We start from the raw sequence: 61,437 nt of genomic DNA on the forward strand, positions 1-61,437 counted from the left end.
TGTTAAATAGAAAGGAAACGAGTTCGAAATGTGCTGTTCTTACTTCACGAGCGCGGAGGTAGTTAGCCAGAAATTCAAGAACCCCGCGTTTCGGCCTGTGTGCTTGCCTTGGAGAATTGTTAATCGTTCAACGTGATATTCAAAGTTTGCTGAATTAGCAGCGGTATTGTAAAACGCGGTGAGGTTAGTTACTTTTAGAGAGCCTCGTAGTTAGAGTCTTGTTATTATTTCTTTTCAGGTTTTTATTTTTATTTTACCGCCGGGTCGGCGTAGTTTGTGAGCGTCAAGAGCACGCAATTGTAACTTCTTGAGTTGAATAAAAAGGGACTTAAATCCTTAGCAAGACTCTGTCTATTTTCCAGTTTCAACAGTCACCTCTTGGTTGCGTGCAAGTTGGAGGCGCGCAACTCTACAAAGGTAAGAGAAGATGCGTTGTGTGTGCTAAAACCAAGGAAAAGCGAAAGCAAACAACGTATTTTGAGTGAGAAATATACAATGTAGGACTGTGTGTCGATCCTTGTTTTGAATTATTTCCCACACTGGAGAATTTTTAAATTGGAATTTTATTACCTACCGGTAATTCTTATTTTTTTCTTTTTTTAGTTTCGTATTTGTAAATTTTTTTTTCATGTTTATAGTATTTATTTCTGTGTGTATAGTTATGATTTTAGTATTTCGCCAGTTTAATTTATTTCTGTTAATGTGATATTCTTTATATTAATACATATTAAAAACAAGTACATTAAATACGCAACTTCAAAAATTGATGTCATAATATCAAAATGCTGATTTTATACGATTTTTTTTTGTAAAATTAGGCTTAACTGCTGAAAATGCGCGGTACGGTGGCGACGATCCATTTCAGCGGGTCCGGTCCCGTGCCTGTGCTTCGTTCAGACGAGGACGCATAAGTGGTTAAAGTATAGTTGTTGCCAAGGCAACCAATCTGTGCTACGTCACGAAATCTGGTTTAGGGCTCGTGGCATAGGGTTCAAAGTTTTCAACTTTATGCCGAGTTTGGGATAAGTGTCGACCAATCAGAGCAAAGCTAAAACGAAGCGGCGTCTACAGAAGATTTTGCTGTTACAAAACAAGCAGAGCGAATGCGGGAAATGAATCGAGCAGGAGAACAGCGCGGGAAAGTTGTAGACACATCCACGCATGCGCAAATTTAGTTTCTCCCACTGGCCACGGCTTACATACCGTTCTCGCAAATGTGAATGGAATTCCCGTATTTTATGCCCTTATGACTTACGCCTCTACGGCCCTTACGCCGCCGTCTGAACGCAGCCTAAGGGGTTAACATGCCAAGCCTTACACCAGTTTTCAATAGAGTTTGCATAATTCTGAATTTTAAAGATTGCATGTTTAACGTTAAAAGATTTGATATCGATAGCCATATCATCTGCGTAACAGGCTAATAATGAGTAGTTTACAAGACCTGGGTGAGGAAAATCAGATATAATACGAGTAGCGGACCGACGATACATTCTTGGGGCACGCCAGATTTTATGTGGTTAAAGTCTTGAGATAACATTCCCTAAACGACAACGAATGTACGCTGCTTGAGAAAGTAATGAGGAGAATCAGGTCCCAATTCAGCCCAAGTTGAATTAATTTGTAATTGGGCCCCTCATGTCAGACGTGGTCCAAGGCTTTCGCCACGTCCAGCATAAGGAGCGCAACACTCTGATTGTTGTGGAACGTCGCACCGATGAATTCAATAATTCTTACAAGCTGCTTGGTGGTGCTGATATTTTTCCTAAAACCATATTGATCAACTGGGAGAAGGTGCAGATAGGGCTCAAGGCGCTTAAGGATAAGTTTCTCGTAAATTTTTCCATGACTTGACAAAAACCTGATAGGCCTACAGCCATCGGGTCTTTTGCGTCTTTACCAGGTTTGGAAGTAAAAATATCTTAGCTTGCTTCCAGGGATCAGGAAAGAATCTGTTTGTAACGCAAGCATTCAGAAGATTCCAAGTTTGGTAATCGCATTATTTGGAAGGTTTCGTAACGTTTTGTTGGTAACATCGTCTATCCCTAGTGATTTATTAACATTCAGGTATCTGATGATGTTTTGGAATTACAGCCAAAGTCGGCAAGACAAGCAACAGAAGATACTTGAACATAATCCTCAACGTACTCTTTAAATTGTGTGTCTATAGGATGAATGTTAAAAAAATTGCAATTCAAGATGCTCTGCAAAGACTTCAACTTTTTTTGAGCGAATAAGCCATTTTATTTTCAGTGTGAATAGGCATGGAGCAAACGTGTACCTTTTTAAGATTTTGGAGGTATTTCCCCAGGGAACCATCTTTAATGTTAAGATTTTCTGTCATGTTTACTTTGAAATCATTAACGTAGTCATAAGCTTCTTAATTTTTCTTTTTAATCTATTAATGCTTCTTTTCCGCTCTGGATCCCATGTACGATGCCAATTTTTGAGAAGCCTATTACGAGCTTTGTTAAGTTGCCTAATACTTATTGGATGTCTTGCACAGTTGTGCGAAAGCAAGAAGATAGTGGTAGAGTCAAAGCAAGCTTTAATAATACAGCTTGTCAACTCATTAACAACATTGTTAATATCTTAATGCTTGCTTAACATCGGAAAGGAAGCAGAACGCTTTTTGATAATATTGTTACAAAATGTCTAGGCGCAGTAAGATGGCTTCCCCGAAAAGCAGTTTTAGGGTTGCCATAAAATGGCAAGAGACGGCAGGGTTGCCTTATTTGGCGATATATGATGGACGGTTGGAGAACCTTCTGGAATGATTTCTTACCGGTTTAGCACAGAATGTTCTCGAACACAAGCCAAAAGCTTTATAAACCCTGCTGGCCCGCAATCAGTCAGTGTGCCTCGTCAAGTATCCAGTTAGTGTGTCTCATCTAGTTAGTCCATGAGGAGACGATCGAGTTGACAGCCGGCCAGCGAATGCCGAGTGGGTCGTCGAGTGCATCGAAGAGTCTCTTAGTGCATCGTCGAGAGAGTGTGTTAAGCTCCGGGAACCACTGAACCCAGAGTCGGGAGCTGTGCTGTGTGTGTCGTCGAGTGCATCGCGAGTTGTAGCGTGGAGCATCTCGAGAGTATGTGGAGTTCCGAGAACGACCGAGCAGAGTCGGGAGTTGTACTCTGGTGCTTTGCAATGAAGCTGTCTTCACCGTGATAGCCTGATAACCTGAAGGCTGTGTCGCTGATTCTTCCAGCGAGTGTATAGTAGATCTTTGACAACTGTAAAAGTGTTTTGGAGCTGTCCTAATTAATATTGGTAAATAAAGCGTGTTTCAATACTTCATCAAATGTTGTCGTTATTCATTCCAAATCTACAAACCCCGTATGAACGTGAAGGAAGAAAATAATGTAACAACTGGTGTCAGAAAAAAAACGCAACAATATTATGAAAAAGCGTCCAATTTGTTTTGCGTGCGGTCCTAATTGCGTCTTTACTAGCAATTCCTAAGGTGGCAATAGCCGGCATACTATCCAAGGTGAGTTCAAATTTAATTTCTAAGGTGATGGGAATAGAAGTATTTGTGACAAGTATGTCAAGAATGTCAGCTTTCTGTATTCTAGGTGGACGGTACATGCTTTCCACGAGAACTTGAAGAGCAACTGAATAGTTAGTAATATAATTACGTAATATTTGTCCATTAGTGTTAGTACGCGTACATCCCCAAGCTATATGCTTAGCGTTTAGATCGCCAGCGATAACTTGCTGATTATCACTAGAGAAGATTTTTGTCTATTATTGAGTGGATTATACAAAGCACAGAAATGTACATTACCATAGTCAGGAATAATTACAGAAACTACAACACTTTCAAAACCACCATTTCTACATTCTGAGATGAGGCATGATTGCAGAGTGTTCTTGACGTGAATGTCAACTCCTCCTCCTCTGTAGCCTAGCCTATCACAGCGATACGTCCAATAATTATTAACACTAAGTCCGTCAGCTGATGTGGCGAATGTCTCTGTAAGCAAGCTAATGTCAATATTGTATTCAAACAAAAAGTTAGTATTATTACGAATGCACGCAGCATTCCAAAATTTGACTTTATAGTCTTGAAGAACTATTGAACATGTTCAAAACTTATTTTTTTAACTGACGCTTTAGGCGTGTCTTCTGATTATTTGAGCTAAGTAGCGAATTCCAAAGTCCTTAATAAAATTAACTAAAGTAGTTAAATCTTCTAGTACATTTTTAGCATCATTAATAATGTTTAGGTGCAGACCGTTAATTGATTTTAATGATTCGGCATGATTTATGTACAATAAATATATCTGCATGAGATTTGGGTTCATATTTTTTAATCTGCTTACGGTGTGTTTCAGAACCCTTGAATGAGGCTGTATGATTTTGACAACAGTTTGCAAAAGGTAGCAGGTTCATTTTATCATTTTGACAAGTTCTAGAGTCATGATTCTGACCGCATTTAACACGGCGATTTTCAATATTGCAAGTGCTTTGCGAGTGGTGGAAATTTTGGCAACGGAAGCACTAGATTGGGATTCCGAGTATGGACGCGGACGAGGATGGTCGCTCGCCTTGCGAGTTCCCGCCGACATGGAATTTTGTGATTATTCACAAACGAATGCTTTACCTTTGGATACTCCAAACATGCAATCGTGTACAGAAAGCAATCCATCTGATGATAATACCCAAGACGACCGATCTCATCTTATTACTGAATTTTACGGACTCAAAACTCAGTTTGAAGCCATTCAACAGCAGAAAATGTTTCTAAAATGGACTGGAGCTCCCCTGGATACCAATAACTAGACCTAGCGGATAAGATACTGTTTAATAAGATCAACGACATTGCAAACCGACTTAATGTACAGATATTCGAACTCCCTACCACCTTACAAGAATTCCAGCAATTATTAGAAAACGAGAAAATTGCCAAAATGGCTGCCAAAAAAGAAGCTCTTCTCCGTAAGGTGAAACTCAAAGACAACTTGAAAGCTTTTTCTTGCACGCATAGCGTAAAAAGGCAAGCGGATAGACCAGTTTCGACTCCTTCGGCTCAAGATACCACTACTGCCTCCAGCAGAAAAAGAAAGACTGTGAGCGTAGATTCGGAGGGCTTTATTACCCCCGCATCACGCAAACAGGAAAAAACTCCAGAAATCATTACAATTGATGATAGTAACCCTACTGATGTAATTACAAACTCAAAAAATATTACTTCTAAAAACAAATATGAGAGAATTAAAGAAACCCTCTTAGACAGCGGACGCAGTCCCGCCAAGGGAAGCTCAACGATCACCCCCTACTAACGGGGTAACTTCAGGAGGGCAAACTAGTTCGGCGCAATCACAGAGCGCTCCCCTCCATTCCGGCTATTCACGTTAAGAGCAGCAAACAGTGGAGAACACAGATAACTGCGAGAGATTGCCCCTAATATCAAGTGCATTCTCACTGGACCTTTTTTAAAATTATTTGTTCAAACAGAAATAGAATTTAGGGAGGTTACACGATGGATGCGGCAGGCCGGCATCCAATTCAAGACTGCCTATCAAAAACAGACAAAGCAGGACAGGCCTATCAAAATTGCTATCAGAGGCCTCCCTAACGAAACTGAAATCGAGGACGTCAAAAATGAAGTGGAATCATGGGGTTTCCAAGTGCATAGGTGTGCTCGGTTGACTAAACCGCGCATTAGACACCCTATGCCACTTGTTTACATACAAGTCCGAGCTCATCCCTTCATAGACCAACTGTACAGCGTCACCGATATGTGGGCGCTGAGGTCAAATTTGAGGCTTACAGAGACCGTAAAGGCCCTACTCAGTGCTTTAAGTGCGAAGGATTTTTTTCATTCTTCTGAAACTTGCACCCGTAACATCCGTTGTGTGAGATGCACTGGCTTGCACTGGGCAAAAGATTGCACATTAAGTGATGATCAACCTGCTTGCTGCTGCAACTGTGGAGGTAGTCACCCAGCGTCCTTTAAATCTTGTCCTCGTTACCCAGGTAATAACAGAGAGCTAAAAAAAGAATGCTCCTAGGGCAGCTGCTCCTGCAGCCCCCTCAGGAAACTACAAAACCCCCAGCAAAAGCTGTATAACCAGCCACTGTGACTGCACCTAAAAGCACAAGCTCGCTGTCTTATGCAGCGACCCTAGGTAAAGGACCTACAGAGCCCCGACCCGAAAATCAGGGTCCAAATCCGGCGGCTATGGCGAATGTGCCTCAAAAGCTCTCCCGGTTATTCATGTAGAAAGTGGAGACTCCGAGGATGTTTTCTCCTCTACTTTAAAATGCCTAATTGAAATCTCCCGCGATCCTGCGGTAGATAGGCATATTCTACTACAAGCCTTCCAAAGGGCCCTGTCAAAGCTTAGGCAGGCAGACGCTCTTACGAGGGCCTTCCTAATTTATGAAATCTGTATTATGCTCTCAAATTAGGATTTCTCAGCTATTTTAAACCTGTGTCTTAAGTTTTTCAGAGCTGTAACCTTTTACAACGGCCCTAAATTCAACTGTTTAAGACAAAGTTCAATTACCAACAGAGAACTTACCATGTGCACATGGAATGCAAACGGCCTCATCAATAAGATCGATGAGGTCAAAGATTTTATTGTAGAGCACGATCTTGACATATTATTAGTTCAAGACACTCATCTTACCCCAGGGAGAACTCCCAAAATTGGGAATTATGACATGTACTCGACTGAGAGTGTCATTAGCCAGGCATGCAAGTGGTGGCACCTGTATCTACGTGAAGCGTTCGATTAAGCATCACACGATACCCCCTTGATTTAAGTATTTTGGAAGCGACAATTATCAAAATTTTCCTCCAAAATTCTCACCCACTAACAGTCATCTCGGCGTACCTGCCTGCACGTGGAAGGGGTACTTTTCCTCTCAGTGATCTTGATAAACTTTTATCATTATCAAATCACCTACCGTAATTTCCGGAAGAAAGGCCGCATCAGCGTAAATGCCGCACTCGAGAAAAATGGCGGGAAAAAAATAAAAATTACACAGAAACGCCGCAATAGATTAAATTGCGCGTGACATCGTCGTGGGCCGTATAGATGCAAAACTCAACCTAAGTCCTGATATATGACATACCAGTTAAGAAAAATGCATGAAATGAAACCGTAACTCAAAAATAAATTAAAGGTAAGAAATGTATAGCTTCTGTACCGTTTAGAGACATTTTCAAAAATTTTCCGCTCCCTTTTTACTTGAAAACTATCCAACAAGTACTTGTACCCAAACTGATGGGATCCGTATTTGGCAGAATGCCAAGAAAAATCCATTCATGCTGAAGGGGAAATACGTCAGAGTTCGTTATTGCGAGGCAGGTGGAGTCGTGTCCGCCTTTGAAAAAAATTGCAGAAAAGGCAGGGGTGGGGAGAGGATGGGTCCTGGAAGATTCATCGAATAGCAGAGAAGAGAGACTATTCAAACTGATGAGAATGTTGATTTGAAAGGGGGAAAATGTTATTGTTCTGAGATCTCGTTTAGGGTGAATAAGGCATGTAGGTCCGTTCAAGGGAAAGAATGTAAACAAAATAACATTCGCAAAAAGCAACTGAGTGGTCTTTTGTGTGGGAATAGCACCAGTCTATGCACAATGACAAGGCCATCCAAACTATGTACAAAGACCATCGTAGGAAATATTTTATTTTTAGTGCACCTAAACGCCGCACCCGCTGAAAATTTAAGTTTTAAACACGTAAACGCCGCGAAGTTTCTTCCGGAAATTACGGTAATTATTGCTGGTGACCTAAATTCATGTCATACCGCATGGTTTTGCCCTAACAGGAACAGGTATGGCATTAGTCTAAATTCACGGTGCCAGAGAAACCATATACAGTTCACAGCTCCTACCCTCCCGACTTATTACCGTTAGAGGTTCCCCTGCAGTTCTTGATCAGGCTGCCTTTTATAATGTCAATTTTAGGCACGAAATAAAAGTGTTTTAAGACCTTGACTCTGATCACTATACAGTTTTGATCACCCTAGATATCCAAAATCGTTACTCAAAATTACAGGAGCAAGTCTCTACAAATTGGGACGACTTTAAATTTATCTTGGAACATACTGCTACCCCCTTATCAAAATTACCAGCAATTCGGATTTTGACAGGTGTTTACTAAATTTGGAGTCCATTCTCAAAGAAGCGAGAGCTGCGGCTTTAAAACCAATCTTCTATCCGGGTGTCAGACTTCCAGCAGAGACTAAATCCAAAATTAAGCAGCGGAACATTTTCGAAAACTTTGGCAAAGGTCGCGCGATCCCAGTATGCGCGCCTAATTTCGCAAAATACAGAACGAGATAAGGACTGAAACCCGTCTCTTCAAACAAACGCAGTGGAAACACTACATTGAGTTCTTAATGACTGAAGACAATTCGATTTGGCGTGCTACCGCTCAAATACGCAAAAATCCAGACACATTCCGCCCCTTCAAACGGCCGATGAAACCCTAGCTACACCTCTGTGAGGAAGACACAGGGAAACTCACATGGAAGGTATTCTATGGCATGAACCTGAGTTAGCTCTAGAGAAACTGACAAAAGATGGGAGCTGAGCTGGCTCCCTGGCCACGTTGGCTAGAGGCTAATCGTCTCAAGTCAGTAAAGTGTAGGTTCGATTAGGAGAAGATTTACAGGAGAGACCAAAGTACAAGTTTTGACTAGCGTTTTATATCCTTGTATGCAACCATTTAGACATAAGAATATATTCTTTCATTGTTGTTGTGACTTATGTTACTTGTTTGACAGTAACATCAGAACAATCCCACGAGATTCAACGTGGCAACAAGTGCAAGACTGCGACTCTTGTTGGCAAGAACCTTGAGCATTATATAGGTGACAGTAAGACCTTGTTCAGTTCCGTCCCCTATTTTGATGAAGACCACCCCGCAGAAATGGGCCCGAGTGTTTCCCACCCCCTTTTACCTTACCACTAAACTCTTGAGAGGACTTTCGATTCGCCATATATTTGGAGTGCCACCATGCCACACCGACACTATATATTTACAAACATCCATACCTTCTCCGGGATTCGAGCCCGGGCCCTTCGGCACGGTAGCCAGTGACGCTAACCACTATACTGGTTGGGCAGTTGGACTATTAAATTGCTACTTTCTTTTCTTTTCATCATCGAAATCCTAATTAACATTCTCATAATACTTTTAAGAGGGCTATATTTTTTATGGGTTATAAGGAATGTCGCCTGTCAATGACTGGCATACTTCCTGGGATGTTGTGAAATCTGCAACAACAGCCAATTGCTTTCATCATACCACATTCATTCCCTATTAAACTATTAAAGAAGTAAAATTTCCTAACTTTTGTGTAAATCCAAATGTATTAATTCGGTATCTAACTCGAAATTCGGACGTCCAGTATCTAGAATGATCTAACGTCCGGACCTCCAGACTAGGAGTAAATTTGTTTTTTCCCTTTTGAGAATTTTTCCCCTCTCAAAGAGTAAAAATAATAAAGTGTACTATTCAAGAAAATCAGGTGTACTGCAGAAACAATTTATCTGAGATTCCTGCACATTTCTGCTGATTAGGATATCACTTCATGGACAATGGCAATACATTGACTGAGGTTAGCAACCACTACCACACCTTTCGGCTTTCGTGTGGTTACAGAGAGTTAGCATTTTTCTATCTGGCTTAAGTAATAAGAAGCTCCACGACATATTTGCTTGGAATGGGAATGTTGCTGATTCTGGTTTTCTTCTCATGGTGAGGAAGGGAGACAAAATAAGACTTCAAGAACTGAAGTTCAGTTTTACAAATTCGCTTTTTCTTAACTTCCTAATTTGACCTAGCTTCTTATTTTTTGTAGGCTAATATTACTACAGCTATCTTATCAAAATTTAAATTGAAAATTTTGATTATGTTGAAAAGCGTTTCTAATTCCGAAGCTACAGGAAAATTTGCAAATCGAAAAAGTCAACAATATACGCCATAAAAAACAAAATAAGAAACTTATTCAATTTTTTGTGGATACTGACACTTCACTCTCAGCAAAAAATTAATATTAATAACTAATTAAATAATTAGCAATTATTAATAATTAATTAAATGATTAGCCAACTGCACTGGAAATTCTAAACATATACTACTTTTAAAATTTCTATGATTCTGCTGCTGAACAGTATATGGTGTAAGTGTTAAGAAACTGATGCTCAGTAAAAAATAAATATATAAAAAACTTAGCATATGTAATTGCAACAGCATACTGGTAAACTGTGAGAGCATAAAAAACCTTAACAAACCCTTTTGTGCAAATCTGAAACCTTTAAGATTTTTTTTTTTAGAATTCTTCCCCCTCCCCATGTTTTACATATGCACATTTGATATTTTTTCATAATAAAACATGTGGAGAATCCTGATTATTAATTTCACTTTACCACTAAATAAAATACCTTCATACTGAAGTAACAATCATTTATTAGCATAAATCTGTATGATTAATAATTTGGCTCAGCAGCCACCTTTTCCTTGGCATATATCTCAAAACGAAACATCTTTGATTTTACACCTACTGAGTAATTTGTATCAATGATGCATACCTAGTGAATCATTATTTATTATTTTTGGTTTCATCAGCACATGATAGCTTGAGAAATGACACATGCAGCAATGTCTAAGCTAATTTTTCTTTTTTAAATATTAGTAATTGAATACCAAAGAGTATGGTAACCTTTTACATTGACAATGATTGCAGATTTCAGCTAAATATGGTGTGAAGTGTTGACGAGGAAATATCTAACATAAATTTCTTTCCATGTGAAAAAAAAAAAAAAGTTTTGTAAAATAGATTATAGGCCAAAAAGATTGAATTTAGTGCTGTCTGACTTGAGAATAACTGATTTGTTATTCAGATAAGCCCACCGGAAGGCAAAACTTTAATAAACTAAAATAGCACAGAGCAACAAAACTAAGGAATGGCAAAATCTTTAGAATTTACGGAAGCCAATGGAAAGCAAAATTTTCAGAATTTAGGGATGTGCTTGGCAGCAGATTTGGGATCCACAGAGACTGCACCAGACCACATAATGTCTAGGGCCAGCCCTGGATAATCTTAAGCATATGTGGGAATTTATTTATTCAGGAATCAGATAAGCCTTCAGCAGGAAATAAGTGTAATTATAATAAATAACTAATTCAGCCTTAACTTCACCAGAGTTTTACAGAAGTAAGACAAAATTTAGCGGAACAACACCTCTTCAGTCGTCAGTCTCATAACACATTGACGCTAGCTAAGCTGATGGTATAGACCCGGATTTGAAAGTTTTTAGATATCACAAACACATATCGCCACCCATAGTTAAGAAAGTGATAAAGGAGTTGTGGAGAATGAAAAAATTCTGCCTGACAATTTAGTGGGAGTTCTCGACCCAGCAATTATAAGACTTGAACAATGGAACATCATAATATACGAATCATACCATTTATGTCTACTTATAGAATCAAAGAGAAAGTATTAGTCCAAAGAACAAAAAACTTAAACTTACACTGAAAGAAAAGATTAAAGCAAACAAATAAATATTGATTTTTTGTTTGTTTGTAAATTTTGGTTCTTTTAACACCATAAATGCTTCACTATTTCATATTTTTAATTTTATAATTTCTATGTATCATCTTACTAGAATTTAAAGATTTAAACTGATGACCTAACATCCAGAAAAATCCTAAATATGGAATCACGGAAGTCCCAATGACTTTGAATCTCAGACTTTGTACTGTGTTTTATTAGGAAGCGAGGCACAATTATATAATGATACTGCGCACCTCCTGGTGTGCTGCTGCATGGGAAAAGGTTGGTATTGGACAGTAACACTAAACCTTCAAGAGCAGCCACTGTTCATTTCGTCTTTCTGTCTGCCTTAGTTTACTTTTCAGCCTTTGTTGTAGAGGACGTTATTGCGTGAGTAGTGCTGCGATCATGGCGAGCTTCAAAACCAAACAGCACATTAATCTCAAATTCCTTGTGAAATTTAAAAATTTGGCAATGGCATCTTTTTATTTCTTGAAAGGAACAAATGGTTTTCAGACGATCAGGAACAGGCTGAAAATGATGAATGTCCTGGTCAATCTGTGAGCTCAGAGCAAGCCTTTAGAAAATAATGAAATTGTTCTGAAAGATGAATGTCTGAGCATTTGGATACTCGCAGACATGCTGAACATTAATAAAGAGATTGTAAGACAAATTTTGCACGATGAATTGAACATGCAAAAGTTTGTGTCCATATCACCAAGTAAAAGCACAAATGAGCAAGGTCAAAACTGAAGGCAATGCAGATTGTTTTTTTCGATATCTGAGTTATTATCATGACTGAATGGGTGCCTGAGTGTCAACTATTAATCAAAAATACTACAAAGAAGTCCTAATCAATTTGAGAGAAACAGTAGGGAAGAAAAGACAGGATTTGTGGAAGAACAACACATGGTTTCTGCATCAGGACAATGTGCCTGCCCGTAATGCCCTATCTGCGAAACACTTTTTAGTGGTCAAGTGCATTCCCGTGCTCAAATATCTTCCGTGTTCTCCAGATCTGGCTTCCTGTAATTTTTATCTGTTCCCAAAAGTGAAAAGTGCATTGAAAGGAACATATTTTCAGTCTGCTGAAGAGGTAAAAGCAAATACATCAGAGTTGTTGAAGATGATGACAGTGAATATCTACAGCATTTCTTTGAACAATGGAAGGCACATATGCAGCACTGTATAGATAGAGGAAGGGAGTATGCTGAAGATGATAAATGTTAGTTGTAACTTTGTTTGCAATACATCATATTTCTGACACCAGTCTCGTAATTTAATTGCCACACTTGTATTCTTTCATTTGTCATATCGCATTTTAAAAAAACCCCTCATATTAAAGGGATAAATATTTTAATAATTTAATTCTGGAATATGAAAATCTGGGAATTTCTGAGAGGTTTCTGCACCATTTAAAAAAACCTCCAAATTGACTCGATTTCACTTATGCACGATTCAAGAAGTTACTAAACTGTTTATAATTCTGACGTAAAATGCTTTAATATTTAATTAGACAGTCTAAATTTTATGCTCTTCCACTAATCTCATTTTATAATTTTCTTATACATTTATATGCTGAGAAAATCAATTATGAATGGGAGAATGGAATATGTATAATTTAAATTTCATTAATTAAATAAATTTGACTCATTGCCGGAAATCCTTTTTCTTAGTAAAAGCTAAAAATTTAAAACCAGCAGATTTGGGGATCTATATAATTGATAAAAGCTAAAAATAAGCTAAAAATTTTAGATAAAAGCTAAAAATTTAAAAACAGCAGATTTGGGGATATATAGCAGATTGGGATAATACAGGTATAGTCCTGCAATACTAACTGTGCAATTCTGCCCCAGTTTAAAAGGAGAACACCCTAAGAGGTAAGTGAGAGTCTGCCCCTCCTCTTCCCCTACCACCAACCTCTCGAGAGTCTGGCTGACTGTATTTCTTCGAGTGCTCCCTTGAGCCACACACTATATGCTTACAGTGCCTTGTCTGGGATTCGAACCTGGACCCATAGGTATCACAGTCAGCATTACTAACCACTATACAGCCTGGGTGGCAAAAAAATAATAACACTGCGGAAATCACTCAAAAATGCCTTTACTTTTTTTTTTTTTTTTTTTAAGAATTATAAATTCCATTATATTATCTTTTCTTTAGAATATGTCATTAACATTCCTTGATATTTCCTTTTTGATTAAGATAGTAATCAACAGTTTTTCTAAAACTACAGTGGAAACAAGCAATCCACATTATAATAAATTAAAAATTATTTTTAAAACATAATTTTAGGTTTACCGGTTTAGAAGATTAAAAAATCAGAAGTCTCCAGGTTTACTGGAAAAGTTGTAGCACTGTAATACACATTTATGTTACATCTTTTAAATATTCAATTGTTTAAAAAATTAGTCTAAATTTTGATAATCCTGGAACTATTTCATTAGAGGAAGCATATTTCTTATATTGATTGTAACAATACTGAGAAATGCAATTTTCATGACCATTTGGGAAATGAAAAATTGTTATTACTCGCAACAATAACAATTATTTTAAAGAGCAATATGAAAAGGCCTGCTCTACATAGATGAATGATTTTGGCACAAGATGTTGAACTTGAAGAAAATGTTCAGGTAACTGGCAAAAATAAAACATCAAAATCCTCTATGATGATTTTGTGAACAGGTATTCTTAGATATTTAGAATACAACAAGTTATTACCTCAGAACAATATATTCCTCTCATATCTCGCTGAATGTAACAAAATTATAATATAAAAATTAAGAAATTACAGAAAACTTTTTTTTTCTCTTTAAAAAAAAAAAAAAAAAAAAAAAAAAAAAAGAGCAGCATTTGCAGAAATCAATGACAATAATAATAAAGATAAATAATTTTATGAATGCATTATTATTTTATGATATTAAAACTCTGAGCAGCATGAGATTTTATATTAGTCTTGAAAACCTATATTTAAACAGCATTTATTAGCTAAATTTGTATAATTACTCATTTTAATCTCCATTTTCAAAATCTTACAATCATTATGATTTTATTTATATTATTCAAGTAAGTAAGAAAGCAAATTAACTTACATTATAAACTAATATGTATGAAGTAAAAAAAAAAAAAAAAAAAAAAAAAAAACTGATGACAGGATAAAATCCGGTCAAACCACTCAGAGAGTTAAAGCTTTTGTACATATATAAGATATTACCAACGAATAAATTTTAACTTCTAAAGACAAGAAAAGTGCTTATAAAATTATAATTATTTATTTCAAAGGCTTGGAAAAGACATTATTAAAAGAAATAAGTCTAGTTACATCAATTCAGAAGCCATGCAAAGGAAACAGAGAAATTCTTACATGAAGGTAAAAGCAAACAAAATGTAGAAATTATGCATATTTTTAAAGATTTCAAGAAAAGGTTAAAAAGTTTTTAAAAAATAAGATATGACATCATATATTTACAAAATCTAGCTATTACCTTCCCCCCCCAAAAAAAAACTTATTTTTAAAAGTATTTATAGATAGATTAACGAAAACTAAGCGTAATTAAATCAATAAAATAGCCTTTAAATCCTCTCTAAATGACTATACAAACTTACAAAGTGATAAAGAAGAAAAAATAACACCCACCTACAATAAGCAAATGGCAGTGGGAGAGAAGACTTAAGACTCACCTTTCACAGCCCCTTGAAATTACATTACTCCCCCCCCCACACCCTGAAGAAAAAAAAAGGGGGGGAAACATGCTTTGTTAAATCTGAAATAAATTGGTTTGAACTTTAAAAATGCTAAACTTTTTGCTTAGCATATGGTGAAGGTGAATTGAATTAGTTTAAAATTTATACAACTTATTATTGTTAATAAATTACAGTTTCATTATTTAGAGGCTTTTCATGTTATTTAGCACAATTTAAAATAATTATTCCTTATTTATTTATGAAAAAATAAAGTACACATTTCAAATGATGCATGAAGCCTTCTTTGTTGAGGGAGGTAACAAAAATTCAAAGATGAATGCATAACTTTCAACCAACATAAAAGTTACACTTGACTTCAATGAACTTGTTATGTGTACTCGAAGAAGTAATTAATACAGAAGCATTAAAAGAAAAATCATGAGCAGATCACAGACGCTTCTCTAAGTTTTGAGAAAAGAGAATCATTTTCTTTCAATGTGTATGTCAATGTAGTTTGTTGATAATATGTTGAACACAGTTCCAAGTTACCGATAACAGTATCTAATAAATGAGCCTTCCCACACTGGGATCCTTGCATAGGTTTTTCCAGACAATTGAAATGTACATGCATATGATAAAATGATGGCTGATAGTGAAAGTATGCTACTAGTTTTTCTTCTGGAATGTTATATTTCTTGGAAATGGCAACCTGGAATTAATAACAAAGAGGATTTCTAAATATCATCAGAAAATAATAAATTATTACACAGCATATAAAACAGTGGCATATGTATACATGCAACTAACTACACAACTTTAAATGATACATATAAAAAGAAAAGCAATAAAATACACTAATGTAAAACATGCTGTATGTCAATATAAAATTCAATTGTTTGTTTAACTTAAGTATTCAAACTATATGTATCCTTTACAAATGCCCTATTAAAACAAAGTTGTATTAATTTTTTATACAACTCCTCTGAAATACAAATAGCCATGAAAAACATGATTCGTAATTAACAAGTTATCCACTGAATAAAATTATTTAGCAACGCACAGCTGCCAGCTTTGAAATATGAAAAATCAGGAGTACTCAGGCAGTTTTTGCACTGCACAGTGACAGCACTGCTTTGAAAGAACTCTTAAATTAATTTTAATTCACCTTAATGCATGATTCAATTTATTTAAGTAATTATAATACTATCCTGATGTAATACTTAAGATACTTTACATTTTATGATTTCTGGCTAATTAATTATAATACTATCCTGATGTAAAATACTTAATAAGATATTCTACATTTTATGATCTCTGGCTAATTAATTAACAATTGCACTTTTAGCTACACATAGTTGCCAGCTTTGAAATATGAAAAATCGATAGTACTTTTTTTTTTTTTTTTTTTGTTTTGCACTGCACAGTGGAAGCACCATTTTGAAAAAAACCCTTAACTAATTTTAATTCACTTTATAATAAATGCATGATTCAGTTTATTCGTGTGTTTATAATACAGTTCTAATGTAAAATAATCAGATATTCTACATTTTATGTTGTCTGGCTATTTATTTATCAAAGCACTTTTAAATATGAAGAAAATAAAATAAATTATTAATACACACATTATGATGAAGGGAAAACTTAGCAATTTATTGTACATTGGGTAAATCAAAATTATATTCAGATATTTAATTTATTGAACCTTATAGGAAACTTTTCCTTAGTAAAGGCTAAATGTATTAGGAGATACAATAAAAAACTGAGAATCTTTTGGTAAACTCAGGAAAAGTTGGCAGCTATGGCAGTGTCTGAAATGAGGAGGAAAAAGGGAGGGAGAAAATTTATATGGCCAATAGACATAATTAAATATATTTTTTCATGACTTGAAAATGCAGGTTTGAATGTCTATCATACGTGCATATAGCATTTTCTCTTAACATATATATATTTTTTTCATTTAAAAATAACAGTACTTATATATTAACGCATCCACCTTGGTAAAAGCTGGTGATTTTTAACAGAAGAAAAGATTGAAGTTACTTACCAGGTGCAAGTTAGTGGTTTTAGTGCCTCCCTTTCATTGCAATCGCGAAAAATTTCGGGTATCATATTTCAATAAAAATATCCATTTTGACCACCACTGAACGCAATTTAACGATGTTTTTGCGTGATATTTGTACGTAAGGACATAATAAATGACTCCTTTCCCCCCAAAACATTATAAAAATGATTTAAAATGAATTCTGAAGAGATTTTTTCTAGGCATCTGTACGTACGTATGTATCTCGCATAACTCAATGAGTAGCCTCAGAACATTGGGATTTTGTATATAGGACTGGTATAACATGTAGATCCAATTTTGGTTGCAATTGGCCACACCAATAGTATATAAATATCTGTAGATATATATCCACTCTGTTACTCGGCTCAGTTTCTTTATTCGTATATGTTTTTAAATTGTGCATTTTTTGCTTTAAAAATGATTGAATTACGTTGTTCTTATCTTCCTTCCGGTTAAGGTTTTTATGCCTTTACTTAACCAGCATGCAATAATTGTGGAATTATCAACATTTTAAAAGTTTCTTAAGTACGACTAAGCCTCATTTGTTTACATTTGAAACTTAGCAGAATAGTGGATTTGTTTCCATCTAAAGAAAAAAAGCTTTGTAACAACAAAGTAAAGTCTTCTTTTACTATTGCGAATTAAACTATGCTCAATTCATTCTGGAATTATCATTTAAGTTTTTGCATAGAAACTGTAATTTTCATTATAAAAATTGCTTTTTTTAAAATTGTTTTAACTGTAGTTGGTGTTTTATGTTTTTCTATATCTAATGAAAATATTTTGAATTTTTATGTATTTTTGCCTTGCCGTGAAGTGACAATTGAATTAATTAATAGCACATGTGCATTAGGTATAAGCGGCACTGAATCGTCTGTGAAAAACTGTTTCTTTTTTATTTGTTTAATTTCTTTTATACATCATTTTAGATTTAATCTTTGAATAGAACATGTGGTAATTCTTCATATGATATAATTTTTATATAAAATGAATGAGATAGTGCCGAAGTGTCGCTATGGTAAATAAATATAGTGAACTTTAAAGAGTACATTTTATTCTATTGTGGTTTATGCACCATCAACGAAGTACATTTAATTAAAACACATTGAATTAACAGTTGTTAATTCAATGTGTTTAAACACAATGCAGGAAAATTGTGTATAATTTAATATTCTGTAGACGGAAGTCATGCGGTGCACAAATCAGATTTTTTTAATAAAGATTTCAAATCTAACAATGTTTATCATAAGCCGGTAAGCATTATCAACATATGAAAAGGAATTTAAAATACAAATTTTAATTATTAAAATAAGGGTTATGTGATACATTAAAAGTAAAACACATTTTTCTTCAAATTTTTCTGTATTTTTTTTTTTTTTTTTTTTTTTTTGCTTGAAATACACAGTGATCAGTTTTTGCTGAAAAAAACGTCAGAGAACTGAGGAGACTCAGCTTCGGGCAAACCCTGGTAACAATGGCTATTTAGGAAATGTATTACCTCATTGCTCCCTTTAGAAAATGTTCAACAAAATTCTGTATTCTTGCGGAAGTTTTCCAGAGTTTCATCCATTGCTGGCAAATTTCACAAGCTGAACTTTTAAAACTAAATTTACAAGAAAAAATATTGTGATTAGATTATAAAAACCATTGCAACTTGGAGCGCAACAAGAAAAGAATGCCTTTGAAAATGACGGCATTGCTTGACTCAACGACTGTCATGAGCATGGTTGCCAGAGTTTGGTACATTCTGAAAATTTAGCAGTTTTTGCTAAGGCAGTTGCGTTAATACTTAAGTAACGAATTAACACATTTTTGAAATAGCATTATGATATTGTTCTCCCACAGATGGATTTTGCACTTAAAATTATACATAATACCATATTTTGCAAAAAAATACGATAGCCATTTTGAAATTATTTATATTTAAAACATGGCACTCATTTTCAATTTCCCACTAAAAATATTTTTAAAAAATTACTAAAGTTTATAACACCATTACAGCCCAAATTTACACTGCAATATGACCTTTATGAATTGTCTTTCATAAGTTAATGCTAGATTAATTTTTTATACCAATTAATACAAAAATAATATAAAAAAAAGCAGCAATATATGAAATTTTCATGTAATCACAGAGGGAACCAGTCCAGGTCAAACATCATGATTCATACTCAAAGGCAAATACAGGGTATGTCATCTGTTGTTATTGATATAGGTCGACTGCATCATCCACGCCTATGAGCGCAAACATGCATGCGCCATTTGGACCGAATTATTCTCAAAATAGGGTGGAAGGATAGGCACATACTTTCCCTCCAGCATAGCTCTTTCCGGAGAAGAGAAGACCTTTCACGTCAAAGCAAGTAATACCGCCCCTCTTGGACGAGTCTATGTGTTTTGGCAGAATGCCAACTAGCGTTGCGCTTCAGATGGTCGAACTGTATGACCAGTGGGTCACCTGGTCATATAGTTCGACCTGGTCATATAGGGTGGAAGGATGGGCACATTCTTTCCCTCCAGCATAGCTCTTTCCGGAGAAGAGAAGACCTTTCACGTCAAAGCAAGTAATACTGCCCCTCTTGGACGAGTCTACGTGTTTTGGCAGAATGCCAACTAGCGTTGCGCTTCAGATGGTCGAACTATATGACCAGTGGGTCACCTGTTTTGAAAATACAGAATAATTTTCATTTTGACTAAACATTCTGCATGATATATTCATAGCGCAGGTCACAACATTTTGATGCTAAATTTTAATAGACATTGTAATTGACAGCACATTTAATTTACATGCACATACAAGAGATCAAAATAGAATGTTGCAAATGCTTCTTAAATGTTATCTCTTTACAATTAAAAAAAAATTATTCACTGATTTAGGATGGCCTGTTATAAAGATCAGAGACACAAGATGGCAAAGGGAAATTTGAAAAGATTACAGCACTAAATAATCCATGCATATAATATATTCTTATTTATCTATATTAGAAATAAACTTACCAAACTCTTTGACCTGATATTATTCAGTAATGGCAGATGAGAAGCTGTGAGATCTCTTAATGATTTTATATTTTTTTTATGAGGAATGGCTATTAGGTAAATGTAATCTGAAATTGACTCATCCCACTTCAAATCTGGTACCAGAATAAAACCTATTTCAGGATCAGGATCTTCAAATACTATTCTTTCCACTTCACTTTTATGTTCTAGTATATTATGAATCCACTAATTTAAGGGGAAGAAATATAACAACCATAAATGTACATATATATACATGAACTATACATAACAAATAAAATGATACTTATTTATTATCCCTATTGATTGTGAAGTTCTTGTCCAGAAATTTATTTCTGATTAGCACCAATTTTGGATAATCGTGGTGTCAGAATACATGTATAACATCTGCGCTTTTTGTTTAGTGTGACCCTGATCAATACTGGATAAGCCACCTTTTGCTTTTATGAACAAGGATATAAATAAACTGTTATTGCTGCATTTTTATTGCATTTTGGAAAAAAGAAAAAAATATTAAGATTTGGGATTTGCCTTGTACAAAATAGTAAGCAATGCACTATTTTCAAAGCTAAGGAATCCTAACATGGGGGGGGGGGAAAGCATGTATTAACAGAGGTGATAATTTATTTGAAAACGGATAAACAACGCCCTGCAACACAAAAAATTGCAACTAGAAAATATTGATTTGAAAAGCAGTGCATTTTTAGGGATGTAGAATTAGATTTATGACTGCACTCCTTTCATTTACAGTTGGTCAACAGAATAAACATCAGCTGAATGGAGAAACGAACAGCTGATTATCACCAAGAAAATAGTAATAGACTGGAATAATTACCTACATTAAGTTTATACTCATAGTGTTCAAAACAGAACTTCTGCTAAATCAAAGAATGATTATATCCTTGCTATTTTGAATGCCATACAAAGTTTCGACTACTGGAATAACCAGAGCAGTTTTAATGAATAGCTTTGTCAGTTAATCTAAACATTTGAATTAATATCTGTATAGGTTTTTTTGGTTACTTATATATTAGTGCAACCACAGTGGTGCAGTCGAGTTAATGTTTATAGAAGAAAAAGAATGATATAATAATTTGAAAAAAAAAAAAAAAAATACTGTTATTTGCATACATATTACACACACATTATATGCTTTAATTAGGTATTTATCCTAAAAAAATTAATAAATTTACAAGCGGTGTCCCCCTCCTTTTGTGCTCTCATGGAAATTTTGTGATGGACACATTAAGAAGAGATTCAAAACAATTGTTTCCTTCAGCCAGTGGCGTAGCTAGGGTGGGGCAAGGGGGGACATCTGTTCCTGGGCGCAGCATCCAGGTGGCCCCAAATTGATGCTATGAAATTTTTTAATGAAATATTTTCCATTCTTGGCACACAGAAAGGGGCACAAATTCTTCAATTGTCCCCAGGCGCTGAAATCCTAGCTACGCCACTGCCTTCAGCAACTTTGTGGCGAAATATAGTATTCCTGAAAATATTTTACTGCAGTTTCTTTCACTGCGAGTGACACCCACAACTGAATATTTTAAAACTGAGTTTAAAAGAAAAATATTACAATCTACTACATATGTAAACAATCATGGGAATACAACAAAAAGAACACATATGAAAAATATGACTACTTATTAAAACTGAAAAATTATCATATGCAAGGTTGCCTGATGAATTGTTATGCAGGTGGCAGATGAAATTTAATGTATTCTGAAAATCTGGAGACTTCTAATAAGGCAGTTGTACTAGTGCATACCATATATGTACTGAATTCTTAATTTGCATATGTCAGTTATAAAAGTAAATACAAAATGTTTAATTGTTTATTAAATAAAAAGGTGTCAGTTCTGCGGAATTCTGGAGGGACAAATGATGCAATTTTGGCAGGATCTCTGCCATCTTGCACAGTTTGATTATAGCCAAATATTATGGTTGATGGGATAATACATAAGTATCTATAAAATAATCATTAAATATAAAAGAGATTTGACAAATAGAAACATATTTTTACTTCTAGATATCTATCATACTAATATGAATAAGAGCAAAATCTGAATTTTTATTTTACAAATACATTAAAATTATTGCTTCATCAATGAATTGAATTTCTGTATAATAAGCAAAATTATGTACAGTACAAAGTCCATAATCTGAACATCCATTATCCGGAATAATCTATAATTCAAACCTCAAAGCCCCAAACTTACGTATGCACATAGTGTTTACCCATGCGCGCTTCCGATAGAAAGTGACAGAGAGGTTATTGAAAACAAAAAAATTTTGATTGACAAGTTAGTCAGTATTCTTAACACAGCAATTACAGAACTCGTACAGTGGAACATTGTAACTGAACAAGAAATTATGTCTGTTTATAGAATTAAAGAGAAAGTATTAGCACAAAAAACGAAGCAACTTAAATAACTTACATTGAAAGAAATGTTGAACAAGGTAAACAAATAAACATTAAGATTTTTTTTTTTTTTTTTTTTTTTGTAAAATTTGATACCCTTTAGATCATAATTGCTCTTTATTTCATAAATTACGGTTTCATATTTTTAATTTGTACAATTTCTGCATGCCATCTTACCAGATTTAAATTGATGATCTATAACCCGGAAAAACCCCTAATCCGGAATCACCGAAGTCCCGACGAGTCCGGATTACGAGCTTCGTACTGTACAACTTATAAATTTGCAAAAATTATTTTAAATTTATTTTTTACTTAGGAAAAAACCACATTTTAAATTCCTTTTACTGTTAGAAAGGTAGTATAACTTTTTCAAAACATATTTAATTTCCTAATACTTTTCAATTAATGTAATTAAAATATATCCTTAATGAATTTTGCAATTTTTAAACTACTAGCTGTTTGTGTGACCAGATGCCTAAAGTAATTACTATAAAAAGAAAAAAAAAAAAAAAAAGTGAACATAATTCCATGGTTTGCCTAGTAATTAACAATATCTGAAATGAATCTGTGTTTGCTGTTTTTAAATTGTTTACTTTGTTAATTAATGACAGAATAAATTTGAAAGAAAATTAAATACCTTGCACTTTGCTGAACAACACACTGCCACATGGAATATAAAGCTATTTTAATTTGGACAGGGGGTAAACAATTTCTTTTATATCACCGAGTTTGCTGATTGAATTTAAAAGACAAATAGATTATTATGTTTTGCAAAATAGCAACATTCTTTTGATATCACTATGTTTTCTGTTAAATTTAATATATATATATATCTTATGCTTTACAGAGTGGAAACACAAAGCTTCTAATCAAAAGTTCCTTAAATTCAAATAAAATATGATATAAATAAATAAATAAAAAGAAATTTAAAATTCAGGCTTTGAGGTGCACATATTCAGAAGAAAGATTATATGTGTTAAAAATTTGGTGACTCTAGGTTCTGTGTGGTTTTACCATAATGTGAGGAACATACATACACGCAGATTTTTCATTATTCAATAACAGACATGGTACACGGTTTATAACAAGAAGAAATACTCATAGGTCTTAATGGTGATCAGCAATTGTCAGGTTTCAAAGCAATTATCACCAAATAATGAGGTGAACTCAGATCCAAGTAATAAAATAAAAACCGAAGGCTCTACTTTTTATATATGACCTACGATCACCAAATGTGGCGATATGTGTTCTGGACTGGTTTTTGGCACGATTGAGTGTTGTGTGATAGTTTTGGGGATGATGCTGTTTGTGTGGCAACCCTTTTGACATTGAAACTTACTCTTTTGCAGTGGTTTTATTTGCTCGTTGATTTGTGTTTTGAAATGGCCTATGTTGCAACGAGAGACGTGGTGGCAAGATTTCAGTCGCGTATTTTAGATTGTGTGCAAAGTAAAATCCTGCTGTCCGTACATTCTGCTGTCCGAAGAAGTATTCATTATGGTACGTGCATTTTATTTTATTGCTTTTATTTTGTAGAATGTTATGTTCATTGTTTTTTTTACTATGAATTTCTGTTGTTATTGTTGTTTTTTGAATTGTTTGTAATTTATTTTAGTTGATTTTGTTGATTTGCGGGAAATGCTTAGATTGTGCAATACGTAGTTGTTTTTTTAAGTTTAAACAGAATGATGAGTACATGGTTTTTTTTATAAATTTATTGTTGTTATGTTAAATTATTAAATTGTTGTTATGTAAATCGTAGATTCCTTTGCTGCCTAGATTATGCAATTCGTAGACTTTTTTTTAAGTTAAAGCATATCGCTGTGTACATGGATTCTTGTCAAATATTTTTGGTTAGACACTTTACGTTTTTGCTATCTAAATGTTTTTTTTTTTTTTTTTTTTGTTTTGTTTTGTTTCAGATTTTTAGCTTAAATTGTGTGTTCAAAACGTGGTTTTTGCATGTGCGAAAACTGCGTTTTTGAAGACATTTTAGGCTTAAAGTTCGAAATATACACAAAAAATTTAGATAGTAATACGGCACCGTGGAGTTTTTCGGCAAAAATTTTTAGCGAGAAATTTGCTGCCAAGCGAGGGCGTATGTTCCAAACCGAGATATTTTTCTCCCTTCAAAATGATGATAATTTTTAATTTACCATCAAGTGAAAATCAGGCTCTTGCATTTTTCCTAAAACGATTTACCCTCCACCTGAATTTTTGAAAACAAGCATAAATACAACTTTAACTCAGTTAAAAGCAGGAATTTGTATTTTTGGATATTAAATTTCCATTAAAATTCTATTGTTCAAAAGTGTTGTTTTTTCTCATATGGCACCTAAACTTGGTGACATTTTCCCCTTGGTGCTTCAGTCAGTAATTAAATTGACAATTACCCAAGTTATCTTACATTGCATTCTGAAATGCAAACAAACTGTACTTTCCTTCTGGAAATCACAGGTAAAAATTAAAATATATATATATATACTGAACATTCCCCCAAAAAGCAGTTATTACAGATAATTACTAAACAACGATAATTTTATTTCATCAATAAAAACTATCTATAAATTAATTTTAGTGCCAGGAAACAAAATGTGACACATTTTGAGAACAGTAAAGATGAGATATGTCAGTTTAATATTCATAAACATACCTGTAAAGAAAATTCTTGTGAGAGTATATGAGGTTGAACAATACTTTCATATACTTCAGAAGTTTCATTCACAATATACGCGTTCTGAAACTTATATTTTTCTACATGTTTCTGTGTGGCAGGATAAATTATTGTAGCTTTAATATCTGGTAAAGAAAAAACACAAGTGTCAAAATAAAATGCATAAGTATACAAGTATTAATAAAAACATTTTTACCGGTTATACACTATGTCCATATAAGAGTCCTTATGTGGCCTTTATTTTCATAACTGTTACACTGTTACTTTCAGTTATGAAAAAAAAAAAAAAAAAAATTTAAAATATGAAAAATATTCTTATTTTGGTGTTTTTAAATTAAAATAAAATAAATTCTGTAAAAATTACAAAATCTAACCTTTCTAACCAATAAACTGGCTGAATTGTGATGACAAAACTCAGCCAGTTTATTAAGAATGCTTTGGATGATAGAAACATTTTGACAGCTGTTTATGTTGACTTTAAGGGGGCTTATGATTCTGTCTGGAGGAAATACGAGTAGCTCCTGAGTATTGGTATTTCATCAAAATGATTTAATTGGGTTAGGTCTTTCACAAGCCAGAGGACATGCAGGGTTATGTTTGAAGATTCCTTCTCCAAGCATTTTAATGTATAAATTGGGTTTCCTCAAGAAGGAGTTAGTAGCTGTACCTTGCTTAATATAAATATCAATGATCTAGTTTCTTCTCTTAAATCAACACCTGGTATTAATTGTCTAGGTACTTATGGAAAATCCCGTTGACCACAAGAGACGGCGCCAATTGTGCCCCCCTCCAAAAATACAAGAAAAAACATACTACTCTTATTTTTCTTTCAAATGTATTACATTATCATTTATTTATATTTAATTTTTCATTAAAAAATTCCATTATTTTTATTAAGGAGATATACTGTAAAAGCAATTATTTTCACTAGGTTTTAATTTAATTGCCGGTAAGATTCCATAACTGTGGAAATATTCAACAGCATGCTCTTCTGTAGTAGGCAAGTCCCAAATTTTAATTTTTTTTTTTTTCAAAAATGCGTAGTACAGGGGAAAAAAGGAGTCTTTACTCAAGAATAAGAACCAAAATGTGTAATCAAGGTTACACCAAACTCAGCATGTTTGAAGACTTTTCCATTTTTGGCGAAAAATTGCATAGTTTGGCGTCTTTTCTTTAATAGGCAAAAATGGTTGACCAGATTTTCTGCAAGTACCATTGTCTACTATTTACTGATGATCTGGTTATTTGGATCAAGGCTCCAAAACATGCTGCAAAAAAGCTTTTTGAAAGCCGATTAAATAAAGCCCTGCAGGTGCTTTTGACTTGGTTTGAAGAAAATAATATGACTGTAAATTTAGAAAAGACAGCTTCACAGTCTTTTTCTCTAACCTATGAAATTTTTCACCCAGAGTTAAAGTACCAAGATACTTTGATTACCAACACGGACTACTTTACTTATCTAAGAGTGACTTTTGATAATAAATTAAAATGGAAGCTTCATGTTGAGCAGCTTATTGAACATGTTTCAAACAGACTTAGTATTCTAAAGTGTTGAGCAGGATGTATCCAGGGGTGCGCTCGGTACACTCTTAACATTACATTTAATACTTATATCCTGCCTTTAATGACATATTGTTGTAAAGCTCTCATTACTGCTCCACAATTGATGATTAATAAACTTGAAGTAAAGCAAAACCAATTTCTTTTCTTGATTACAGGAGCTGTGAAGTCCAGACCTATCCATGAGATGTTATTGTTGACAAAAAATAAACCCTTCCAGGATATTATGAAAATGAGAGTTTTGGTTCTCTATTAAAAGCTACTGTGGATGAAGGATTTCCACTAGAGGGACTACATAGTCAAGCCTAGGAAATTAAAAACCCAATATGGATTTATTAAAAAAGTCCTGGACATGAAGAAAAATCTTGAGATTCCAAATAATAGACAACCTCTCTTGACAACTAGAAACCCTTTGGAGGTGATTAATATCGAAAGAAAGAGAGAAGTTGTACAAAGCATTTTGAAATGTCTCGCTCTGGAGACCATTGCAGCTAGATATCCACTTACCTAGAGACTGCTCATTTTTACTGATGGGTTCTCAGTTTTGGGGGGCTGGTGTGTTTTTGAATCTTTTTCCTTTTTATGCTCATGCAGGATACATTAGTATTTCCCCTGATGGTGAAGTAGTAGCTATCTGTATAATCCTAAATCAATTATTAGCTATTCATTACAAGTTTGCAAGGGCAGTCCTCTTTCCTGATTCTCATGCAGCCATTCAATCAATAAGCTTTGTTGAACACTCGGAATTTTGCAATGTCCAGAATTCTGAGAACTCTCCTTTTAAAGGGAAAACAAGTAGTTTTCCAGTGGGTGCCTAGCCATTGTGGCCTTTGGGGCAATGAACAAGCTGACTTACTTGCAAAAAGAGGTGCCAGATTACTACAACATCCTAATATAGCTATTTCTTATTGGAGGATTAAACTGTTTTTAAAAAGTTCATTCACAACTAATATCTTACAAGATCTTCAGACTCGTACAGCCTTGAAAAGTTGGAGAATGTCCTTCTCTTATTGTTGATACTCCAAGACGCAATGTAGTTACAGGTTTCCGTCTCTATACAGGAAATGATTGCCTTGCCGCCCATCTGCATGAAATAGCCATTTCAAGCAATCATATTTGCCTACATTATGATTCTGGAGAAGAAATGGACAGGGACCACCTGCTTTGATGTAAAGCTCTTCGTGGTCTTACAGAGGAGTCGAGATACTGGGAGGCAAAAGTGCTCCTTAGACAATGATTTTGATCTTTTTATTCTTAGTTCTATTGTTTGTAACCTCTGCCTGTAAGATTTCAGTTCTTTGGAACTTTTTGTCTAGCCATTGGGGGGGGGGGCTTTCAGTAAGCAGTTTCTTTCAGTGCATTTTGAATGTAAGTCTGTTCAAAGAAGTCCAATGGACATATTTCATTTTAAAACTTGAGATCATGTTCAGAGGACATAAAGAGGCTTGTTAACATATTTAGTAACAAGCATTGCTATATAGACTGTCCTGAAAAGTATGGATCAATATATTTTTACAAAAATTTATATCACTCATGTTTGGAAAAACAGCGGCAATTTTTTTAAAAATATGATTATGACATTTTGTTTCTACATGAGAATACATAACATTTTTAGCACTTGAAAACTTATAAATTACTTGTGTAAAGCTTTTTTGGCTTACCACATGCCACAAAATTAAATTAAAGAATACTACATATTAGTAAATTATAAAAGACTATCAATGAATGACATTAAAGAAAATATTAACCTTGAATTAAAGAAAATATTAACCTTGAATTAATTATTCTACTTTATTTATATTTATTTTATAATTCCAACTTTTTTTACATTTATTTTAACTGACCCCCTCTTTAAGTTGAAAAAGACAGAAAAAAATCAAATTTTGAAATTAAATATCTCAATCATATTTTTTTATGTGGCAGTCAAGATTTCAAATGAGGACAAACTTTTATGGTACTTTCAGATTAATAATCCCCATACGTTCAAGAACTGGCAGGACTGTTTTATTATATATGTAGCCCAAGTTATGCATGCATGCATTTACCACTCATGTGTACTTAAACACTCTTTATTCAACCCTTATTTTGCTGAACTGCATCCACCAGCTGTAAAAATTTAAACTTTTAAAGGCCAAATTTAGATCTAAATTTATTTTTAATTATTTTCTTGCCTATTTCCCCTTAGTTTAAAGGTATTAATCGTTAAAAAAGGGTAAAAAATTATAAAGAATTTTATGATGTCCCCAATTGCAAACACTGGCTTTTTCTGTTTAAGCTCATCATGCTACATTTAAAACTGGAGTATAGTCATAGACTAAATAATAAGTGAAGTAGTAAGAAATTATGAAGAACTTATTTTGAAATCAAAGCAAAGATTCAATTAAATATTTTAAAATTTAAATGAAAAAAAATTTCCCTTTTTTGGACAAAAACTGCATAAAATTTTATTTTAAACCTATATTCATAGCACACTGTAAAACAGTTCAAATAAAATCTCTCTATTCTTCCTTCGTTACATTCTAATCATGCATTTACTCCACACCGTTCAGTTGAGTTGAGCTGTTTCTGTGAGGTATGACTATCACTCTTAGGCTATTATCCTAGTTGAGATCCATCTTTTCTTGCTGCAATTATACAAAAGCAATTGTAACATCTCAGTAGAACTCCAGGTGAGTGAACTGGTTATTATTTCTGTAAGTTGCTGCATGTCAAAGTCATACATCCATGACAGCCACATTTAATGTAAAAATATTTAACTACAATTTCTTATTGTGAAGCTGAGGATGGTAATTGCTCATCATTCTTTCTAAACTACATACATTCTAGAATTATGAATCAAATCTGGCTGCTGTATACACATTTTCTTTTTTGCATGCAAGTATCTTTCTGTGTGGATTGGAAGATGAAAGTAACAATTTTGAGAAATTGTCACATTATTATTCCAACAGCACATAAATACCAAACCTTCACATTAATCAAAGGTACTTCTGTCTATTTTTTAAAAAATCTTTTTAGAAAGCATAAATTTACAGTTGGGATTCGTTGAATTTTATCCAATTTATCAACAGGCTGTAATGAAGAATAAACCATCAAATGAAATTTTTTTTTTGATATCTTTGAATTTTTTCCTTGGCATAACTGTAGGAGCAAAAGGGACTGCTTCTTTTCAGAAGTATTCCAATAACCATTCTCAGAGGGTTCCTAAAGATATCTGCTCTACAAAAGGAACCCAAAAAACTGCAGAATTTGTTCCCATCCTTTCTTGCTGGAATTTTTTTTCCAGTCGGTTTGTATCTTAATCCCCTTTTCAGCTGATGTCATTTTGGCCAGATTGCTAACATATTTCCGGGAGATAAATTTGGAAAAAAAATGATAATACATTCTGCTTCTATCAATTCTGAAAATTTATCACCAATTTTCTGCGTTGTTTCACTTTTAATGCCCTAATTAAATACAGACTGCTTTTTCAATTTGGCTGTATAAAGTGCCACTTTTTTTTTTTTTTTTTTTTGTTTGTTTTGGAATTATAATTTTTTTTTTTTTTTTTAAATTTATTTTAATCTTAGTATTCGGTGCACACAGGATTTGGCTACTTTATGATGAGCAGTAAAAACGGGACATATACGATGAGTAGTAAAGTGTAGCTTGTTCTTTGAAGATACAGCTATAATTTTCAGAGTAATATTATCATTGGTAAAATCGGCAGTTTTCAGATAACCGGCCCTTGGCGATTTTGAAAATTATCGCTAACACCAAAATGATCCGTCCAACATCGTATATGTCCCGTTTACTGCTCATCATAAAGTCGCCAAATCCCTTGTGCACCGGATACTAGGATGAAACTTTATCATTTATCATAATTAAGGTTTTAGCTAATGATTTTGCCTTGAAAAAGGAAAGAAATGGTCAGACAAAAATGTCATAGAGATGATTGATGCAATTCAGACCTATCTACAACATTCAAATTTGTTTAAATTTCAATTAAGTTGCCCTAAATGTGAATATAATAAACACCATTCATGCATTAACAAATTTATGGACATACTTCAAATAAATATTACTCATAATATTATATTCAGAAATACATATGACTTACCACCGCGATCAACTTTAGGATAACAAGCATAATGAATGATATTTGGAGCAGGTGCCGAATTTGATTTTAAATTCAGAGCAAGATCAGCATTATTCAATAATTTATCGACAGAATCCTTTACGAAAGGAAGTTTTTCCAATAGAATCACTGCAGTGTCATCCACAGGTTCAAATGAGCCTTCTAAAAACACAGCTTTGGAATAAGCATTATCTGATAAAATATTTTTTAATTTAAAATCTTCAAGCGAAGTTATACGAGCATGTGAACTTAAATCTTCAGCCACTGGATCCAATTTACTATCATTTGACAATTTGATTCGTTTACTGCTCACATCCTCCGAAGTATCAACATCCGAAGCCATTTTAAATATCCGATTCGTTTCGGTTCGCACCATTGCCAAACACAATAAAACATTTTCGGTAATATGATCATGGTTAATTACACAAATATTAAATATTTTCAGACAATACGTTAAGTACGAAATGTTTTATCTCAGCAAATTAAGTATTAAATATTTCAAGACTTGCACTTGTTTATGTCTAAACAATTAAAAAAATATGAATTAAAAGTTTCAGTTCTTTACTATAGATATAGTTAATTTGAAGAACTAGTAAGAAAACTAATATTGATAAAATGAAACACTTAAAATTATTTCAATATATACAATTTCATTCTGAATAAGGTACAAAAGAGTACATTTCAGTGTTTAAATGTTTTTCCAATTAAATTTTTTTCTAATGATCATTTTCTCGCAAAGCAAGCAGCGTTCGCACATCTTAACCTAATGGTTTTGCACTGAGGAGGGAAAAAAAAAAAGAGTTTTTCACGTGGGGTTTGAAGTTGAGGTTGTTATGGATGCGTTAAATGTAAGTCATAAATTTGGTGAATTTTATGCTCATCCTATAAGGTTAGGAACTGATAGCTCAGTTATTCGTTTTTTGTTTATTAAGAAGCACGAAGGAAAGGAAGATGATGTTAAACCTTCCGACCGTACATTGTTTATTGTAAATGTACCACAGTGCTTGAATAAAAAGTGCCTGAAGTACATATTGAAGGATACTGGTGACATAAAAAAGATATTTATACACAGCAAACCGAAAGGTATTGAGGAAACTGCTAAATCTGAACAATCAAAATATTTTTCTGATCAAGAATCATTTCTGGGGCCCAAAGTAGCTTATGTGGTTTTTAAAAATCCATCTAGTTTGAAAAAAGTTTTGAAATTGAGAACTACTGATGTACTTTCCGTTCCATTAGATTTATTCAGGTCTAATATTGGCCAAAATAAATGGTCACGTGAATACAATTCGCAATTTATTGATCCTGATGATCTTCAAAAAGAGATAGAATCATATATGAGTGAATATGATAAAAAAATTGAAGATGAGAAAGACAAGGGTAAACAAATGGATGGCGTTGCTGATGAAGAAGGATGGATTACTGTAACGAGACATAGCAGGAAACCTAAAATTCCACGTTCTGAAGCTGTTGGTAAAAAGATACTTGATAAGAACAATCGTGGACAGGCCAAAAAAACTTTACTAAACTTTTATAGGAGTCAACTGAGAGATGCCAAAATGCAGCAAATAGAAGAACTTCGTAAAAAATTTGAAAGGGACAAAGAACGCATAGCATTAATGCGTGCCAACAGAAAATTTAAACCTTTTTGAAACATTCAATCATGTTAAAAAATCTGTGTTTGTTTAAAATAATAACTGAAATTTTGTATACTATGAAACTGGTAGTATTTTTTATAAAATTTTTTATTTAAATATTATTTATTATTTTAAATAGTATTTTTTATATAAATTTGTATATAACATGCATGTGATGTACAGAGATAATCCCATGAGCTGTTTCTTATTTTCAGATTTTACTTTGAATGAAAATGTTATCGGCAACTTTTTCTTTTAAAGCAGTAAATTAAAGCTGATAAGTTTTTAAACTGTAATTAAAATTAGATAATTAATTATCATATTAAATACGGATAATTTCTAAACAAGAATATTTCAGGAATCTTAAATTTTGCAAATTGAAAACTTTTATTAATGAAAGCATCTTGTTCATTACAGCAGTTGTTTCTTTGTATTTTTCAGTAGTATTAATAGTAAACTATAATTAAAATTAATTATATTAAAGGCACAGCTTTAGTACAGTCAAAAGTCGTTAATTCGGACACCCATAATCCGGAATGATCTATAATCCAGACTTCAAAGCTACAAACTTTGAAGCGCATGCGTCGACTTGACGCATGCGCGTAAGACCTTTACGGCTGCGAATACACTTGTGCGCGTGCGCAAAATACGTTTACGAATGCGCGTTTAATGTATAACGGACGGTATAAGCTAAGCTAAAATTATCTAATTCAGTTAATGTTGCAGATTGTGCTGTTCCTTAATTTTCGAATTGGATTCGGCTTATTATTTTTTGCAGACTTTTAGAGCAATTTTATAAAAGTAAGCTTGAACTTGCGATTATGTCAAATAGAATTTCTGATATATATTTATTAATATGTAAAGGATCTACAAAGCGAAAGTATGTTTCGAAGTCCATTAAACAAAAAGTGGAATTGCTGCAAAAAATGGATAAAGACATATCCTTTGTTTATCTTTAACGCAGCGGCCCGCAATGAATTGGAAGTTGATCTTTCAGCACTATCCTTATCTTCAGGGCAGATGTTTTTATTTTATTTGGCTTATAATTCCTTACTAAATGTAGTATTTCATCTTGATGTACTCCGTCTTTGATATTATTTAAATCAAATTCCTCGTCATTATAATTCGCTTCCGATAGCAAAGAAAGTAACAGAGGTTATTGAAAACGAAAAAATTTCGATTGACAAATTAGTCGGTATTCTCGACACAGCAATTATAGGACTTAAACAGCGGAACTTTGTAACTGAACAAGAAATTATGTCTATTTATAGAATTAAAGAGAATGTATTATCACATAAAAAAACGAAGCAACTTAAACAACTTACATTGAAAGAAATGTTTAATAAAGTAAACAAATAAATATTAAGCTTTTTTTTTTTGTAAATTTTGATACCCTTTAGAATTGTTCTTTATTTCATAAATTACGGTTTCATATTTTTAATTTTATAATTTCTGCATGCCATCTTACCAAATTTAAACTGATGATCTATAATCTGAAGTCCGGATTAACGACTTTTGACTGTATTAGCCCTTTTTGGCGAGAAATTTGTTTGGTGACATTTTGGAGCGATAAATGTAAAATTATGGTAACCCTAAATACTGAGCTGAAAAACATGCCGCCATTTCTGTCCACGTAACTTTAACGAATTTGGTAGGTATCAGACTTTTGATTGCAGGAGGGATAAATTGCATGTTTTTCTTAAAGTTACGTTTGTTAGGAAAGCACAACATTTAAAATATTTTTAAAAAAGCTAAAATTTGATAGTTAAAACTGATGCTTTTAATATTACATCACATGAGTCTTGACATTTTTTTCATATGTCAACTCTGCATGTTATTATAAACTCTTCCCCCAAGAAAAAAAAACACATTTTCAGTAGCATGAGGTAAACTCTTTGTTTCCTTTGCTAAGGAGATCAAAATTACCATGGTCTAAAAATACTTTTTTGCCTCATATTAGAACTATAGGGATGTGTAATTGCATGAATTCATAGGTTCAAATCAGGACCGAAATTATTGCTTTTATAACATTTTTATAATTTGACTGTAAAAATATAATGTTGCTTAGATTATGGAATATATTGCTTATAATTTACAGTTCTCAAATTTTGTAAATCTTACAACCTAATAGTTGTATATGAATAACCTTCATTGAGTATTATTACTTTTATTAATAGAATGTTGACATAACAGTCGACTTTTTATTTGAAATTTTATGCCAATTTTCTACATTACTTAAACATTTTATCTAACAGAAATCTGAATTTTTTGTAATAAAAGTAAGAGTACAATTTATATATAAAAATTTGACTACATGGCAAGCACTTAGATACTGATTTCAATGTCTTTAAATGTTATTATTATAAAGTTTAGATATATTGTTATTAAGTTAAGATATACTTTTATTCTCTTATAAAGTTTAGATGTACAGAACAGAAGGCACGCTTTGTGCTTACAACTCAGTCAACCACTTGTGGCAAGATAACTTATGATAACAATTAAGTTCAAATGTAAAATTTAAATTCAAATAAATCAATTTAATGCAAAGTTGGTTAAAAACTTAACCGGCATGGAGTTCAACTATCAGCAATTACAATGCAAGACTAAAGACTACAAATCTTATCTTATCTAGCAACCTAGTAACGTGGCCTCGAAAGGCAAAACACTCTTTGTTTTACAAACTAAAAACTTCAGTTAGATTCTGGTGGGAAAATGGATGGAGGAAATTGATAGTAAAGATCCCAAGCATAAAAAAACTCTGGAATTAAATTATATTAATAAATTATAAAATTAAAAACTCTGCAAAAAATAAAGAATGTTACATTACACTTTGTGCCCTGATTAATTATTCACTACATGAAATAGTGTAATGCATTTTTGTTTGCATCATATACAAATTATTTATTTTATTTAAATGCTGTCCAAAACTGAACAGGATTTTGCAAACATATTGACCATATTTTTCGACTTATAGATGTAACACTTCTTCACTTCAGAAGTACAATTTATAATTAAGAGATAAGAAAATAAGAGAGAATTATGAATAGAAAATAAATATATATGCTGGCTAGCAGAAGAAGGATGCCTTCATAAAGTACTTTTTAAAAGAAACTGGCTCAGATTCACATTACATGTACGAAAAACCACAAAAACTCCCATATAGCCAGCCTGAACGACCACTGTTCAGTGGCTTATCACTCCAACACTAGTGGATTCCAATGACTGTTCGAATTTTTCACAGAAATCATCATTTATGATGATTGTTGTATTATTACCATTGGTACAAAATTTACTCGTTATGATAATTTAATTTTAGCTTTTAAATTATAAACATAAATTACTTGTAATAAATTTAGGGATTAAAAAATATACACTTCTTAATATTTTTACCATTTACAAAATTTAATCATAAAAAGTATTTCTAACACTGCTACAAAACTTGCTCATTATAATTTAATTTGATTTCCTTCACTTTGAAATATTTTTTTATTTTCTTTTAATAACAGAATCTAAGAAACTAAAGTAACATATACTATTAGTTTGAAATGCATTTATGAACCTCTTGTAAATTTCATTATTCATAACATAAAAATTAACCTTTTGTAAATTTAAAATATTAGCTAAGTACTAATATAATACAAATATTAACTAACTACTTGAAATATTAATGTTTAATGCATTAATATTATATTTTGTAATTTAAAATATTAACCTTTTGTAAATTTCATTACTCATAACATAATCACTGCCATAAATTCATTTACGGTAGTGTTTCAAGAATTTATCATAGCAGTACAGACAAAAGTCGTTAATTCGGACACCCATAATCCGGATCTCAAAGCTACAAACTTTCTGCGCATGCGTCGCGTTGACGCATCGCGTAAGACTTTTACGGCTGCGAATGCGCGTAATACGTTTACGCTTGCGCGTTTAATGTATAACGGACGGTATAAGCTAAGTTAAAATTATCTAATTCAGTTAATGTTGCAGATTGCGTTGTTCCTGAATCTTCGAAATGGATCCGGCTTATTATTTTTTGCAGACTGTTAAAGCAATTATAAAAGTAAGCTTGAACTTTCGATTATGTCAAATAGAATTTCCGATATATATTTACTAATATGTAAAGGATCTACAAAGGGAAAGTATGTTTAGAAGTCCATTAAACAAAAAGTGGAATTGCTGCAAAAAAATGGATAAAGGCATATCCTTCGTTTCTCAAACCATTCCGAAATCTGTTTATCAATTTCACGCTGCTCTGCGGCCCGGGGGGTGACGCCGAAAGGCCGCGGCGCGCAATGAATTGGAAGTTAATCTGTCAGCACTATCCTTATCTTCAGGGCAAATGTTTTCATTTTATTTGGCTTATAATTCCTTACTAAATGTAGTGTTTTATCTCGGTGTACTCCGTCTTTGATATGATTTAAATCAAATTCCTCGTCATTATAATTCGCTTCCGATAAAGAAGAAAGTGATACAGAGGTTATTGAAAAGGAAAAACTTTCGATTGATAATTATAGCAATTATAGGACTTTAACAGCGGAATTTTGTACATGAAGAAGAAATTATGTCTGTTTATAGAATTAAAGATAAAGTATTATCACATAAAACGAAGCAACTTAAACAACTTACATTGAAAGAAATGTTTAATAAAGTAAACAAATAAATATTAAGCTTTTTTTTTTTTTTTTTTTAATTTTGATACCCTTTAGATCATAATTGTTCTTTATTTCATAAATTACGGTTTCATATTTTCAATTTTATAATTTCTGAATGCCATCTTACCAGATTTAAACTTATGATCTATAATCCGGAAAAATCGATAATCCAGAATTGCCGAAGTCCCGACGAGTCCGGATTAACGACTTTTGACTGTATTAGAAATGTTGAAAATTAGAGAAAGACTGTTTATTCTGATCAAGAGCTTATTTTTTACGATTGTTATTTAGTCTAGATCGGTTTTGTTGACAATCCGCCATTTTTTTCCGATCTTCAAAGCCGGGTATACATAGGCGACCAAAATTTGTTGCCAAATCAAAAAATCGCCAAAAGGACCAATTCTAAAGCTGTTCCATATTAAATAATGATAATTTCTAAACAAGAATATTCCAGGAATCGTAAATTTTGTGAATTGGCATTATTGAAAAATTTTATTAAAGAAAGCATCTTATTCATTACAGCAGTTTTTTTTTTTTTTCAAGCAACTGTAGTTTTTATGATGAAACATAATTACTGTAATGATATTTAAATTAGGGAAATAATTTAGTATTTTGAAGATATTTATATAATAGATATTTGAAGATATTTAATATATTTTAATTTTCTGTGATTAATAACTAGATCTTTTTGCCCTGCTGCATTTCATGGTAAAAGTTTACAATTGGGGGGTGCCCCTTGAATTTTGGCGATTCTTTTTTGACGTCAAGACACCAGTAAGGCACAATTTCAAGATAGCCGCTACATTGGATGATATAGAACATAATTATTTTGTAGCTATCATACATATTATTTTTGCAGTAAAATTCCTTTTTTCTGTTTACGTATGTTACAAAACCTCGTAAAGTTTTCTCAGAAAGGAGTTAATGATAATATCATTAAGATGCAGAATAGATTACATATGCCTTTCTCAAATGTTGAATTTAACACCCATTTTTAGAAAAGCTGAATGCTCAGCACAGTGGAGTAGCGAGCATAACTGGCGCCCAGGGGAAAGTACCTTCTTGGCACCCCCTGGAAAAAGCACAGTGATATGATGAAAATCTTGTTTGGAGACTAGGCACCCCTCTGCGAGCGGCGCTTAGGGCATCATGCACCTCCTTGCTCCCCCTCGCTACGCCACTGGCTCAGCACTCCCCTAGAAACAAACAATATTTTTTTAATAAAAATATAGAATAAAATAAAACAGTAATGATGAGATTGGCTACTTGTATGTAGTTTGGGGCAAAAGTCATGGCAACGATTTTTTTCTTACCAGTTCGGTCTGGTTGCAAAATGTGACATATACAGACGAAAGGACAAGGTCTTAACTACATGTGTGGACAATGAATAGCACTGAAATATCGTAACACACGAATTTATTATGGTAGTATACAGGGCAATATAGCCTTCACCGTGTGAAAGAATGAAAACACAAAACACATAAATTTGACACGACAAATCTGGGCCTGAAGACCCTCAATGTAGTCCCTCTGCTATTGTCACCACATGCTGCCAATGATGTGGGATACGCTGAATACCATCAGCATCAGCATTTGCCGCACCATGCGTGAATCGGGTCATCTGTTGACGCAATGTCCTCTTGTGTTGCAAACCGCCTACTACGCATTGGTTCCTTAATCTTGGGAATGAGATCAAAGCCACAGGGCGAAAGGTCAGGAGAGTACGGTGGATGCTTCATTTCTTCCCATCCCCAATGTCAGAGTAGCTGCCGTACACACTCTGCTTTGTGTGGTCTTGCGTGCAGAATTATTGCACTGGCCACAAGATCTGGACGTTTATCCCGAACGCCATGTCGTACCTGTCTCACCAGGAAGTCCCTGTTCTGCCATGATGCCATGAGGAACAAAGTGGCAAACAATGACACCCCTGACGTCATATGCAACGATCAACATCAATTTAATTGGGGAAGGATTCTGATGGACCTTCTGCTGCCTTGGTGATCCAAGATGTCGCCACTCCGCGGACTGACGTTTCAGTTCTATTTCCTATGCCCTGGCCCATAATTCATCGATGGCGATTATTCGTGACAAGAATTGATCGCCGTCGTGTTGCCAGCATGCAAAGTGGTCAGAGCATATTGCATAGCGCACCCACCTTTGAACTTCCGTTAGTGCATGCAGAACCCACCGCGAAGCGATTTTGCGTAGCTGTAGCTCATTACACAATATCCTTTGGATGGTGCGTTTCGCGATGCCACTTGCCCTCTCTAACTCCAGTAATGTCCATCGTCTGTCTTCATCCATGAGGTGCTCGATGACGGCAAGTCAGTCAGCACACTCACCGGTCGTCCCGAACGTTGCTCATCACTGGTTGACAAACGTCCTTACTGAAACCTTCATACACACCGTGCTACTGTACGATATGGTAGGGCATTATTCCCAAGAGCTTCTACTAATTCACTGTGACATTCCATCACATTTCTCCCTCGGAGAATGGCTATTTTGATGCAAGCGTGCTGCTCAACATCTTCCATCTCGCACGACACTCACTAACTGATTTCAGAGCCATCTGTTGTTCTGCATACACACTATGCCTGCATAACTTCCACACGACACATATACGTTTTGTGATCCATTCGCATATCTACAAGAAAAAAAAGTTGCCATGACTCTTGCCCCAACACTCTTATATTAATGAAACTGATAGTATATATTTAAATATTTAACTAAATTACTCTATGACAGTTAAGAATATGATCTAAACTAGTAAGAAAAATATTTAATGAGAAGGATTATCATGGATTTCTATAAATTTATCTATATTCAACATAATTTTTCTTAACAATATTCTGAAATATTCATAATCTGTTACTAATTTATTTTCTTAATTATTAAGAGTTGCTACTGCTTTGAACACCCATTCCACCAAATAAGACAAAGGCAATGCCATGAGAAATATTTCGTAAATCATGATAATGTCTTGAACTCTGCTTCTGCAGATCCCTTCTGCTGCTGTGAATATGTAAATTTAAATTTCAACTCTTCCATTTCCTCTTATTTAATAAGTTCTTATTCTAACTTTGGATATGCTTCAGAACTTGCAATAGTAAATAGATCCAGAATCCATTTTAAAAATATCTTAAAATTATTTCTTGAATTTCAGTTTCTGAACTTGCAAATATCACCAACATTGAAGTAAATCTTTGTCCTTTTTTTCAACATTTGATAAAATAGGAAACTGGCTCTATTCTCCCCAGATTGAGTTTCTTTTGTGTATATCTGAGCTTATCACAAACATAGAAATTACATTTTTGATTTTCATTAGAATTAAGTCCTCATCTCATAGCTGAAGGTTCCATTCACTGAATTTATTTTTAAAAAAAAATCGCATAAGCTACATCTGTTTTAGTTTTATATCATTTTTGCCTCCGCAAATTTCTAGCAATGAATTAAAATCTTTGGAAATGGGATCAAGCAGGCTTCCTCTGATGGTAAAAGATCTTTTGTACAAAGAAACTCCGAATTTTCGATACAGAGCTACGCATGTGATCTGTCATTCAAAGAATTACTTCTCTGTTTATTCACGATGACGAGATGAAGTGAGATATGTAAGTATTCCGGTACATTCACTAGCAAATCTAGAATTTGCTAGTGGATACCAGTGTATGGCCAGTATCTGGTAACTCTGCTTTCAAATTTGCCATAAAACCATTTAAGTACTGTTGATGCCAATGTTTCATTCAAGGAAATTTCTTTCTGATAAAAAAAATTTTTGATATGAAATAATGATTCTCTTTTAGTATTAGTTACTAAAGTTTGGTCAAATTATAACTATGGACACATTTATTGATACCTCGTAAAACACACATAAGCAAGATGTAAGTTTTATTCTCTAGCAAAGTCGATTGATCAAATTGTATTGAAAAATGAGATGTTCTCAAAAGTTTTCAGTGTTTTGATCCATCTTATCAATTCTTGTTTCATACTCTGGCATTAATCAAAGACTTTTTTGGGTCAGTGACTTATGTAGCATAGTCACTAATATCTTCTTTATGGTAGACTCAATTCTTTCCCAACAGTATGCAGTTTCCTTGAATTTGCAGTTAGTAATCAATATTATAAGAAATAGATAACCTACCATTTGGTTCAGATATTATTGAAAAGAAATTTGCCAGTGTAGACTTTCACAAATTTCTTGCAAAATATAATGTAAATTGCTATTATTTTTATATGGATTGACTTTTGCCCGATGTTTATAAATTTAGACGGCTTCGTAGCTTCAGTTGCGAAAATTGTCTTTGTAGCGAATCCAAAACCAGGTTAATTTCATTTCGGACGTTCCGTGCAGAATGGAAGATAGCACAAGTGACAATCCAGTCCAGAATTTTGTCTTTGCATTGGTATTCGAGGAGATTAGTACAGACACATCTGTCTTTATTTGTTTGAGTCAGCTCAAGCAGCACCCAGCGACTGAACTTGTACATCAAGTTTATGCAATGCATAGCATGACTAATGGATATGGCACTAATGTCTAACTCATTAGCGAGCTTTTAAGTGGTTGTGAACTGATCTTCCTCCACAAGTTCTTGCAGGCCGAGCAGAGCACTGCTTCTTGAATGTCATAGCACTTGTTTTTGAATTTTCAATACCAAACCTTCACAGTATTATATGGTACAACATCAGGGGTGTAGATAGTTTTCAGTGCCTGAAGAATTTGCACTGAATTACAATTGAAGAATTTGCACCCCTTTCTGTGTACCAAAAATTGAAAACATTTCATTAAAAAATTTCCTAGCACCAATTTGGCACCCCTTGGATGCTATGCCCGGGGATAGACATCCCCCCTTGCCCCACCCTAGCTACACCACTGTACAACATTACTAACTAAAGCCTATATACAGTACAAAGTCCGTAATCCGGACTCGTCAGGACTTCGGCGATCATCAATTTAAATCTGGTAAGATGGCATGCAGAAATTATACAATTAAAAATATGAAACCGTAATTTATGAAATAAAGAGTAATTATGATCTAAAGGGTATCAAAATGTACGGAAAAAAATTAATATTTATTTGCTTACATTAGTAAACATTTCTTTCAATGTAAGTTGCTTCGTTTTTTGTGCTAATACTTTCCCTTTAATTCTATTAACAGACATAATTTCTTGTTCAGTTACTAAGTTCCACTGTTCAAGTCCTGTAATTGCTGTGTCGAGAATACTGACTAACTTGTCGATCAAAATTTTTTCGTTTTGAATAACGTTCTCTGTTACTTTCTTCACTATCGGAAGCGCGCATGGGTAAACGCTTTACTGGCTTTACGCGAATGCGTAAGACTGTGGCTTTGAGGTCCAGATTATAGATCGTTCCAGATAATGGACATCCGGATTACGGACTTTCTACTGTATATGATTTGGTGACATTCTGTAGCTGGCTTTTTGCAACAGAACTGGAAGTAAAGGATGTTCTAATCTGGTAGCATACCTTGTGCTTAATGATAACGATATTATTTTAAGAATTTAGCAACACAGTCTCTTCCTTTCAAATATCAAAATATGATTAAACATACCAGTGTGCAGACGATATTTGCGGTGGTGGGAAACTTTCGTTGAAAGCAGAGAGGTTAAATTGAAGCACAAATATCTCGTGCTTTGTCGAATAACAATATATTGCCACATACAAGATAAAAGTATTTTATTTTGGGCAGTGTCAACACATTGGTTTTAAACTGCTAAGTTTAAGTTCAAAATATAAATTTTATGCTTTGTCAAATGGCAATACATTCCTTTTAAATTGCTAAGTTTGTTGATTAAATTTGAAAGAAAAATATCTTTGCCAAAATGTAACACACTTGGTTTTAAATAAATCACAAAGTCAAAAATTCCTTAAATTTGTACAAAATCTAAGATAAATAAATTTTAAAAATGTACTGTTAGGGCATGGAATGACATGTATTCAAAATATGAAGGCTGTAGATGCTACTGTCTTTCAACAATGTAACAAATACACATACTGATTATTTATTTTTTAATAACAGAAATTCTAGGAAATTCAGCCATTGCCCCATTATTACATAATTGAGACAACCCACTTCTCAAATTATGCATCAATTGCACGCGTTTTTGATAACCCAGAATACATAACCATACCTCTAAAATTGATTACCTAACTTACGTGCAATGTGAATAAGAATAAACTGTAAAAAATTTGAAGAAGCAATTTCATCCCCATCTTAGAGACCCTGACAAATAAAATAAGCAGAACACTGTCATGTGCATTCCAATACTGAATATATCAGAGCCAAATATTATAATAAATACATATTAGAAGCTATTGAAAGTTAAAAGTTGTAAGGGGAAAAAAATCTTAAAAGAATTAATGAAGTGTATGTTTGGAAGTCCTGGACCAAAGATGGGTTTAACATGTTAACAAGAGATTTCCAAGTTTGTAATTCTTAATATGTATGTACTTCTTCAGAGATGGATATTTAAAACATATTTCGAAGAAATAACCAGTTGAGAAGTTTGGTATATTCAACTATCTAACAAACTAAAAATCATTCAATTTCATTTTAAAAAGGACAAATGGAACATGTGCTCTGTTTCACGAAATCATTTTATATTTAAAGTAAGTAAAATTTTAAATGTTTTGTTTTTTAAAATGATTGGTTTTAAAAACTTAAAAGAATTAATTATTGCATTAAAAATGTTTACCTTTGAAAATTGCATACTTGATCACTATTCTACACTTTCATTAGTGACCGATATCATTTAGCAAAGCCTTGATTTGAAATTAACACTGACTTGCGCTGATGATCTTTACTACACTGTGACTGTTACATTTGAAGTTCATGATATAAGGGTTAACCAACAAACAAAAATAGAATAACATTTAATTAGTTTAAAGAAATTCTTTTAATGGTAAGTAGTACAAAAGTGTAATTCTTTTTTCTATTTCAAGTGAAAAAGCATGTATTTCATTACACAGTTAACTTATTAAAATATTAAATTATAGTCCTTCTAAGCTAATTTTAGCAATGAGCCCCCCTTTTTTTAATATTAAAAGTAATTGCACAGTGCAACTGAGCAAAATAAAGAATGCTTTCCAGTGTTAAGAAATAACCTAATACGTAATTCCCCCACAATTTCTAGCTATGGAAACATTTTCAACAAATATATATTATTAATTTTTTAATTTACAAATTATAGAAACTTGAAAAATGGTAAAGCTATGCATATAAACTGCAATGTCCTGGTTAGTATTATGGAATGTACAATGCTATAAGTTAAAATTTTTTATCATTTGTTAAATGTTCACATTGAACTTATTTTCTGTAACATATACTCAAAAAATTATTATTACGATATTTACTAAACTTTAACAAACAAAGGCAAATAAAATAAATTACAGAAAATTAGGCATTACATAATATTGAAATTAACAAATACGAGCAACTTAATCTAAGCTTTGCCTTATGTATATGCTTATTTCACGCATTTATAGTTCTAGTGATAAGCTTATTTAAATTATCATAATAAAAATAAAGAATTTTAATTCCACAATTTAACATTAGGATAAAACTTAAAGATGTTTTATTGAGTTCTTGATTAAATTATAATAGAAACAACTGTTGCAATAGTTACTAATAAAGATAATAAATTAAAAATGTAATTTCAATAAAATAATTAATTTAAAATTTGAGCATCAAGTTTATGTAACTTAACACATTCCATGATTGACTGACTACTTTTCTTTAAAACATTTTATTATCAAATGTTATAAGCGCATCTACAACATTAATGTCCACTAATATCTTATTACATTTACATCAGCATTTTATATATACAAATCCATAGCATAAAATAAACATAAATAATAACAAATGAAAGAAAACAATTGGCAATAGCTGAAATTGTTTTCATTCTGGATAGAGTACTAGTGGTAGTGTTATGAGCACACATAACATAATACAGTTTCAAATGCATACTGTTATAAATGCTTGTTTATTTGAATTCAAGTTGATTTTACTGTATTTGCTTCATTTATTATTGGTGCATTTTGTATGGTAGTTTTGTTCTTTATGAATAAGTATTTCATTTAATTTTAAATCTGTGGTTATTTATTGTGCTTCCATATCTTCATTTCAAATATTATTTTAAAGAACTTTTATTCTGAGTAAGCTGACACTGGAACTGTTAGGGGAACTAAATTAGAATTAGACAAAAGAAAAAAAAAAAAAACTCCTCTAATGGACTTTAGTGACAAAAATGGTTGGCAAGTCGACAATATTTGATAATCTTTCATTAGCAACATTCTGAAGTATCCAAAAAATGCTTACCTTTTTCTTTGGGTAAAGGCATATTTATTTGAAGCTGCAATAGTTGCTGCAGTTATATTATTTCTTTTATTATATTATATTTGCTATATTATTTGGTATATCATTTCTTTAAAAAAAAAAGGAGAGAGAGAGAGAGAAAGAATCTAACAAATATAAAAATATACCATGGCTACCTCTAACACTCTATTGAGAATTCAAAAGGTATCATTCTGTTTTTGAATATTTTGTGATTTTGCTGTTGAATTGAATTTTATGTGCAAAGAACATGAAATTTAATAAATGAAATTAACACAAAAAAGCTAATAAAAAGAAGACAAACAAAAATTTTTGTAAGCCAAGCCATCTTAGTAAGAAAACTAAACACTGATATCATGAGCTGGGAAAAGAATGGAAAAAGAAAAATGCAACATTTAATACTGCATTGAGAATTTTAAACATCTGTTGCTTTTAAAAATTTTGTGACTTTGCTGCGTATGTGGTGTAAGTGAAAAAAAAATTAACAATAAAGCTAAAAAGACCACAAAAGGGAGGGGGTAGCAGGAGTGAGTGCAAGAGCAAACTGGTAGACTGTAAGCTCCGAAAAAGCATAAAAAAACTAACAACCCCTTTTGGGTGATTTATTCACATCCATTTTATAATCTGCTATATATATGAACTTCTGCTTTAGAAATGGTAAACACTGTATAATATCCATATAAAAAAGGGGACAAAAAGAGATTGAATAAATGCACAACTGAATCTGTATATAAGTTTTTGTAATGATCAAATGTTGAAGCTATTTATACAACTACTTACAAACTGTTATTTTTAGGCAATTTAATTTTAAATAGGTAAATAAAATTGATATTCATTTAATTTTAATAAGGGAAAAAGATTGAAATTTGTAAAAATAATTTGGCTCATCTTTGGAATATGGTAACAGGTGGTTTGGCGACATTTTGGTAAGGCGATAAAGGTTACTAGCTAGGACTTTAGCAGTGTATATGGATATAGCCGAATGGTTAATGTGTTGGGTGAAACTGCTCCTTCAAAAACAATGGTTTGCAAGCGGGCTAGTTTATTGAAGAGTGGTCGAACGATCTTGAAGACGATCTGCGAGAGGAACGTCCCAAAACTGCATCAACACCGGAAATCATCAGAAAAATACAAGATATGGTATTGGAAGACCGTCGATTGACTGAAAGAGATTTAACAGAGGCTTTAGGCATTTCAGTGGGCACAGTGATAAATTGAGTGAGCACATTGAGCAATATTTTGAGTGTTAATTTGGGTTTAAAAAAACTGTGCAAAATGGGTGCCGCATTTTCTAACGATGGAGCAAAAACACATTCGGATGCGAATTTGCCAGCTACATTTGGAGCGTTTTAAGAAGAATAAAAGCGACTTTATCCACCGATTTAACACAAGGAGGTTAAGGAGTGGTGTGAACCAGGCTCTTCGGCGCCGAAGCGAGTTCGTATGCAAAAATCAGCCAATAAGGTGTTAGCATCAGTTTTTTGGGATGCGAAAGGAATTTTGTTTATAGATTACCTTCAAACTGGCAAAACAATTAATTCGGATTATTATTGTTAACTTTTTGAATCAATTAGACGAAAAAATTCGTGAGAGAAGACGCGGATTACAGAAGAAGAAAATCATTTTCCACCAAGCTAACGCACCTGCGCACACAGGCTCAAAAAAACCATTGCTAAAATAACTGAATTGAAGTATGAATTGTTGCAACATCCAGCCTATTCGCCAGATTTTGCCCCCTCCGACTTCTGGCTCTTCCCACACCTCAAACAATATCTCCGTAGAAAACGATTTTCTTCAAACTGCCGTGAAGGGATATTTTGCAGAGCTGCTGAAAAACCACTACAGTCAAGGGATCCATAAATTAGAAGACTGTTGGAATAAGTGTATTGAAGTTGAGGGAAAATACGTTGAAAAATAAAGTCATTTTTACAAATAAAAACTGGTTTCTTCATTTCGTTCCGCGAACTTATTGAACAACCTGGTACGTTTCAGATGTGCGTAATTCTTTTAGTTTCATAAGTGTATTGCTAGCCATGAATGTTTTATTTTGTTCTTTGAAAATAGAAATAATTAACAGAAAAGGATTTTATTGATGCTATTTAAACTGTGCTATTTCTAAGCCCTGTAAAATGTTTTCTTTTAAGGAAGAGTGCCTTTTTTAGATATTATTTTGACACTGTGTTACTTTTGATACAACTAACTTTAGTATAGTGCTGTTCTATAGTAAAATTACTACAAATCGTTACTGGGTAAGGTGACCTCATTACAACCTTCCAGTTAGTGCCACAATAAAGTGTTTTTTTCATCGAAGAATTTATTTTAAGTGAAACGCGTCATCATGTCGTTTTTTTGCTAAAGGACGTAAACAAGATATGTGTGTTCTAGCAAAAGAACTTGGTGTGAATGTTACAGAACAAATGACAATAGTTGATATTAAGGATGCCATTTTAAGGAGTATAGGAGATAATGAAGAGTTCACTAAAGATCTATTTTTTAGCATTATTGCGGAACGAAAAGAAATAGAAGAACATGGATTTAACGAAAGAAAACAGCTCGAGGAACGCAAATATAACGAAAGGAAAGAGATAGAAGAACGTAAGCACGAGCTTGAGAAATTGAAAATACAAGTAGCTAGTCATGATTCCGTACCTGCTTTGAAACTAGCTGACACGAATATCCCTAAGTTACAATTACAAACTTTAATTCCTCACTTTAATCCAAAAAGTGATCACATGACCCTTTTTCTCATTTTATCTGAAAGGCAACTAACGATTTTGAACATTCTTCAAAGGAAATGGGTAGGTTATGTTTTAGGTTTGTTACCTAATGACGTTTCAAAACTGATTGCAAAGGAACCTACTGGAGATGCACAAGATTATGACAACATTAAACAAATATTCTTAAAGCGTTTTAAATTGAGTGCTGAAAAGTTTAGAGCAGTTATTTTCGCATCATCGCAAAAGTCCTGATAGTAAATGGCGAGATTTTTACTTCGATTTGAGAAATTTCTTTGATGGCTGGATTGGCGAATTAAAAGTCAATACTTTTGAGAAGTTAAAGGATTTGATGACATCAGACCAAATTAAAAGACGGTCCCCTTCCAAGTATAGAGAACATTGGTCCGAGTGGACTGATCCGCTTCAACTGGCTGATAAATTAGATTTATATGAAGAAGCTATAAGCATCAGGAGTAGAAACATCAGTAATAACACTCCAAAGCTGTCTCAACATAGTGGTCCTAAAAATTATAAAAATAACCTTCAACTTGTTAAAAACTTAGCGACAAGGAATTCTGGCATGAGAGAAGATCGACCAATTGTTAGTTGTTATGGCTGTGGAAAATCAGGCATCGTTAAGGATAAGTGTTCAACATGCTCTCCTCTTTAAGTAAGGAATCAGCCAATTTTAAGCAATAAACTTACATACAGTGTCTGTAGAGACACCTTACACGACTCTTAAATTACTCTCTGAGCAAAAATCAACGGATTTACGAGAATCGTCTGTGCTGATACTGGCGCTAATCACACTATAGCGGGAGAAATATTATATAATCTCTTGAAAGAACAAGGATTAGAATTTAAGAAAACTACTATGAAGGTCACTCTTGCCGACGGTATTCAAAAGGATGAAGAGGTTCACATGACCCAGGTAAACATTCACATTGAAGGAAGATCATTCCACGTAACTTTATTTGTGCTTTCCTCAGCAAAGGTAACAGGACATTTTTAGGATCGGATTTTCTTAGAAGCACTGGAATTGTTTTAGATCTCTAAAATTATTGGTGGTTTTACCACGATAATCCGCAACAAATGTTTAAGTTTATCGATGATGATTCTAAACCCAATGATCGAACCGAATGTACGTCGGAAGTTGACACTGTACTGTTAAGAGAATGTGAAGGACAACATCTATCGGCTCATCAAAGATCACAATTATATGAACTATTGAGTCAATATTCAACTATCTTCCAACCAGGGGGAGAAGCAACACCTTTCATAGAACATCGAATTAAAACTGAAAACCATCCCCCAGTAGCTGTACCACCATACAGAATGAAACCTGCTAAGAAAGAAATCTTAAAGCAAGAAATTGATAAGTTCTTATCTGAAGGAATAATTGATGAATGCGAATCCTCTTATGCATCCCCAGTTGTTTTAATACCGAAGCCTAATGGAACAGTAAGCCTCTGCATAGATTACCGGAAATTGAACACGATTACAGTTCCAGATTCCTACCCACTTCCGAGAATGGATGACTTGTTACATGAGGCAAAACCTACTCCTTTCATGTCAACATTTGATCTTCGTGCAGGTTATCACCAAGTGAAGGTTCATACTCATGATCAAGACAAGACAGCATTTGTGTGTCCCTTCGGAACATATCGTTTCTTACGAATGCCCTTTGGTCTTCGGAATGCCCCAGCAACATTCCAGAGATTGATAGACCATTTTCGAAATGGACTTGAGGACATCCTAACCCTCACGAGATTCGCAGGGTGGCCTCCGTGGGTGACAGACATGTCTGACATGAGCTCCTCACCGAACGAAGAGACCACCGAGAAGCCGGAAGCAATGGCCGGCACCACCGTCCCTAGCGCTATGGACACCACGCTGCAGCAGCTATCGACCATACTACCTTCTACTTCTTATGTTCCTGTTCCTGACTCTAGTTCCGGTTCCCGATCCTGATACTCTCCTAATGGAATTAAAGCAACTTTATCAACTGAAGGCGCAGTTTACCGACCTAGAGCAGACGCTTGCAAGAGCCAAAAGAACCACTCCTTTGGCCAATTTCGACCTAAAGGTTGTTCAACACGAGAGTCAGGTAATATTACATTCACTTATCACGCTTGCCAAACGCTTACAGTTACCTCTCTTCAGCATTCCCCCCACAGAGGAGGAATGCATTAGCAAAATTCTTTCCGTCGTAAAAAAATCCAAACCTGATTCCTCAGAAAAAGATAGACCAGTTTTTGATCATAGGCAAAACAACCAAGCCAAAAATTCGGTTAGCGATGCAGGCAAAAATAATTCTCCAGAAAAATCTAAAATAAAAAAATCTCAAAACTCCGAGAAAAAAACCAATCTTAACACCAGCTAAACTTCAAACAGAAAAGCAATTAATTCAACCAGTAAAAATATTCAAAACCTAAATATCAACAAAAAAGAAAGCTTAGGAAATCCTAAATCCAAGAAAATAAGAAAAACCGATAATGAAGGTTTTACCGAGCCTCACCGCCATCTTGTCACTAAAGGCGCGGGAAATCAAGTTTCAACACAGCCAGAACCGGTCGTCTCTAAAAGCCTCCACGCATTTTGGAGCGAGCGCAGAGAGAGCGCCCCCCCTCAAAGATGAAAACGCTTCCCCAGCTGAAGCAGAACAAGTCCTGAATCATGATTCAGAGGAGCAAGGAGAGAGTAGTGCTCCCCCCACCCAGTCACGAAGAATTCCTTATTTCTTGTCGACCCGAAAGATTTTGAATTCTTAGTCACGGTAGTGCAAAACGCAGTACCTTCGCTCAATGCCAAAGGAAAGGAAGATACCTAAGAATTGCTGTACAAACTGAAACTGATTACCGCACCGTTGCAAATATTCTCACAATGCACGGTGCGCAATACAAATCCTTCAATTTGAAACAAGATCGTCCGATCAAGGCAGTAATTCGGGGACTCCGTAATAATACCAAGACGGAGAAAATAATGCAAGAACTGTCTTATATTGGATACAGTGTCCTCAGTTCAGAAAACATAAAACCCAGCACCCTATGCCTTTATTCCTGATCCAAATCAATCCATCCCTCAATGCATTTGATATCTTTGAGGAAATTAGAATGATGGGCCTCGATATCAGCATCGAAAAACATATTGGACGCAAAGGACCGAGTCAGTGCTGGCGCTGCCAGGGCTTTTTCCATAGCTCTGCGGTCTGTATGCTTCCCATCAAGTGCCTGAAATGCGCTGGACCGCATTTTGCGGCTCAGTGCACTAAGGACCCAGACCAGCCTAATACCTGTGCAAACTGCCTTGGCAGTCATGCTAGTAACTGGCTTCACTGTCCTCGCCACCCAAATAACAGGAATAAGACGAAAAAAATTCCCCCTTCTGGACACTGTGCTGGGAAATCTAAATTTACGCCTGCTCCTCTCAGCAGCACGGACCCCTGTTTTCTTCAGTTGTTTCCAGACATTCGCACAATCCCGGACTTCAACAACCAAAGCCTCAACGCAGCATCCCTTCTCCTATCCAGATGCAAGAACAGAGTAAAGCATCAAAGCAGCAACCACCTGCCCAGGCTCCACCCCCGACTCCGGATGACGGAAGCTGCACAGATACTCTGCGCAGCGTTTTCCAGATTTCCCGGGAGTTCGGGATACAACATAATATCCTTCTTCAAGCATTCCGTGAGGCTCTACCAAAGCTCAGACTTGTCTCCTCTGGGCAGGTGAGGGCCTTTTGCATCTACGAGGCATACTGCAGCCTCCTCAACTAAGGCTTCAAGTTCAACTCGACGGCAGTTGAAGACCCTCTCCTAATCAGATTCTGGAATGCCAACGGCATCAGAAAAAGATCCACGAAGTCCGGGATTATATTAGTGAGCACCACTTGGACCTCTTCCTCATTTCAGAGACACATCTGGTTGAGGGACTTAGTGCGAATATCGCGAATTACATCTGCTACCGCAATGACAGGGCGGATAGCAACAGTGACACTATTCGTGCTAGTGGCGGCACTTCCATCTATGTAAAACGCTCCATCAAACAATCACGAATTCCTACTCCACAGTTAGAGGCTTTGGAGGCAACAATTATCCAAATTTATCTTCCAAATTGCTCCCCCATAGCAATAGCGTTCTGCTATATGCCTCAGAGATTGGGACCTGTCTTTATCTCCGATCTCAGAAAACTTAGTGGAATTTCTAATAACCTGATTATTGCAGGAGATCTTAATGCTCGTCATAGAAGTTGGGATTGTGTCACTGCCAACAACTATGGCGATAAACTAAAAAACTGGGCTCAGGACTCCCATATCCAAATTATTGCGCCCAATGCACCTACCCATTTTCAGTTGCCTGGGGGTATTGGTGCTCCCTCCATTATTGATTTGGCTCTCTGCAAAAATATACCTTTAGCTTATTCGATTGAAGTGATTCCAGAATTGTCTTCGGACCACTACCCGGTTCACCTCACTCTTAATAGCAACAAAATCGATCAAAATTTACCGGCGCAAGTCTCAACAAATTGGGACGATTTTCGGTTTGTTTTGGAATCTGGCATTCTCCCCCCTATCCAAATTAGCAATAATCAGGAGGTTGACTCAGCCATTCAAAGGCTCAACGAAACCCTCTTAAACGCATTTAATGCGGCTTCTAAACCCAAGTTTCAGACAAATTATTCCAAATTACCGGCCAACATTAAAGAAAAAATCAAAAACCGCCTTCGCAGAGACTGGCAAAACACACGTCTTGAATCTATTCGAACTCAACTGCGAAGACTCAGAACGAGATCAAGTCTGATATTAGGAAATTCTCAGATGAGAAATACACTAAATATCTTAAGTCCCTCAAGACTTCAAATAACAGCCTTTGGGAAGCTAACGCTCGGCTACGCAAACCTAAACATGACATTCCCCCCTAATGGGCACGGTCAATGACCGGATGGCATTAACAGACACTGAGAAGACTCAACGCATTGCGGACAGTCTTCGAACACAATTCTCACCTAACATTGGACTCATGTTCGATTCCTGTGCAGAGCACACGCATGAAGTTCAACACCAAGTTGAAGAGTTTCTCTCCTCAAATCAACCCGAGGAACCCATTATCACAACAATGTCCGAGATTTCTGCTTCTGTCAAAAATCTCAAACCTGCAAAAGCACCAGGCCTTGATAGGATTTTTAATCGCATGATTGAGAATTTACCAGTCAAATTCATATTTTACCTAGCAGTCTTGATCAACTCAATGCTAAGGTTAAAATACTTCCCTGATAGCTGGAAGAATGCTTGCGTCATTCTTATCCTAAAACCTGGAATGGACCCAAAGGTCCCCCAAAATTATAGACCGATCAGCCTCCTGTCTTCACTTAGTAAGATTTACGAAGTTATACTGCTTAGATACCAGAATGATTTCTGCCGAAGCCGAAACATTATTATTTCTCAGCAATTCGGTTTTCGAGCTAAACACTCATTCAGACCCAGCTACTGAGGGTAGTTGAAATCATTCATACAGGTTCTCGCAGTGGAAAGCCTACAGCTATTGTTTATTTAGACGTAGCTAAAGCTTTCGACAGGTATTGGCATATCGGAATTTTATTCAAGCTCATGCGACTTGATATTTCGGCAAATTTTGTGCACTTAATGCTCTCTTACCTCACTAATCGTTCCTTTTCTGTTAAAATACTCTGTCTCTTCTCCTCGTCCTATCCGGGGCGGCGTCCCGCAGGGAGGACTAATTAGCCCTTTTCTCTTTAACTTGTATGTAAATGATATACTACAATCACCTAGTGTTGATCTAGCACTCAGACGACACAGCCATCATCTCACAGCACCCATCACTGCACCTCACTCTCACGCACCTCCAACAGTACTTGTCAGACTTAGAGTCCTGGCTCGTTACCTGGAACTCCAATCACTCAGGCTCTTTGACGAAGACATACCCTGGGTGGACTCATACAAATATCTTGGAGTTTATCTTGATTCGAAGTTACTCTGGAACACCCATATCAATTATACAATAGCCAAAGCCAGAACAGCCAGAAATCAACTTCTCAGCCTAATTAACCGTATCAGCCACCTCTCTCTGAAAAACAAAGTCCTTCTCTACAAGAACACCATCTTCCCAATCCTGACCTATGCTGCAGCCATCTGGTCGACAGCCGCCAATAGCCAACTCAAGAAAATCCAAGTGTTTCAGAGTATTACGGTACAGATCTTGACAAATGCTCACTACTATGTACTACTCACTACAAATGGATAGTGTTGCTGATGAAGAAGGATGGATTACTGTAACGATACATAGCAGGAAACCTAAAATTCCACGTTCTGAAGCTGTTGGTAAAAAGATACTTGATAAGAACAATCGTGCACAGGCCAAAAAAACTTTACTAAACTTTTATAGGAGTCAACTGAGAGATGCCAAAATGCAGCAAATAGAAGAACTTCGTAAAAAATTTGAAAGGGACAAAGAACGCATAGCATTAATGCGTGCCAACAGAAAATTTAAACCTTTTTGAAACATTCAATCATGTTAAAAAATCTATGTTTGTTTAAAATAATAACTGAAATTTTGTATACTATGAAACTGGTAGTATTTTTTATAAAATTTTTTATTTAAATATTATTTATTATTTTAAATGGTATTTTTTATATAAATTTGTATATAACATATATGTGATGTACAGAGATAATCCCATGAGCTGTTTCTTATTTTCAGATTTTACTTTGAATAAAAATGTTATCGGCAACTTTTTCTTTTAAAGCAGTAAATTAAAGCTGATAAGTTTTTAATAGTAAACTGTAATTAAAATTAGATAATTAATTATCATATTTAATACTTATAATTTCTAAACAAGAATATTTCAGGAATCTTAAATTTTGCAAATTGAAAACTTTTATTAATGAAAGCATCTTGTTCATTACAGCAGTTGTTTCTTTGTATTTTTCAATAGTATTAATAGTAAAGTAGAATTAAACTTAATTGATTATATTAAATAATGATAATTTCTAAACAAGAATATTCTAGGAATTGTAAATTTTGTGAATTGGCATTATTGAAAAATTTTAAAGAAAGCATCTTATTCATTACAGCATTTGTTTCTTTTCTTTTTTTTCAAGCAACTGTAGTTTTTATGATGAAACATAATTAGTGCAATGACATTTAAAATAGGGAAATAATTAAGTATTTTGAAGATCTTTGTGCTTATACATTTTAATTTTCTGTAATTAATAACTAGATCATTTTGCATTTTCTTCAGTGTAATATCCTTAAAATTATACATTAGCATCCTCTTACCTTATAATATTCCTAATCTTTTTCTATTTTTATGGTGATACTCAGATAACCGGCACTTGGCGAACTTCCAGAATTCGCGTTCACCTACTTGAGCGATAGGCGCCAAACAGTGGGAGGACAGTTCGGGTTGAAAGTTTAAACCTTCACTAAGCTAGGGAAAAGGGAAAAGGGAAGGGATATTTTCTTACGCGCTATACTTCGGCTGTCATGTGACTCTGCAGATGAATCTTCGTGCTGATCACGTGACTTTGTCAGGAGACGTGGTGAATACGCTCATAAGCTGTTTGTTGTTACATGTGATCATTCGCTATTTAATTATTTTGTTAGAATAAAATAAAGAACTTAATAAAATTTTAGAAATAAAATTGCTATTAAATTATTAATGATTTAAAAATTAAATAATCAATTCATAATTATGATTAATTTTATTTTATTAATAATTATCAAATTAAATATGACTATTTAATTATATTTCATTAATAAATTAAATAAGATTAATTAATTATATTTCATTAATAATTAACAAATTAAATATGATTAATTAATTATATTTCATTAATAATTATTATTAAATTAAATATGAATTGTTGTTTATCCCAGAAGTTAAAAAGTTCAGGAGACGGGCTCTCAGTTGTCTTTTAATTACCTTATAAATTATTTTCTAAATAACTTAATGACCTTATAAATTAATTACCCTAATAAAACAAAGTAGATAACACATGGTCTTTTCCTAACTTATCGTTCGCATTGGCACATTTTTTAAGATTATTTACATAATACTTAAGCATATGTTATTTATCTAGCCATAACAAACTGGAATTAATTTCTAAATAAATTAATTGTACTCCTAACACGAATTATTTAGAATAAGAAAAGCATTCGCGGGTTATTTGCATAAGATGACGGAAATCCGTTAGTCGGAACTTAACTCGAAGACGAATTACCAGGGTACAACAGTTTTACCGCTATCTCACTGACAGACACTCTGTATCATTCAAGCAATTTTTTAATCCCTTCTAATAAAGTTTATATCAAAATAAAATGCTTATAAGACTTTGAAATGCTAATAAGTTAATGTAAAATATTAAAGAAACAATATTCTGCTACTTTTCTATGTCAAGTATATTTCACTGATTTCTCTACATAGAGGATTTTGTGGATTAAAGTTCGGTGTATCAGTAAAAAATTTAAACTATTAAACAAAACATGAGCAAAATTCTTTCTTAGATAAACAAATAAAAGTTAATTAAATTTATATCTTCAAACCTTTGAATACGATTTATCTTCATAGTTTTTTCTGCTGTGTTGTTACTCATGTTAGCTTTTAATGGTAATGAGTATACATATTGAAATTTTTGCATCACCGTATTTGCAACAAATACATAACCGAAATATATTGCTAGAAATCTTGTTTCCCTGCAGTATGCAATTGAGGATTACATTTCTTTGTTTACCTACATTAAAACTATTTTCTTGTTTCAAGACGAAGGGAAAAGAATTCTGCTTCCGTGCTAATAAATTCAAAAGATGCTGTTTTTTTGCAAAAACCTGTAAAAAAAACGCGAAAATTAAAAAAAAAAGGAGGGGGAGAAAGAGAGAGAGACAGATGTCTTATTTTTGAGACAGACAGACAGACAGACAAAGTAGACAGATGTCTTTTGTTGCACCCGCTAAGTCTTTCTGCACCGATGGGCGAAAAATCAAGCATAGGTGCGAAAGAAAGGTATATAGAAGGGGGGGCAATTTCGTATTTCAGAGGAGAGTAAAAAGGAACTTCGTATATTTTATACGAGTTCGAAAGGCCAGAAAGAAAAGATGGGACAAAATAAAGTAAAAAATAAATGGCCCAAAAATAATGGAGAGGGGGAAAAATTTATAGTTAAAAAAAAGGGCCTATAGAAAGAAAAGGAAAGGAAGTACGAGAATTTTGTAAAAAAAAAAAAACACCACGATTGTGTCCATTAGTGTAGTCAAAGGAAGTTGTTGTCATTTACATTAAATAGAGTCTTACAGGTGTGTGTAATGAGTGTGTTTTGTAAAGCTGAATAGATGTGAAGATGGGGGAAAATTAATAATAAAATATAAATATTGAGGGTCCAGTCACATAACAGTCTAGTTTAGAAGCTAACTTTTGCTATAACAGGGAAACTAAAATTTAAAAATTTTAAATTAATCTTTTACTTTTTAACATGGGAAACAATATGTTAGCCTCTACCATGAGACACAGTAACAGAAGACACATAAGATCAAGATGCATATAATATCATGCAAAATTATACATTAACTTAAGTAACATCATCAATTGCGGTTTCCAACGTATTCATATATTCAGAAAACACCATCAGATAAAATCATAAATCTAAAACAAGGCGAGAACACATCAGCAAAAATAAATAAGTAAATAAATTACAGAGTTTTTTTTTATTTTAATATTAACTAATTTTTTAAAAAACTAAGCATTTTATTTATATATTAAGGTCATAATTTATTATATGTGTACTATTTTATCAATTTGAGGCACACTGAATTAATATATGCTTTTAATTTAAATAGATAGGAAATATAGATTAAAGGAGCAAAAACTACAAATCTATACATTCATTGAGGCCCAAGATCCTGTTTTTTGCCTCTCGAGAAATTCCTCAAGGGGGCCGCGATGGGTAACGCTAAAAGACTACACTACTGATAAGGGCTACTGATAAGGATAGCGTCCCTACGAGATGGTAACCAAAGAACAAAAACAAAAAAAGGAACCACATGATTTAAAGCAATTAATTAAGTATTTAATGCCAGAACATAATAAAATGAGCATAATAATAATGATCATAATAAATAAATGAATTTAAAGGTACTTTAGTGACAGATATTTGATTTAGCTTAGAGAATAGAAGTTCTACTTATCTGAATGTTCCGTCTTGGTGTTGTAAAATATTGCAAGGAAGATAAGACCTTCAGGAGAACTTTCGGTTTTGAGAACGAGACAATGTAGAGGATATTCGCGAAATTTTTTCTTAAATAAATGGATATTTTGTGAAAAACATCTTTGAAAATTTAGGAGCTCCTCTAAGATCCTGCTTCCATCATACGTGATCACAGCGCCTTCTTTAAAAAAATAGCACTGACAGACAGACAGACAAAGTAGACATATGTCTTGTTTTGCACCCGCTAAGTCTTTCTGCACCGATGGGCGAAAAATTAAGCATAGGTGCGAAGGAAAGGTATATAGAAAGAGGGGCAATTTCGTATTTGAGGAGAGTAAAAAGGAACTTCGTACATCTTGTACGAGTTCAAAAGGCCAGGAAGAAAAGATGGTACAAAATAAAATTTAAAATAAATGGCCCAAAAATAATAGAGGAAAAAAAAAGGGCCTATAGAAAGAAAAGGAAAAGAAGTAGAAAATATCCTAAAATACGATTGTGTCCATGAGTGTAGTTAAAAGGAGAAGAAACTGTCTTCATTTACAATAAATAGTGTCTCACAGGTGTGTTTGGTAATGGTGAATAGATGTGTTACTGGGGAAAAAACAAATATTGACGGTGTTAAAATGCTTCGTATCAAGGTATTTAGCATGGAATATAAAGTAATATGTACGCTTGCATCCTGAGATATCAACAAAGGTCATCAAACAAAAGTATATATTAATTTAACCAAAGTAACTTATGCTAATTTCATTCTCAACATTTTCATACATTTTTCAAAAAGCAGCAGCAGACTAACAACATAGAACCATATACAATACAAGACCACAACCGCATACACCCAAAAAAATAAATAAATAAATAAAATAATATATATATATATATATGTGTGTGTGTGTGTGTGTAAATTACTGAGTATATGTATTAAAAACACAAATTAAACAGTATTTATTAATTTAACTGTCATAATTTATTACAGGATTAATTATTTTACTATCATAATTTATTACTAGTTAAATAATGTTAATATAACACAATGAGGCACACTGTTATTTATATAAGCTCATAGTTCTAAAAATTCATTTAAGGCGGTGAAGAATAAACCATCCCTTACATATGGACATTTAACAGATAGCAAAGAACAGTATGAGAAAAAATCGGTGAGGTTTAATATTATTTAAAGGCGAAACTATATTCAAGCGATCTAGAAAGAAAAGAGAATCCAGAAGATCCGAGAGGAAAATAGCGCGATGCCCAAATTATCCCTCTCTCGAGATTCCTTAAGGGCTTTGTAAGTGTTGACAGACGTGAACTGATAACGCTGGCGTCTGTTTCGAGTTGATACACAAAGGAAGCCACAAGCAATGGCAATTTCAAGTATTTTTTAATGCTTTAAACTGATGAAAAATTAAGATTTATTGATTTAAAGGCACTTATTTATAGAAATTTGATTTAGTTTAGATGAAAGAAAAGTACTTATCTTAAAATTCCAGGCTTTTGGAGTATATCCTTACATTGTCCGCTGTTTTATTCTCGTCAACATCGGAGCCGAAATTCATTGGAATGATATAGGTTTTGTAGGGGAAAAATAAACATTTTGGTTAAGTCAAGATTATTTCAATGAACGGTTACGGTTAAGCTGCACTGGATTCGCTTTGTGGTTGTGCATGTCTTGAATATAGGAAATGTTAAACATTGCTCTTACTCCAATAAGTTTATTTACATTTTTTAGATATAGAATCACACAGACAAAAAATCAGTCATCGGGTTCGTACAGTATTTGCATTAAGGCTTCATTAACACAAATGATGTCGCCGCAGTGGTATCCAATTTATTGCCGATTTAGTTACAAAATTCAGATAACTTTTTCATTCAGTTAATTTATAAACGACATTAAAGACACACATATTAAAAAAGGAACCCCTTTTTTTTCCCACAGTCGTCTATCAAATTTAATTTTTGCAAAAACTTTTATTATTGAAAAATATCTGCTACTTATTAATGCAAAATTATGTTAACAAATAAAAATATAAAATACGTTTATATACATTTTTACTGTTTATGCACGTAATTTTGAGCAAACTAATTTTTCTACGAAATATCGATATTGACTTGAATCGATTTTTCGCGAAATGACGTAGGCGCAAAAACCCGCGAACTTTGACCTCTCAACTCTGAACCTACATCATTTTGGTTGAGTGCTCTGTGTGTATCACTTCAAAAGGAATCACCTGCCAAAGCATACAAAGCATCACCTGCCAAAGTCTAATACAAGCATTAAAAATATTTCTTAATTACAAATATTTTTAATGCTTGTATTAGACTATTAATGTAAAAAAAAATAATAATAATAATTACTATTCCTTTGCAGTTACTATTCAAGAAAGATGAACTTTGCAAAATTAGGACTTTATTTTTCATCGATGAATTCTTCGTTTTACTAATTATTTAACCAAGATGTTTACTTTTTATTTTTAACATTTCGTATCGTGTGTTTTAAAACCTTTTACAGTTTCCTATTCATTTAATGATTATATCGCAAGTTTAGAAGATTTTCAAGTGTCTCAAAAGACATAAGACTCTTAAATTCACAAATAGATGTTGCTTTTATAATGTTCGAACTTTATTTATTTCCAAAAACTACAAAAACTTCAATTTTCGAACTCTGACTCCTCGACCAATCTAAATGCCGGACGCTGATCACGTGCTCCTGCTCTTCTTGACTCACGCAGAAGCTTAGAATTTCATTTCGATTCTCGCCACCATTTACGTATATAATCACCCATGCTATGCCATGATATGCAACTTAGCAAAAC

General features: G+C 33.8%; 1 protein-coding gene and 2 pseudogenes across 2 annotated transcripts in view; 2 read left to right on the forward strand and 1 right to left on the reverse strand.

Moving 5' to 3' along the window:
• Window positions 1–15,437: 15,437 nt before the first annotated feature.
• LOC118197694 (m7GpppX diphosphatase-like) lies at window positions 15,438–31,434 on the reverse strand. Its single transcript, XM_035369231.2, has 4 exons — window positions 31,035–31,434; window positions 25,358–25,503; window positions 20,265–20,489; window positions 15,438–15,914 (listed from the first exon to the last, which is right to left on the reverse strand). The coding sequence occupies exons 1-4, from the start codon at window positions 31,426–31,428 to the stop codon at window positions 15,642–15,644; spliced, it is 1,038 nt and encodes a 345-aa protein (XP_035225122.2). The 5' UTR covers window positions 31,429–31,434; the 3' UTR covers window positions 15,438–15,641.
• Window positions 31,435–31,832: 398 nt separating this feature from the next.
• Window positions 31,833–32,811, forward strand: LOC118197692 (ribosomal RNA-processing protein 7 homolog A pseudogene; annotated as a pseudogene).
• A 28,558-nt stretch (window positions 32,812–61,369) lies between these two features.
• LOC146993527 (putative ribosomal RNA-processing protein 7 homolog B pseudogene) overlaps window positions 61,370–61,437 on the forward strand; it is a 1,142-nt pseudogene continuing 1,074 nt past the window's right edge. The window contains exon 1 of the transcript XR_015044328.1: window positions 61,370–61,437. This exon is cut by the window's right edge and continues 171 nt beyond it. The product of XR_015044328.1 is annotated as a putative ribosomal RNA-processing protein 7 homolog B pseudogene (transcript).

Source organism: Stegodyphus dumicola, chromosome 12 (genome assembly GCF_044657685.1).
Source record: "Stegodyphus dumicola isolate Sdum_Otavi_A_Nest chromosome 12, ASM4465768v1".
Taxonomy (NCBI): domain Eukaryota; kingdom Metazoa; phylum Arthropoda; class Arachnida; order Araneae; family Eresidae; genus Stegodyphus; species Stegodyphus dumicola.

Bases quoted from the DNA above. Each gene is read 5' to 3' on its own strand.
- LOC118197694 (XM_035369231.2), bottom strand. From the start codon at position 31,428: ATGGTGCGAACCGAAACGAATCGGATATTTAAAATGGCTTCGGATGTT. The intron at 20,490-25,357 runs GTATGTTTATGA...CCCTTAAATTAG, and splicing joins CACAAGAATTTTCTTTACAG to TGGATTCATAATATACTAGA. The intron at 15,915-20,264 runs GTAAGTTTATTT...TATTAATTCCAG, and splicing joins ATATCAGGTCAAAGAGTTTG to GTTGCCATTTCCAAGAAATA.